This window comes from Castor canadensis, chromosome X, assembly GCF_047511655.1.
Source record: "Castor canadensis chromosome X, mCasCan1.hap1v2, whole genome shotgun sequence".
NCBI classification, from domain to species: Eukaryota; Metazoa; Chordata; class Mammalia; order Rodentia; family Castoridae; genus Castor; species Castor canadensis.
The window spans coordinates 53,476,784-53,544,382 of NC_133405.1; the positions used below are offsets into that span (position 1 = coordinate 53,476,784).

A 67,599-nucleotide genomic window follows, 5' to 3' on the forward strand; every position below is an offset into this window, starting at 1 on the left:
TAGAAATTCATATTTGATCTATCTTCCTTTCACACCTATGCCTTTCCTGATGTATGTGATGACTTAGAAAACCAGGAAAAGAATAAAATGCACAATGCTGACATCTAGAGTATCCACTGAAAATAGCACCCAGTGTTTTACATGATTGCAGGTAATGCTGAATGAGTTGTTGGGGCTTCTGGGTTTGTGTGTGTGTGTGTGTGTGTGTGTGTGTGTGTGTTTGCCAGGTGCTTTGTGTAAGCCATATTGAAGGACAAGCAATATTCTTGGTACAGCTTAGTGTTTGGTGACCAATATTTTGATCACCAAGTGAAATATTTCAAATTTTGACAAAGTCCTAAAACATGATTTCTTTTTTTTTTTTTTTTCATTTCAAGATCAACTTTGGAGAAACTATAAAAGCCAGAGAAAAACAAAGATTTTAAGAACAACAGAAAAGCAGCAGCAGCAGCACTACTACCACCACCACTACTGTAAGAAATCCCTGGGCATACTGAAACTGCTTTGAACTGGTACATGTAGAAGGTGGGTGATAAAGCTTGGCACAGAGGCTCCAGAAGCAAAATGGGGCAGGAGAAAACTCTTAGAGCTTTACTCCTGCCTCTCCTCTATGTAGCCTTGAAATAAATACTGCCTGCTTCATTCACTGCAATAATTACTCACAATAGTCCAGAATTCCTGTGTAGGTGGACACATGTATGGACAAGCCTCTTACTGGGTTGAGGAGTTGGTGAGTTTAGGGATACACTAACCAGATGCCCTTTGGCCTTCATTTCTTGAGCAGGAAATCATACAGTACTATCCTTATCACATATCAGTGGTACGTGAGATTAACATGACATCATTTATGATGATAACCTTGGACACCTGGCTAAAGTAGTATTTGTAAACTTACTCTTTTCACCTCTTTTCTATACTGTGCACTTTGGAAGGAAGTCATGATGTTTGGCTCACTTTTGAGAAATGGAGAGTTATGTCACTTCTTGAGGGGAGAGTATCTCCATAAATTATTTATATGCAGATATATTTGTTTTCTTTCACTTATGTGTTTAGTAAATCATTTATTTATGCCATGGATATTTTTTCATACTTTGAGTTAAAATCCAACACTACTTTATTTTCTTGTTCAAACGGTTTTAGCTTTGGTCATTGGGAGCTCTTTCAGTTGATCAATGTGTTCTGTTAACATACAGCAATCATTTTTTAGTGTTTCCTTACTTCCTTGTACTGCACAATACTCCAAACCCATCTTGTGTAGTCTCACCTCCAGTCTGAGAATCAACCATTTTTCCAAGGAGCTATGGTTCCTTGTATTGCAGAATATTAGAAACTCAAATCTGGACACTGAGCAAAATGCTTCCTTTCATGCAAGTTTGTTGGTGGAAAATGCTCCCAGCTTTGGTTTGCCTTATATAATAGGTATTTAGCCTTTTGGGGGGAAATTTTTTCCCTTTGAATATAGAATTTTAAGGAAGCAGTTTTCTTTCTTTTAGCACTTTAATCTATGTTGTTTTCTGACTGTTATTTCTGATGAGAAGTCACCTTATTTGTTACCTTGTTACCTTATTTGTTACCTTGTTACCTTATTTGTAATTGTTGATCCTTGTTTCCTTCTATGTTAGATGTTCATTATCTTCCCCTAGCTCAATTTAAGAATTTTTTCTTTATAATTAGTGCCTTGGTGTGTGTGTGTGTGTGTGTGTGTGTGTGTGTTTATACTGCTTGGGGTCATTGAGAATTTTTCTAGTGCTACGGTTTGGATTTGGTTTTTGGGTCTCCCAAAGCTATATTGGTGAAAGCTTGAGCTTCATCATGGCAGTCCTAGGAGGTGGTGGAACATTTAAGAAGTGAGGACTACCGGAAGATCCTTGGATCAATGTGGGTGCCGCCCTCAAAGAGATTAAGGTAGTTCTCCTCAGAGGGCTGTTACGAAAGGAACAAGCCTTCCCCTCACTCCTTGGCTTCCTGGTTCAAGACATGACCAGTTACTCTTACACACACTTCTGTCATGATGTGACACTGACACCCTAATCAGAGGCTGATCAAATGGGATTGCCTGATCTGGAACCTACAAAATTGTGTGTTAAATATATCTGTTTTCATCATAACTAGCCTGCCTTAGGTATTTAGTTATTGTAGCAAAACGCTTAGGCATTCAAATTTTCTCCACTCTGGCTAATTGGAACTCAAACATTTCTCTGCCTTGGGTGAGGTCTAAGAATTATCCAGCTTATAGTTTCTTGGCAGTTGTTCTTTGCCTATCCTTTTTGAATGTATGTATGCACAGATCAGTATTCAGCAAAGATTTAGGGGAATTGACATGCCAATTTCTAGACTTTTTTATTTACATAGCTTTCTTCACTCTCATACTTTTCTCAACAAATTACAGCTGTTTCATCTCTACTGATCTTTGATCTCCTAAATCAGTAAGATCACTGTGATCTATTTGGGTTTCCATCCTTCTGTTATGGCCTAGAAATTGCCTCCAGGCAAGAAACTAGGAAATTATAGAGATTACCTTATTGTTTTCCTCTCCTCAAAGTTCACACTTCTGGGGCTGGGGATGTAGCTGGGTGATTTAGTGTTTGCCTACCATGCACGAGGCCCTGGTACCCAAAAAAAGTTCATAGTTCTGCTATGCTTATTGTCTACTGTCTGAAAAAATTATTTCCTATATTTTGCCCAGTTTTTTAGTTATTTATGATAGAAGATCAAGTCCAGACTAATTATATTTATTCTTTCATGGATGGAAGTCGAGATTATAGCCATAAAAATATGATAGCTGAAATAAGGAGCACAGTTGGTGGAACCAATAGTAGGATGAATGTAGCTAAAAAAACAAGTGAATAAGTTTAAAGATAAAATTGAGGGATTTTTTTCCAAAGCCAGCAAAGAAAGATAAAAAGATAGAAAATATAAAAAAAAGCTAAAGGATATGGAAGATATAAGTAAGAATTTGATATAAAATAAAAAGAATCTAAGAATTAGAGATGATAAAAATAGAAAAAACTTATTACTTTAATAAATAATAGAGATAAATTTTTTAGAAATGAAAAATAGTTAAAGACTTCATGTAAATTATAGCCATAGAGTGTGAAACAAGGGTGAGAAGGAAAACCTATACTAGATACTTTATAGTGAACATTAACAGCATAAAAGACAAAATTCTAAAGTCATCCCAAAAGAACAAGTAGCATACCAACAAAGGGACAAGAATCAGGTTGAACTCTGAGTTATCAATAGCAACATTAGATACAAGAAAAAACAGATTATCCTTCCAAAGATGAGTAGGAAAGCTGCACAAAGAAAGAGCCTGGAAGGGAAGAGAAACTAGAGAAAGAATTAAATTCATAATTGACCAAAAACTCACAGTCAGAGTGAAATGGTATGAAAGATCTTGTGCATATCTTCCAGGGCAGAAAATTAGGGGCATTATTTTCCCCAATGAAGCATCATTCTCCTCTGGAATAAGAAAGAATAATTCCATGTTGCATTTGTATTACATTTTTATACATTTTAAAATGCGTTGATTATTTTTCTTTTATTTATATGTGCATACAATGTTTGGGTCATTTATCCCCCGTTCCCCCCCCCTCGCTACCAGGCAGAAACTATTTTGCCCTTATCTCTAATTTTGTTGAAGAGAGAGTATAAGCAATAATAGGAAGGACAAGGGTTTTTGCTAGTTGAGATAAAGATAGCTATACAGGGAGTTTACTCGCATTGCTTTCCTGTACATGTGTGTTACCTTCTAAATTAATTCTTCTCGAAGAATTCTTCTCTAGTTCCTGGTTCCCTTCTCCTATTGGCCACTATCACTTTAAAGTATCTGCATTAGTTTCTCTGCATTGAGGGCAACAAATGCTATCTAGTTTTTTGGGTGTCTTACCTATCCTCACCCCTCCCTTCTGTGCTCTCGCCTATATCATGTGCTGAAAGTCCAATCCCCTTGTTGTGTTTGCCCTTGATCTAATGTCCACATTTGAAGGAGAACATACAATTTTTGGTCTTTTGGGCCAGGATAACCTCACTCAGAATTATATTCTCCAGTTCCATCCATTTACTTGCGAATGATAACATTTCATTCTTCTTCATGGCTGCATAAAATTCAGTTGTGTATATATACCACATTTTCTGAATCCATTCGTCAGTAGTGGGGCATCTTGGCTGTTTGCATAACTTGGCTATTGTGAATAGTGCTGCAATAAACATGGGTGTGCAAGTGCCTCTAGAGTTACCTGTGTCACATTCTTTTGGGTATATCCCCAAGAGTGGTATTGTTGGATCATATGGTAGATCTATGTTTAGATTTTTAAGATGCCTCAACTTTTTTCCCAGAGTGGTTGTACTAGTTTGCATTCCAACCAGCAGTGTAAGAGGGTTCCTTCCCCCCCCCCCCGCCCCCGCATCCTCGCCAACACCTGTTGTTAGTGGTGTTGCTAATGATGGCTATTCTAACAGGAGTGAGGTGGAATCTTAGTGTGGTTTTAATTTGCATTTCCTTTATGGCTAGAGATGGTGAGCATTTTTTCATGTGTATTTTGGCCATTTGAATTTCTTCTTTTGAGAAAGTTCTGTTTAGTTCACTTGCCCATTTCTTTATTGGTTCATTAATTTTGGGAGAATTTAGTTTTTTGAGTTCCCTATGTATTCTGATTATCAGTTCTTTGTCTGATATGTAGCTGGCAAATATTTTCTCCCACTCTGTGGGTGCTCTCTTCAGTTTAGAGACCATTTCTTTTGTTGAGCAGAACCTTTTTAGTTTTATGAAGTCCCATTTACCTATGCTTTTAGTTGCTGAGCTGTTGGGGTTCCATTGAGAAAGTCTTTGCCTATACCTATTAGTTCCAAAGTATTTCCTAATCTTTCCGATATCAACTTTAGAGTTTGTGGTCTGACCTTAAGATCCTTGATCCATTTGGAGTTAATATTGGTATAGGGTGATATACATGGATCTAGTTTCAGCTTTCTGCAGACTGCTAACCAGTTTTCCCAGCAGTTTTTGTTGAAGAGGCTGCGATTTCTCCATCATATATTTTTAGCTCCTTTGTCAAAGACAAGTTGGTTATAGTTGTGTGGCTTCATATCTGGGTCCTCTATTCTGTTCCACTGGTCTTCATGTCTGTTTTTGTGCCAGTACCATGCTGTTTTTATTGCTATTGCTTTATAATTTAGTTTGAAGTCGGGTATTGTGATACCTCCAGTGTTGTTCTTTTTACTGAGTATTGCCTTGGCTATTCCTGCCCGCTTGTGTTTCCATATAAATTTAACAGTAGATTTTTCAATCTCTTTGTTGAATGTCATTGGGATTTTGATGGGAATTGCATTAAACATGTAGATTGCTTTTGGGAGTATAGACATTTTTACTATGTTGATTCTACTAATCCATGAGCATGGGAGATCTCTCCACTTTCTAAGTCTTTCTCAATCTCTTTCTTCAGAAGTTTATAGTTTTCCTTGTAGAGGTCATTCACATCCTTTGTTAAGTTTACACCTAGGTATTTGATTTTTTTTTGAGGTTATTGTAAATGGTATTGTCTTCATATATTCTTTCTCAGTTTGTTCATTATTAGTGTATAGAAATGCTAAAGATTTTTCTAGGTTGATTTTATATCTTGCTACCTTGCTATAGCTGTTGATGGTGTCTAGAAGCTTTTGAGTAGAGTTTTTTTGGGTCTTTAAGGTATAGGATCATATCATCTACAAATAGGGATATTTTGACAGTTTCTTTACCTATTTGTATTCCTTTTATTCCTTCTTCTTGCCTAATTGCTCTGGCTAGGAATTCCAGTACTATGTTGAATAGGAGTGGAGATAGTGGGCATCCTTGTCTGGTTCCTGATTTTAGAGGGAATGGTTTCAGTTTTTCTCTGTTAAGTATAATGCTGGCTGTAGGTTTGTCATATATAGCTTTTATAATGTTGAAGTACTTTCCTTCTATTCCTAGTTTTCTTAGAGCTTTTATCATGAAATGGTGTTGGATCTTATCAAAGGCTTTTTCTGCATCTATTGAGATGATCAAGTGGCTTTTATCTTTGCTTCTGTTAATTTGGTTTATTACATTTATTGATTTTCATATGTTAAACCACCTCTGCATCCCTGGGATGAATCCAACTTGGTCATGGTGAATTATCTTTCTGATGTGTTGTTGAATTCAGTTTGCCATTATTTTATTGAGGATTTTTGCATCAGTGTTCATTAAGAAGATTGGCCTATAGTTCTCCTTTTTAGAGGTGTCTTTGCCTGGTTTTGGGATAAGTGTGATACTGGCTTCATAAAATGTGTTAGGCAGTTTCCTTCCCTTTGTATTTTGTGGAACAGTGTAAGGAGGGTTGGTATCAGTTTTTCTTTAAAGGTCTGATAGCATTCAGCAGAGAATCCATCAGGTCCTGGACTTTTCTTTTTTGGGAGACTCTTGATTACTGCTTCAATTTCATTTTGTGTTATAAATCTATTCAGGTTATTAATGTCTTCTTGTTTCAGTTTTGTATGATCATAAGTATCTAGAAATCTGTCCATTTCTTTTAGATTTTCAAATTTATTTGAATATAGGTTCTCAAAGTAGTCTCTGATGATTTCCTGGACTTCCATGGTGTTTGTTGTTATCTCCCCTTTTGCATTCCTGATTTTACTGATTTGGGTTTTTCTCTCCTCATTTTACTCAGGTTTGCCAGGCATCTATTGATCTTGTTTATTTTTTCAAAGAACCAACTTTTTGTTTCATTAATTCTTTGTATTTTTTTTTGTTTCTATTTCATTGATTTCAGCTCTAATTTTTAATATTTCTCTCCTATTTGCTTTGGGTTTTGCTTGTTCTTGTTTTTCTAGGTGTTTGAAATGTATCATTTGGTCATTGATTTGAGATCTTTCAGTCTTTTTAATATTTGCACTCATGGCTATAAACTTTCCTCTCAGGACTGCCTTTGCCGTGTCCCATAGGTTCTGGTAGGTTGTGTTTTCATTTTCCTTGACTTCCAGGAACCTTTTAATTTCCTCTTTTACTTCATCAATGACCCATTGTTCATTAAGCAATGAGTTATTAAGTTTCCAGCTGTTTGTATGTTTTTTGTCTTTACTTTTGTTGTTGAGTTCTAGCTTTATTGCATTGTGATCAGATAGAATGCATGGTATAATTTCTATTTTCTTATATTTGCTGAGGTTTACTTTGTGCCCTAGGATATGAACTATTTTGGAGAAGGTTCCATGAGCTGCTGAGAAGAATATATGTTGTATGGAAGTTGGATGAAATGTTCTGTGGACATCAACTAGGTCCATTTGATCTACCGTATATTTTAGATCTTGAATTTCTTTATTGATTTATTGTTTGGATGACCTATCTATTGATGATAGTGTGGTATTAAAGTCTCCCACAACCACTGTGTTGGAGTTAATATATGCTTTTAGGTCCTTCAGGATATGTTTGATGAAATTGGATGCATTGACATTGGGTGCATATAGGTTGATAATTGTTATTTCCTTTTGGTCCATTTCCCCTTTTATTAGTGTGGAATGTCCTTCTTTATCTCATTTGATCAATGTAGGTTTGAAGTCTACTTTGTCCGAGATAAGTATTGCTACTCCTGCCTGTTTTCGGGGGCCATTTGCTTGGTAAATTTTCTTCCAGCCTTTCATCCTAAGCTTATGCTTATTTTTATCAATGAGATGGGTCTCCTGTAAGCAACAAATTGTTGGATCTTCCTTTTTAATCCAGTTTGTCAAACAGTGCCTTTTGATGGGGGAATTAAGTTCATTAATGTTAAGTGTTAGTATTGAGAGCTATGTGGTGATTCCTGTCATTTAGTTGTCTTAGTTGTTTGAAGGTTTGATGGTGTGTAGCTAAATCGATGTTACTCTCTACTTTCTTGCTTTTTCTTTTCCTGTAGTTTGGTACTGCCTGCTCTTTCATGGTTATGTTGGGTTTCACTTTCTGTGTGCAGAATCCCTTGAAGAATTTTTTGTAGTGGTGGCTTTGTTGTCATATATTGTTTTAGTTTCTGCTTATCATGGAAGACTTTTATTTTTCCATCTATTTTGAATGATAGGTTTACTGGGTTGAGTCCTAGGGTTGAAGTTATTTTCGTTCAGTGCCCGGAAGACCTCACTCCAAGCTCTTCTTGCCTTTAATGTTTCTGTTGAGAAGTCTTCTGTGATTTTGATAGGTTTACCTGTGTATGTTATTTGTTTTTTCTCTCTTACAGGCTTCAATATTCTTTTCCTAGTCTCTGTACTTGTTTTAATGATAATATATCATGGGGTAGTTCTGTTTTGGTCAGGTCTGTTTTGAGTTCTGAAGGTTTCCTTTACCTGTATGGGCATAGTTTTCTCTAGATTTGGGAAATTTTCTGCAATTATTTTGTCTACACATTCCTTTTTCTTGCACCTCTTCTCCTTCTTCAATACCCGTGATTCTCAGTTTTGGTCTTTTGATGGTGTCAGTAAGTTCTTGCATTTTCTTTTCACAGGTCTTGAGTTGTTTAAGTAAAAGTTCTTTGGTTTTTCCTTTAATTACCATTTTATCTTTGAGTTCTGAGATTCTGTCTTCTGTTTGTTCTATTTTGCAGGACTGATCTTCCATTTTGTTTTGCATTTCTGTTTCATTCTTTTTTCTGAGGTTTTCCATATCCTGAGTCACTTCCTCTTTAATTGTCTATTTTCATCCTGAGTTAATTTATCTCTTTGTTTATCATGCTCTTTGTTTCACTTTGGTGTTTATACAGTGCTTATATGGTTTCTTTTATTTCTTCTTGTGCTTTCTCAAATTCTCTATTTTTGTTGTCTTGGAATTTTTTGAGTGTCTCCATTTTGGTTGACCATATCCAGTATCATCGCTATAAAATTCTCATTGATTACTTGCAGGATTTCTTCTTTCAGAATGTTCTTGTGGGCTTCATTGGGTTCTTTGGCATAGTTTATCTTCATTTTGTTGGAGTCTGGATCTGAATATCTGATTTCCTTCTGGTTCCTGTACTAATTTATTGTTGGGGGGAAAATGATTTTCCTCTTTTTTCCATCTTCCCATCATTGCCCTTGCTATTGTTACTGTCCCTGTACTGTGTGTAATTCAGTATTGTCTAGCTTGCACTAATAACAATGGTGTTATCTAGAATGGAAGGGTGAGAGGTGAGGGAAAGCAAAGAAGGTAAAGAAAAAGGGAAATAAAACAAAACAAATAAATAAACAAACAAAAAATCCCTAACAAAAAAACCCAAATAAACAAACAAAAAAACAGATCCAAAGAAATAAACAGGGAGAAATAGTGTACTAATCAACAGTAAGCTAAACAGGCATTAGTGAGACAGAGAGAGGATAATGAAATAATAATAATAAAAAAAAGACAAAAATACCACAAGTTCAAATGCAATAAAGTTTCATTCTTAATAATTTTCGTGTTAGTCCTTCAGCCTCCAGTTCTGAAGACTTCTCAGTGTCTCTGAAGTAGTTTTGTTGTTTTCTCATCAAAGGGGAAAAAAAACAAAAAAACAAAAAACAAAAAGAACAACAACAACAAAAATATCCCAAGTTCAAATGCAATACAGTTTCTGTTAGTCCTTCAGCATCCGGTAGTGTTGTCTCATCAAAGCAAGAGAAAAAAAAAGGGGGGAAGTCTGGAGACAGTTTTGGAAATATCTATCTGAGGCTGTGGCTCACCTGCCTCCTACTGTCAGCCATCTGCTGCTGCAGACTTTGGTTATTTAGAGTTCTCCTGGATGCATGTCCCTTTCGTTTTCTCCAGTATACAGCCCTACCTGCCTTTTGCAATTGCCGTCTTTTTTGCATGAGTAGTGGCCCTCCCCGCCTCTCCAGTGGCACTTTCCACATGACAGTGGCAGTTTCAAGCTTTCCCCTCTCCAAGGTTGCTTGGTGAGTGCTGCAGCTCCTGCTTTCTCTGGCCAGCTTGTTTATTTACAGTTTGCCTGAGGGATTGCCCCTCCAGGGTTTGGGGCACTCTGCCATCTTTGCTATGTCTGTTTTTATTCAGCTGCTTGTTTATTATTCAGTTTGTTTCTTTCTCGTTTTTTCCCCCCTGGACAGACTGACCCCCAGTCTGTCCAGGGGACTATGCTGATCTGGCCCAGGGTTGTCTGTGAGAATACTGCGTGCTGCTTAGCTCACCTGGTGGTCTGCGTCTTCCCAAGCAGTCTGGGAGCTGGCGTCTGGTGGTGCAGGAGCCCTCCTAGTTTCTCTGTTTAATGTGGAGTGGGGATGCTATTTGTGGGCTGGGAGTGTGGAGGAGTCAGAGTTTTGCCTCTTCTTTGTGGCTTTTCCTGCAAGGTGTATCTCCAGTGTCTCTCCAAGATTTTACTTTAGGAAGCACGCTTTCTGCTTCCTCCCTCTAGTTGCCATCTTCAATGTGTTGATATTCATTGTCACATTTCAAACTTTTGTGGTTCTGGAAGCTTGGATGTTCTTGTGTCCATTCAAGTGGTATTTTTTCCATTGTATAGACAAAAAAACTGAGATCCATCAATCAGCTGCCTAGCCAGACTTAGCCTTCTAAGTTTCTAATTGACACATTTGTGTTCTTTCTTCAGCCTAGTGAAGCAGCATGAAAACTCAGCTGCGCTGGGTAGATTGTGACCTGATTTGTCAAATGGAACCTTTCTTTGAGAGGCATTTTGGTTAGGAGTGGTCATTCTCTAATAAAATGTTAACTGTGCCACCTCTGAGAAGGCTATGTTCTGCTCCACTTTGCTTTTGCACTATAATTGTCTGCAGTACTGAGGACATAATCCAATAATGAAAAATTTTCCTTTCCCTCTTGGAGTTCTTAGTCATTTACATGGATAAGGTTTTATTGGGATAATTATTGTAAATATAGCACACATGAAGGGTAGCTCAATTGCATTTTTACAGCATAAATGTGTGATAATGAATTTCATGGCAACTCACACAAACCTCCCTGAAAGCTACCAGCAGGGGAGAGATTACTGTCTGTCAGTGAAATGACAGATAGGCAGAAACCCCTCCTCTAATTTTGCTTCTCTAAATATGAAGTGTCTCTTTCCCATGGAGCTCATAACAACTCTTCATATTGTCAAGTACACATGAGAATTATTTTTATCAACCACCCTAAGCATCTAAAAGACCCAGTAAGGGAACAAAAAGAGCATAACAATTCCAAAGAAGTAGCTATATGCTACAGTCCAAACATCTCCTAATAGATGGAATGGAATCATGAGACCAGAAATACATCAGCCCCATATCTAGCCTCCTCTTTGGCAAGGTGAAGAGCTTCAGAGAAGCTACTTTTATTAATATAGAATGTAGTCTCCTCCTTTGTGACTATGCTTTCACTTTTGTCTCCACTTGAAAGATGTATTCTGTGTGAATATGGAAACCCCTGTGCCCAACTCTCTCTTCCTCTCCCTCTCTTTCTCCATCTCCATCTCCATCTCTATAATCTCAATCTCTCTTTATCTCTATCTCTGTCCAGCAGAGCCTGATGCTATGAAAGCAAAAACCCTCTCATAGCTTGTTGATAATTAAGATAGAAATAAGGATAGATAGAGCCTAAATTGTATGTTAGGAAATTTCAAGCTTCCATGCAACAAATTGTAAGCAGTTTGTTTACAAATTGTAAACAAATAGTGAAGTGTAAAATGAAGCACCAAATGTAAGAGGTAGTTTAAGTGGGCCAGAGAAAATGAACCATATGTACCAATAAGTTTGAAAATCTTTCAGGGATAGCTAATTTATATGTTAATACCCTTTGCAATTTTAAGATTAGTAATTCTACTTTATACTTAAAGCACCATTTTTATTTTAATCAGAACCCTTTGGATATGTATTTAATTACTGGATTCAAAAGAAAATGTAAAGCTCTTGCAGAGCCTAGCTGGCACCAGCTGCACTTGGCATCTTCCTCTTCAGATCCCATAGCTGCTTATTTGAGTTGCAGTCTGAATTGGTTTTGTAAGGGTATAATTGGCAAAATTGGCCTTTGAGGCCCTGGGCCTCCTTGCTTCCCCCTCCCCTTTATCTTTGTGCTATCACCCCTCCCCTCACTATCACTATTCCGACTATTCCGCCTACTACCCCTCCTTTTAGGCTTCTAGCACTACCTATTCTCTTCTTCTTCTTTCTTTCTATTAAAATCTGCTCTGTGGAATGGTTCTAATATAGTCATTTATGACTTGGTATGGATTTAAATTAACCTTTTTCCTCACACAGGGAACTTGCTTCTAAGCTTTATCACCAATTATGGAATTAAAGTTTTTTCCCTCATCAAAGAGATTTGGAGCATCAATGAACTGGGGGGGGGAAGGGTAGATTTTTGACCAAATGGACCTTAATAGCATCTCAGAAATTGATGGATGATTGTACAATCCACAGTACTTAGCACAGTGGCTAGAATACCTAGTGGCAGTTCAATGAGGATTTACTAATTGGATAAGTGGTTCTCTACTTCTACCAATAAGCCTTTGACTGTTAGACTTTTCAATGTCTCCCAGGTGGGTATTGTGGGACTTGGGCACATTGGATTCTGGTATTACACTGGAGTTTGATAATAAGAAAGGTTGCAACATTTGAGAAGATTGAATCTTGGAGGATAATTCAATGAGTAGCCACAGAACAGAATCAGAAAGTTAAATAGACATATATAAATCTTCCAGAATTGAAAACTGTCAAAATTGCTAGAAGATTAGATCACATTAGTCATTTGCTGTAAACCTGCTTTGGCTGTGCCTTCAAAGACTTATTTCCTGACTGTCATTCAACTGTGGCAGGATCTGAGGAGGTCAGAGTATGGCTCTGGAGTCATTTTTGATGCGTTTTTCTTTAGCCTAAAACACAGCAGGAAAAAAGAGTACAAGGTGGAGAAGAGATTTACATTTTTCCCTTATTGCTCATATGGAGCATATATTTCCATTAAAAAAAATCCTTTCATAGAAAGCTCTTGGAAAACTTGACCCCAAAGGTGAGTATTATTTGGAGAGTTTGGGATGTGGCTTTCTAGCTAGGAGAAGGTTTGAATGTGATTAGCAGGCAAGCCCTGTACTTAGCTTCTTGGCTCCCATTGGCTGACATTCATCCATACACCATGGAGCCTTTCCTGCTTCTGCTTCTACTAGAAACCACCCAGCTACTGTTCAGACATTCTCCGTTACATTATTGAACCCTTTTTGTAGTCATTTAGGAGTGGCCTGCCCTCTATGCACAGAAATTAATAATTATAATTTTCCCAAAGAAATCCTGTGAGGAGAGACTTGTGGTTGCCCTAGCCTGTTTTACTAACATAAGGTCAACTACTACTTGCTTTATGGGAAGAAGTGGGAAGGCAAATGGGGGTGCTTTGCTCTCTCTTTGACTAAGGTATTTGTCTTAATTGCTAGGCAACATTTCATTGCCTGTTTCTCATACTTCCATTCCTCAGAAACCCCACATATGTTGCTTTTTGGGGACCTTAAATTTTTTTTCAATAGATTAAGACTATAACTGTCAATAAGCAAGGACTTTTGCTCCAAGGCTGTCAAACTAGCCCTTTTCAAGTCTGCAAAATTTGTTTAGCAATTTAAATAAAAAGATATGAGATATCACATATACCTGTAAGTGACTCTTCCTTTCATGTTTTTGCCTCACTATAACTTGAAGTGCTTATTAACCACAAGCTTTCCATTAAATAGAAAATGTAATTATTCTCTTAGAGAGGAAGGGCAAAACACTCTCAATGACTTGACCGAAAAGTCCCTTAACTAATGGCAGCTTCTCTCAAATTAGGAAAAAATGTACTGATTCTGAACAATATGGGAGAAGAACAATAAAATCTGGAAAATTGTAAGAATAATATCACTCTCATAAGGAGTTTTGGGCTATAAAAATCTAATAAGCACTTTATTAAAGGCATATTTGTAAAGATAAAAAAACATTGCATTCTAGACTCAATAAAGTAAGATGGGAATGGTGAATAATCTTAAAGATCTTTCAATAAGGTTTACTGAAATGTTTAAGAAGTTTGCAGCATTACTTGAAATGAAATTTTATATAATGAAGTCCAAAATCCCATTATGATGGTTCTCAAGCAAGTATCCAAGTGACTACTACAACTTATTTTTTTAAACAAGGGCTGTTAATTAACCAAACCTTTTAACTAAACTGTATTTGTGCAGAAGAGGTATATAAAAAGATTAACATCTTCTAGGGTTTTATTTTACAGCATTTCCAGTGTATTGTGGGTTCTTATGGGTTAAACACAATCTTGTAAGCCTTTTACAACTACATTACTAGTCTGAGCTGATGCTCTTGATAGTTGGAAAGATGACTCCAAGACCTGGCAATATCTTTAATCGTCAAATATTGAATTTTGTTCACTAATGTAACTTACTATACTGTACTCACTTAGGCAGGAAATTGGACTCATAGGAATTTTGGTCATAAATTTTGAAAAAAAATAGGGTTTCAGGTTAACTCTTAGTTATCCAGACAAAAACAAGCAGACACAATAATCTACTCTTATACCAAATGAAGAGCAGATCGGCCATGTTCGCATGCTATAGTATTGAATGTAGACAAAAATGATTGTCTACATTTTGGAAACAGTTTTATTAAATTTGTGATTCTCATGTAATTATTCACTATATATAACCACCCATAACAGTGCCTAGCTTATGACAGAGGCTTTTAAAATACTTTTTGTCTAAATGTCAGAATGATTGTCTTTGACAAAACATATGATGGAGAAAAAGCAGCCTCGTCAACAAAAACTGCTGGGAAAACTCGTTAGCAGTCTGCAAAAAACTGAAACTAGATCCATGTATATCACCCTATACCAATATTAACTCAAAATGGATCAAGGATCTTAATATCAGACCACAAACTCTAAAGTTGATACAGGAAAGAGTAGGAAATACTCTGGAGTTAGTAGGTATAGGTAAGAATTTTTTCAATGGAACCCCAGCAGCACAGCAACTAAGAGATAGCATAAATAAATGGGACCTCATAAAACTAAAAAGCTTCTGCTCATCAAAAGAAATGGTCTCTAAACTGAAGAGAACACCCACAGAGTGGGAGAAAATATTTGCCAGCTACACATCAAAGGACTGATAACCAGAATATATAGGAAACTTAAAAAACTAAATTCTCCCAAAACTAATGAACCAATAAAGAAATGGGCAAGTGAACTAAACAGAACTTTCTCAAAAGACAAAATTCAAATGGCCAAAAAACACATGAAAAAATGCTCACCATCTCTAGCAATAAAGGAAATGCAAATTAAAACCACACTAAGATTCCACTTCACTCCTGTTAGAATAGCCATCATTAGCAACACCATGAACAACAGGTGTTGGCGAGGATGTGGGGAAAAAGGAACCCTCTTACACTGTTGGTGGGAATGTAGACTAGTACAACCACTCTGGAAAAAATTTGGAGGCTTGTTAAAAATCTAAACATAGATCTACCATATGATCCAGCAATACCATTCTTGGGGATATACCCAAAAGACTGTGACACAGGTTACGCCAGAGGCACCTGCACACCCATGTTTATTGCAGCACTATTCACAATAGCCAAGTTATGGAAGCAGCCAAGAAGCCCCACTACTGACGAATGGATTAAGAAAATGTGGTATCTATACACAATGGAATTTTATGCAACCATGAAGAAGAACAAAATGTTATCATTCGCTGGTAAATGGATGGAATTGGAGAACATCATTCTGAGTGAGGTTAGCCTGGTGCAAAAGACCAAAAATCATATGTTCTCCCTCATATGCAGACATTAGATCAAGAGCAAACACAACGAGGGGTTTGAACTTTGATCACAAGATAAAAGCGAGTGCACACAAGGGAGATAAGAGGATAGGTAAGACACCTAAAAAATTAGCTAGCATTTGTTGCCCTCAATGCAGGAAACTAAAGCAGATACCTTAAAAGCAACTGAGGCCAATAGGAGAAGGGGACCAGGAACTAGAGAAAAGGTTAGTCCGAGAAGAATTAATTTAGAAGGTAGCACACATGTACAGGAAAGCAATGTGAGTCAACTCCCTGTATAGCTATCCTTATCTCAACTAGCAAAAACCCTTGATCCTTCTTATTATTGCTTATACTCTCTCTTCAACAAAATTAGAGATAAGGGCAAAATAGTTTCTGCCAGGTATCGAGGGGGTGGGGAGGAGAGGGAGGGGGCGGAGTGGGTTGTAACGGAGGGGGTGGGGGCAGGGGGGAGAAATGACCCAAGCATTGTATGCACATATGAATAATAAAAAAATAAAAATTAAAAAAATAAAATAAATATCAGGATGAAAGTATGTTCTATGTAATTTTGTCATATGAAACAATGTTTGCCACTTGTTCCTGACACTCTGTGTTTTCTTGTTGTCTTGCATTCTTATTCTATGAATCAATTATTGTTTCAGGGGAATACATATATTACCCTAGAACAAATGTTCCATCTCTTGGCTCTGAGTTTGAAAGTGTAATTTTTGAGTGTGTAGTGAGATAATAGTTTCAAAAACCATGCTGTGATGAAAATGAAGATTTTCCAACTTATAAAAATCATTAGCTTTTCTGTACACCAACAATGAACAAATTGAGAAAGAGAAACAATTCCATTTACAATAACCTCTAAAAAATCAAATACCTAGGAGTAAACTTAACAAAGGATGTGAATGACCTCTACAAGGAGAACTACAAACCCCTGAAAGAGATTGAGGAAGACTACAGAAGATGGAAAGATCTCCCATGTTCATGGATTGGTAGAATCAACATAGTAAAAATGGCTATACCACCAAAAGCAATCTACATGTTTAATGCAATTCTCATCACAATCCCAATGACATTCATTACAGAGATTGAAAAATATACTCTAAAATTCATTTGGAAACACAAGAGATGGTGAATAGCCAAAGCAATACTCAGTAAAAAGAGCAATGCTGGAGTTATCACAATACCTGACTTCAAACTGTATTACAAAGCCATAGCAATAAAAACAGCATGGTACTGGTACAAAAACAGACATGAAGACCAGTGGAACAGAATAGAAGACCAGGATATGAATCCACACAGCTGTGCCCACCTTATTTTTGACAAAGGAGCCAAAAAATATATGATGGGGAAAAGATACCCTCTTCAACAAATGTTGCTGGGAAAAATGGTTATCCATCTGCAAAAAACTGAAACTAGATCCATGTTTATCACCCTGTACTAGTATCAACTCAAAATGGGTCAAGGCCTAAATATCAGACCTGAAACTCTGAAGTTAGTACAGGAAAGAGCAGGGAATACTCTGGAAGTAATAGATATAGGTAAGGACTTCCTCAATAGAACCCCGGCAGCTCAACAACTAAGAGAAAGGATGGACAAATGGGACTTCATGAAGCTAAAAAGCTTCTGCACAACAAAAGAAATGGTCTGTAAACTGAAGAGACCACCCACAGAGTGGGTGCCAGCTTTACATCAGACAAAGGACTGATAAACAGAATATACAGGGAAGTTAAAAGGCTAAACTCTCCCAAAATCAGTGAACCAGTAAAGAAATGGGCAGCTGAACTAAACAGAACTTTCTCAAAAGAAGAAATTCAAATGACCAAAAAACACATGAAAAAATGCTCACCATCTCTAGCCATAAGGGAAATGCAAATGAAAACCACGCTAAGATTCCACCTCACCCCTGTTAGAATAGCCATCATCAAAAACATCACCAACAACAGGTGTTGGCAAGGATGTGAGGAAAAAGGAACCCTCATACACTGTTGGTGGGAATGCAAGCTAGTGCAACCACTCTGGAAAAAAATATGGAGGCATATTAAAAATCTAAACATAGATCTGCCATATGATCCAGCAATCCCACTCCTGGGAATATACCTAAAGGAATGTGACACAGGTTACTCCAGAGGCACCTGCACACCCATGTTTATTGTAGCGCTATTCACAATAGCCAAGTTATGGAAATAACCAAGATGCCCCACTACTGACAAATGGATCAAGAAAATGTGGTATTCATACACAATGGAATTTTATGCAGCCATGAAGAAAAATGAAATCTTATCATTCGCAGGTAAATGGATGGAACTGGAGAACATCATTCTGAGCGAGGTTAGTCAGGCTCAGAAGACCAAAAATCATATGTTCTCTCTCATATATGGACTTTAGATCTAGGGAAAATACAGCAATGTTGCTGGACCTTGGTCACATGCTAAGGGGAGAGCACATACGTGAGGTATGGGGATAGGTAAGAAACCCAAAATATGAAAGTGTCTGATGTCCCCACTGCCGAGGAACTAATACAGAAACCTTAAAGCAACAGAGGTCAATATGGGAAGGTGACTGGGAAGTAGTGAAGAGCTCAGGTAGAGATGAATCAATTCAGGTTGTAATACACTTGTTCATGGAAGCAATGCTAGAAATCTTTCTGTATAGCTATCCTTATCTCAACTAGCAAAAATGCTTTGTCTCTCTTATTATTGCTTATGCCTTCTCTTCAACAAAATTGGAGAAAAGGGCAGAACAGGTTCTGCCTGGAAGCGAGGGGGCGTGGGGGGAAGACGGAGGGGGTGGGGGGTAAGGGGGAGAAATGGCCCAAACAATGTATGCACATATGAATAAATGAATAAAAAAAAAGAAAATGATTTTCTTTACATACCAAGAACAAAATGTTGTGGTCTGAAAAGAGTACTTCATTGTCAGTCATTGTATGGAGAGGATGGGGAATACTAACATAAGGGAAGGTTCAGTCTCTCAGGAAACCAAGAGTCATTTTGATACTCAGAGGACTTGGGAGATATATGGGGAAGAAGGTGTCTAGGTTTTTGATGCTGACTTCACACTCTGGACCATAAAAGGGGCTGATGTTACCTTTCCTATTTGTTGACTCATGTGCTCCATATCAACACAGAGAAGCCACAGTGGAGTAGAAATGGTACGATGGTGATATGACAAAGCAGAGAGTGCTTAAAACAGTCTGTTTGGTCCTAAATGGCTGTAAGGAAAGTCTTTAAGTTCCCTTTTGTCCTGGTGGGGAGTGCAAGAGTGAAGAAAAGACAGGTGGAGAAGAAGAGGTCTGGGATCAGAAAGAGAGGGGAGCTGAGTGCAGAACCATGGTATTAGAGAATGGAAAGTTTCATAGTCAGTAGCAGTGGCTCTTGGCATGATTTCCTAAAGGGTGGGTGCACCTGAAACACTCAGCAGTTGAAACCTATGTAGGACTAACAATGATAGCCATGATTAGGGACATCTCAGCAGAGGTCATAGAGAAACCAAAGACCAACATGTAGCATGAAGAGCCTTCTCCAGTTAATTGAAGCTATACAAGCTTCACTTCTGCACCCTCCTGCCATCTTGGGGAAGGAGAAGAGAATTTGAGAAGACAGAGTCAGCCCTAATAGGAAGTTTTAACTTTGAATTCACAAGAAATTAACCTGAAAGATATTGAGGGAGCTGGGGCTTCAGAGCAAGCTGAAATGATATATAGAAAATCAAACCATTTTTTAATAACTAAGAGTATATAAATTTGTACTTCCTCCAACAAATTCATCCTTAATATTTTAAAAACTAAGATAAGGTTCTACCAACATTTCTAATTTATTATAAAGTTACTACATATATTTCATCTGGGAAAGGTATGAAAGGGAGTGAGGTGACAAGGGAGAAGTTCTCTATTAAAATGCAGATTTCCTTGAAAGTAGTTAATCTTGTAATAGTATCAGTTACTACTAAATTATTAGTTAACAAATTAGTTGTCTGCTAACACTTCAGTAGGAGTTTACAGGAAAGGAAGATAAAGACTAAGTAGTTTGGAAATGGTGACTAAAAAGGCATTGACTGTTGGTGGGAATGTAAATTAGGAAAACCAATATAGAAAGCAGAATGGAGGTTCCTCAAAAACTAAAACTAGAGCTACCATATGATCCAGTGATACCACTTCTCAACATATGTCTAGAGAATGTGCTCCAGGTTATGACAGAGCCACTTGCACACCCATGTTTGTTACAGCACTATTCACAATAGCCAATCTTCAGAAACAGAACAGATGCCCCACAACTGATGAATGGATTAAGAAAATGTGGTATATATACACAATCGAGTATTACTCAGCCATAAAGAAGAATTAAATTTTGTTGTTTGCAGGTAAATGGATGGAACTTGAAATCATCATGTTAAGTGAAGTAAGCCAAGCTTAGAAGGACAAAAGGTACATGTTTTCCCTCATATGTGGAAGCTAGACCTAAATGATAAATGTATACATAAATGATCTTATATACATATATAAACATACACATATATATGTTTATATACATAAAATAAACATATATATATGTTTAGAGAGAGAGCAGAGAGGTGGGAGAGGAAACGAGAATGATAGTGAATAATGTTGATGTACATTGCATCTGTGCGTGAAGATAGCATAACAAAATGCACTGAAAACTGTTGAATAACAAGAGAGCAGGGTGATAGAGAAAGATTGAGTAAGAGAGAGGATTGACCTGATTAAAGTACAACATGTACATGTGGGAAATAGCACAGTGAAACCCCCTTGTACAATCAATATACACATAAGAAAATGAAGGACAAGAAGGTAAAACGGGTCCTGTCTGGGGATGGGTACCAGTGGGAGGGGGGAGGATATAAGGAAAGGGTAAAGGAGGGTGAATATGGTTGATGTACTTTGTATACATGTATGAAAATTGAACAATGAATCCTGTTTAAATTGTTCTAAGAAGTGGAGGTGGGGAAGAGGGATGCGAGAGAATGATGGAGGGGGTGAATCTGTATAACTAATATATACTATAATAAAACTAGAAAATAAAAATATTTGAAGATCAATTTTCAAAAAAGAAGTGAGTATAGCTTTCTTTATATTATCTAGAGCAGCTTGAACAGTATTCCATGATGCTTTCCCTTTTCCTTAACCTGTTGGACACAGGTGGGGACTGCTCTGTATTTCTTACTGTTATTAAGGCAATGCAATGAGGTAGTTAAGAGCAAGGTCATTGGAGTCAGATAGTCCTGGGCACAAATACAAGCTGTGTCATCTGAGCTCAAAATACTAGCTGTGTGATCCTGCGACAATATTAGCTATGAGACCAATTTGGTCTCAGTTTTCTCTTCTATAAATTTTGGGAAATAATATGCACCACAAAGATGTGTTGTGAGGAGTAAATATAATGTGAAAATATCTAAAATGTGATATGTGCTCCACAAATGCTTGTTTTCTTTCCTTTGTAAAATGGTACTTGGCACCTTTCCTTTGCCTCTCCAGACCTGTTGTCTACCCTTTTCTACCCCACTTTTTATGCTGAAAGGCTGGCCTATATAGACTCCATCATTGGGTTTCCTTGTTCTTTGACTTTGTCATAGGTTAGGCTAATGGGGAGTATTAATGGGACATGAAATGGAGAAGTGTGAAGGTGGGATTATTTATTCCCCCAGCTACCTCCCTGCAGGATATCATGGGCTGATTGTGTCCCTCAATCAAAAGTCATTCCTCCAGACCTTCTTTATATAAATCTCTGTCCTAAAAGCAGCTCCTTCCTGTTACCCTACAGACCTGAGGACTCCATGATCTGTTCTTATAGTTTATCACACATTTATTAAGAGTTCCTTCATTAAACTCTATTCAAATTCTCAGAGTGAGCTTGCCTGTTTCTTGCTGAGACCCTGTTTGGTAGGTACATTCTTTTATCTTTTGTAGGTATCTATGAGCAACCAAAGAAAGACATATGCACTCTTTTTTTTTGTTTATTTATTTTTATGGTGATGGGAATTGAAAAGGCAAGCCGCTCTGCCACAGAACTCCATCCCCAGCCCCACATGTACTATTTACTTGACTCTTTCTCTTTTTAAAGGTTTGGGTTAGCTGTCCAAATCCTTGCTTTGGAATGCCGAGTTCCAATAAGAGGTCAGTTTAGTCTACTGAAAAGAACACTAGGGTAAGGGCTTTGGTCTGTTTCTGCTATTAACTCTCTGTGAGCTTGGGCAAGAGACATAGATCCTCTGTGGGTCTGAGTTCTTTTGTAAAATGAAAAGTTTGAATTAGATGACTTCCACAGTACCTTTTGGTGTTTACTCCATAGTGACTAAAGTTTTCCCTAGTAGAGTTTAGAGTTGTTGCAGACATTCCTTTGATGTTAACTCACTTAGCTTTCCATAAATGAAAGGAGACTGATGCACCTCCCAACCTTCTTTAGAAAGAACGTAAGGAAAGGGGGGCGGAGGAGAGAGAGAGAATAAATCATTAAAAATGATAAGTGAAGCTTTTAGAACCTTCCAATCAATCTCTCTGCCCTCAGATTGGTAGATTAAGGCTTTTGACATCTGAATGATTTATTATGACTTAAAGTCCATACTTACAGCACTTCAGCTTAATTTCTTCACAACAACAGGAGGCAATGGAAGGAGACAGATGATAGGCAGGAAGCAACAGACCAGTCACTGAAGAAATGGGAGCTTAAATGATGATTTTTCACCTGGACTTGGCAGGCATCAGAATTTTTTGCTGTAGTTGTTTGGTTTGGATAGTTCTATGAGAGCGGGGGTGGGGGTGGGAGGGGAAAGTAGAGAAGGAAGGGACTATGTACACACATCAGGACAAAAGGAAGAACCATCAAGGCTTATGGAGAAGAATATAACATGAAGGGAGCAGTTTGGGAGAAAGGAATGATACTGTAGATTGAGGTCTATTTTGTTCTAGTCGACTTCCTAATGGGTTTTACATACATTTTAATCATTTAATCATCACAACATCTATGTGAGATAGAGATTATGATAATTTTACACAAGGAGCTCAGAGTGGCTGAGAAAATTTCCCAGGTTTATCCAGCTTTATCAATGAGGTGAAAAACTAGGATTTGAACCTAGACTTATTTGGTTTTAAGGCTCATCCTTCTAGAAATTGCTAAGGAGTGATGCTATGAATTGCATCTGGCAATTTCAGCTTGTACAGATAGTTTAAAACCATTCACCTCTTCATGAACTATTAAATGTGTATAGTTGGACTGCTATATTCACAGGTTCCATTATCTGCAGATTAAACCAACTATGGATCAAAAATACTTTTAAAATGTGTGTCTATACTGAGCATGTACAAAGTTTTCCTGTTCTATTTATACAATACACTTTTAATAGCTATTTACATAGAATTTATATCATATTAGGGATTAAAGGAATCTAGAGGTGATTTCCATCTGATACACAATACAAGAGGATGTGGGTAGGTGACATGCAAATACAGTGCCATTTTATATAAGGGACTTGTGCATCCACAAATTTTGTGCATTGATATCCTCTTGCAGATACCAAAAGACAACTTTGTTAGCTAATGTGTCAAGAAATTTTCTGTGTACTGGTATACAGCAGTGAAAAAGTGAGATGAAACCTCTGCTGTTACCGAGCTTACTTGCTAGTGGGGTAGACAGATAGCCAACAAGTACATAAGTAATTCAATCTAATTTTCTGATAATCATGTGTTTTGAAGACGATTAAAAAAAGAAATTGCCAGAGAGGTGGTCAGACGTAGCTTCTCTGAAGAAGTGATATTTATTTGAACTAAGTCTAGAATGACTTGGAAGCTGGCCTGCAAAGATTAAGAGTTATAAGGAATAGAAAGGAAGCCAGTGTATAGAGGAAAATGGAGGAAGAGGACAATGACAAGGAGGGAGGGAGAGAAGGAGTTAGGGATGAAGAGAGGGAGGTAGCGCGGAAAGACAGACTGAAAGAGTACATGATTCACGTCACTCGACAGTTTATGAGTAGGTTATGTAGATCTCTGTAGGTCATAACGAAATGAAGGGTTTGAATTTTTTTCTAAGTGTGATAGTGAGCCATTAGTGCCCTTAACTTCTGTCTCCACTTAGGTCTTAGTTGAAGGATTTTCTGAGGATGAACTTGGTGACTTAGCATCTCATTTTGAAATCTTAGTCATCTCTGAGTTGAAATGGAATTTAAATAATTAATATCCTCCATGATGAAAACAATAATTAAATGTCCATTTGTACATGGCACAAGGCTCCAGTTCAGCGGTTGCCACCCCATCTGAGAAGGGTCTTGTGAGTGTGTGTCTCAGTTGTGTAGAGTGTTAGGGTGTGGTGGTATGCCTGATTATGAGATCTGGAAGATCAGAAAGGTGGGAAAGCACTACTCACAAACTTCAGCAGTCATCTACCCCATTGCCTCCCAAGTTTAAGAACCCTTACTCACTTTTCTTGGTGCTTGAGGATATTTCATAATCTACCTTCTGGTGTCACACTTGAAGGAACTGCAGCTTCCAATGAAAATGAAGGGAAGATGTTTGCATGGCTTTGAATCTTGCATAGACAATGCCGGCAAATGCACAGGATATATTTACATGATGCTGCAAGCATTTACATGATGCCTGAGTCACATGACTTGTGGAGAAAAGATTGTTCATTCAGAGCAAAATTGAGAAGGCTAATTTGATTCCTTAATTCAACCCAAGACTGTAATGATAGGGCATGTAAATAACTTGCTTACTGATAGAAGGTTTTCTCCTTTTATTGGAGGAAAAAGAAACCAGTCTTTTTGACAAGTGGTGCTAGGAAAACTGAATATTCACATGTAGAAAATTGAAACTAGATTTCTATCTCTCACACCATACAAAAATCAACTCATTGATCAAAGACATTAACACAAAACCAAAAACTGAAAACACTACCGGAAAACATAGGGGAACCACTTCTAGATCTAGGTATTACTGTCTGAATATGACACCAGTAGCTCAGAAAACAAGAGTAAGAATTGACAAATGTGGTTGCATCAAATTAAAAAAGCTTCTGCATAGCAAAAGAGACAATTAATAGAGTGAAGAGATAGACTACTGATTGGGAGAAAATATTTGCCAGCTATTGTTCAAACAGGGGATTAATATCTAGGAAATATAAAGAACTAAAAAATTTAAACAAAAATCCAATTAAAAATCAACTGAACAGACATTTTTCAACTGAGGAGGTGCAAATGGCCAATTAATACATGAAAAAAATGGTCAATATCTTTAGCCACCAGGGCAATTCAAATAGAAACTGAATTCAGATTCCATCTAATCCCAGTCAGAATGACTATCATCAAGAAAACAAAAAATAACAAATATTGGTGAGGAATGTGGGGAAGAACTTTTAGTCACTGCTGATGGGAATGTAAATTAGTGCAGTCACTATGAAAATTAGTAGGGTTGTTCTTCGAAAAACTAAAATAGAATTTCTATGTGATGCAGCCATACCACTTCTGTGAATATACCCCAAAGAATCAAAGTCAGGTTACTGTAGAGATATCAACACATTCATGTTTATTGCAGCCCTATTCACAATAGCTAAATTATGGAATCAGCCTAAGTACCCATCAATGGATGAATGAATAAAGAAAATGTGGTACATCTATATATGTACATATATCTATGTATATATATTGTATGCATATGTATATGTATATATCTACTCCATTGTATGTGTATACATACACACATACAGTGGAATTTTACACAGTCATGAAGAAAAATGAAATTATGTTGCTTGCAGGAAAATGTATGGATCTGGATGGAGATCCTCATGTTAAATGAAAAAAAAAAACCAGTCTCACAAAGACAAGTATCACATATTTTCTCTCATATGACAAATCTAAGGGGGAGAGAAGGACATGAAAGTAAAAGGGGGGGGGGGCTACCAGAAAAGGGTAAAAAGAGGAGAGGGGAGGGGAAATAGAATAATAGAGGGAGTAGATATGATCAGAGTACATTATATATGCATATGGAAATGTCATAATGAAGCCCCTTACTTTGTACAATTAATACACACTAACAAAAAATAAAAGGAAAGAGTGTTGTGAAAAGAGTGGGCTCAAGGAGTCTTTTTATATGCTGGTATTGAGGTGATTGTATGGGGGAGTTCAGTTTGTGAAAATTGATTGAGCTTATAGTTTGTGTATACTTCTATATATGCTATATACCTCAATTAAATTCTACAAAAATGAAGCAAGTAATATGGAGCCCTGAAAGGCATTTTTAATATAATAAGACCAGGATAGTAATGAACACTGGAGTGGGAATTTGGAAATTTTGGTTCAGAATAAGCTCTTCTACTATCTTATAATAATAATAATGCAGAGGTTTAAGGTGGACCCTAAAATAAAAGAAGTGAGCCAAATAGGGATAAAGAGAACTTTATTTCTGATGGAAGTGCTAGAGAAAGTGACATAGGTGTGTTTGTCAAGTGAACCCCAGAATTAGGCAGAGATACACATCTAGACACAGGAAATGCAAGAAAACTGTCATGTCACCCACAAGGGGAATTTTATAGCAGTGACTAGACTAAAGCTCATTTCCTCTAAAGGCAGATAGAGCCCTACTGGCTACTCAAGCCCTGTTCCTGCTCCTTAATCTGCCAGGCAGAATTACCTCCTCCTGAGAAAGAGAAAAGGAAAGGATGAAGAGAAGTCATCAGTGTTACGCTAATTGATGTTTCTCCCCTTGGGAACTTGGGAAGGCAAGAGAAAGTGTCCCCCAGCCTCCCTCAACTAACAAAAACAACTTTGTCTGTGATGATGATAACAACTTTGATTTACTGAGTACTTAATGAGGCACAGGGCTGTGTTTAGTCATATGTGTTTTCACATATTATCTAATTGTACTCTCACAATAACATCAGGAAATAGGTGCTGGTATTACTTCCATTTCACAGATGGAGCAACATACTTCAGATCACATAGCTAGAAAATGGTGCCAAGGACACAAACACAGACACTAAAATCCATACTCTTAGAGGTTGCTATAGAAAGTAAAGATGGGATGGGGATGTCTGAGTTTAAAAGTAAATACCACTTACTAGTTGTGTGGCCTTAGGCAAGTTACTAAAACTGTTCATTAGTTTCTGCACCAGTAAAATGTGAAATGTGTGAAATAGAGAGTAGTGGTCCTCAAAGTATGGTCCTTGCACCAGAAATACCACCATCACCTGGGAACTTGTTAAACAGAATTCCTTCTGAATCAGAAACTCTGGAATGGGGTCCAGTAATTTGCATTTTAATGAGTCTTCCAAGGGATATACTGATCTTTATGATCCACTGACCTAGATGATCTTAACCTTTTCTTCCAGTTCTGCCATTCTGATCTTTAACTTCAATGTTTCCAGTTAGCTTTTGTTCTTGCTAGGTTCCCTAGAGGAAACATTGTTTCACCCTTCAGAAGCTCTTACTGTCAGACTCATGATGTTTGGGGTAGGGGGAGGTAGTACAGAACTGCTTCAAAGAATGCCTTTTCTGATGGGGAAACCATAGTATTTTAGTCTCTTGGGAAAACCTGGAACTGCGGGCATGTTAGCCAGACAAGATTTGTCAGAGCAGGAGCAGGACCTGGGAGGGAACACCAGGTTAAGGCTACAATTTGGAGCAGTTAAAGGGTACCTTAAAACATGCATTTGCATTATATGGCAGAAGATAAAGTCCTCATTAACACCTCAACACAGCTAAGGGCTAATATTTGGTAATTACATGAAAGGGTTTTTACCAGTTGTAAAAATAAAGGGAATTATTAATTAAGAAGAACCCTGAATTAGACCCTTGGGCAAACCATAGGCTTCCAATAGGTCAACATATGGGTTTATAGATGTCTATATAGTGTGATTTGAGAGGTGTCATTTAACATCTTAACATAGATTAATTTTTCAGATGACTAGCTGTTACCTTGATAATTCAAGCAGGGCCCTGACATATGGGACATGGCATAGGAAAGTTTTGCCTCGATGTTGAAGGTGAGAGAGAACTTCAGGGATTAAGTAGTATAACATGTGTAAAGTACCTGGCACCATCCTTGACATGGAGAAAGTGCTTAATAAAAAAATTGAGGTAAGAGTGTCTGGAAAAATTAAGAGCATGGGGTACTGCTTAGGGAGCACAGTTTGGAGGAAGGCCACTGAAGTGCTAAGTCATGATGAGGGACATGTTGGAAAGCAGAAGGTAAGAGAAGAGAATGAAAAGAGGTGGGGGGTAAGCAAGTCAATTTGGCTGACCTGTTGAGGACCATAAGAGCTGTTCAGAGGTCTTTATAGCATCTTCATGTTCAAATGTATAGGAAGGCCATGAAAAATAGTCTGGCTTGATTTATAGTTAAGGAGGTTATTTTTAAATCTTAATTTTCATTTTAAGCTGCCTTGGAATTGTCCATGCCACATAGAAATCATGCAGGTCAGTAACCTGTTGGCATAAGAAATCATGTTCTTTTCTCTGGACCCTCCTGGCAGAATAATAATATACTGCAGCAAAATCCAGAGAATTATCATGACTCATGTAGGTTTCTTTAAAAAAAAAAAAAGACAATGCTTAGCTGTATTAAAGAAACAACATTTTAGGTCAATGCTTTTCTTGGATGGAACAAAACACTGCCTAACACTGGATCAAGGCTCACTCACTAACTATGTGTGTGACTTGGGAATTTTTAATCCCATTCCAAGTGAACCTTTCATCTCCAGAGGGAAGATGTCTTCTAAGACCCTGCTTTGGATTTCTAAATCTTTAGTACTCAATAAGCCTGCGTGCTATCTTCTTCCTCCCTACAATGGCCCTCAGCTCTACTGGCTGCTTTCAATAGGTAAGAGATTGCTATAATTGGGTACAGACTGTAATCATGAATGCATAAAAAGCAAGACAGGCCCCACACACCAGTTATCATCATCATCAAACCCTGCCACATCCTAGGGAAACAGAACAAGGACTTCAGGAAGGAATTATGTCCTGATTCTAGATACCAAAATGTCACATTGTGTTGGCCTATTCCTGCAGATGTTGTCAAGCAAGAAGCATCACGAGACATTAAAAATTCTCTTTGTGAACTTGGAGTGCCAAGCATCAAGCTTGCCTCTCTCTAGAGTTACAAACTGGACTGCTGGCTGGTCCCTTCCATTCTCCTTCAACTCTTTGATGTGAACCAAAGCCAAGGGCGGGGTTCCTTGGCTCACCAGCAGTCTTTCATCTGGCCTGTTCACTGGGCTCCTCCAGAAATGTCTCTACAAAAGTTACAACACAACACCATGACTTGTTCTTCTCAAAAACTGGCTGCATGGCAAATGAAATTTAAAGGAACTCTTTAAGTGATTTCTAGGACTTTGTCTGGGAAACTGCATAAAACTGTTTTAATTAGGAGTACATACTACTTTGTAGAGTTTTAAATTTGCTTTATATTTGTTATGCTTCCAACTCTCTAAGTCTTTTCTTCCCCAGCAACTGCTTTAATTCAACAACAGTTTCCCTCTCTTGGGTCCCTAGTTTTCTTTCTGGCTTGCTCCCTGTCCTCTGCAGCCACAAGTCACTTGGACAGAAACCTGTGCTTATGAGACACCCTCCTTCATGTGCTGCCATTTCTCCATGCCTGCCAGCCTATTCAGAGTTCCTGCCACTTCTGCCTCTGTCTTTAGCCTCATTTTATACGTCTTTGAGATTCTGGGAGCATCATGAGTCACATAACATGTGTGAAAGACATTTTAGCTTTAAGAAAGAATAGGGTCCATAAGAGCAAGTTTCTGAATAAATTGTGATTAGGTTGATGAATCTAAAATAGATAGGCAGAAAAATGGCTTTTGTGTTTTCCTAGAGCTGGAATGCCAATCCCAGCCTTCTACCTTTTAAACCTAGATGACCATTATAGATACTGTTTCTGCACAAGTTAGCCCAGACATCTTCACCCTCTCTGTGAAGCCTTCTAGCAACTGGCTACTGCTTTACTGGTGTTCTTTGCCTTTTTACACACCACTAACAACAACTAACATTCATTGAGTACTTATGTGCCAGGCACTTCACATGCATTAACTCATTTAGTCCTCACAATAATTCTATAAGATAGGCACTAAATTATACTCCCCATTTTACAGACAAAGAAATGGAGGCACTGGTAGTTTAAGCAATTTACATGAAATTATACAGTTAGGAAGTGGCAAGCTGGAATTCAAATCCTGTAAAGTCTATACTCCAATGCCTTTCCCTTCCCTATCATAGCCAATGTAGCACTTATTGCCACTAGTGTAATTATCCAATTACTTGTCTGAATCCAAAACTGTGTTGAAAACTATGTGCAGGGCAGTGGTGATGTTTTATGCCTTTCTGTATCTCTAGGATATGGCATAGTGTTTGGTGGAAAATAAATTCTCAGTAAGAGTGAATGAATGAGTGAATGATTTTACTGAAATAGAAAGTATAAGAATTTTAGAATCAGAAGACTTGGATTTGAATCCTGGGTCTACCTGTATGATCTTGGTAAAGTGATGTAATTTTTAAGTCTCATTTCCTTGTTTGTGAAATAGAAATAAAAGATATTGCACACCCTCATTCTAAGGATTAAGATAATATTTTTAAAGTACCTAGCACAGTAAAGGTGTCATTACATATGGTTTTACTCATTAATTCATCCATCTATCCATCCATTCACTCACTCACTCATTCATGCTTCCAACAAATGCTTATTAGGCAGGCATGGTGACACTCACCTCTAATTCTAGCACTCGGGAGGCTGAAGCAGGAGTATTGTGAGTCTGAGATTAGTGCGGACTATATAACCAGACCCCATCTCAAAACAAAAAGTAAAAGAAGAAATAATTATTGAGCACAGATATATTCCAGGAACTATATCATTTGTTAAGCATACACTGAACAAAACAGAGCTTCTACCTTTTGGAATTATATTTTAGTCTAGGAAGGGGAAAAACAAATGAGTAAAAAAGTCAAGATACATATAAAATTTATAAATAAATTAATAGGGAGTAACTGGAGGGCTGCTCCATGCATATAAGATATTCAGGAGAGGACTTATAGGAGCAATGCTGACATTGAGGCTTGAAGGATGAGGGGGAGCCAGCTACATGAAAAGCCAAGAGATTCTTATTCCAGGAAGAGAGAATAGTCAACATAAAGGCCTTGAGTTTAGGAGATCAGTGTTCAACGAAGAGAGAGGAAGCCAAGATGGTTAGTACCTGGTAAGTGAAGAGGAGAGGGGAAGAAAATGAAGTTGGAGAGACAGGTAGAGGCCAGATGATTGAGATCTTCCAGTCCTATTAAGGATTTTGGATTAATCTAAATGCAGTAGGAATTATAGCTGGATTTTAAGCAAGGGACTGGCAGAAAGTTATTTATATTTTTGAAAGCCTACTTTAGTTATGGTGTACTGTGTAGATTTTAAGGGGCAAGAATAGAAGGGAACCCAGTAAGCAGATTATTGAAGTAGTCCAGGTGATAAACTGCAATAGCTGGGACTAGGGTCCCAGCAATGGGGATGGAGAGAAAATAGTCATATTTGAGATATTTTTTAGGGATAGAACTGTCATAACTGGATGTTGGAGATGGTGGAAATGGAGGAATATAGAATGACTCCTAACTTTGGGCTTGAACAACTGAGTGGATGGTGGTATATTTATTGAAACAGGGTGGTTGGGAAAGTATCAGACTTGGGGAAAAAATAAGAGTTATTTTTAAGATGAATTAAGCTTGTCATATCTACTACATACCAGAGGAAGCATCAGACAGTTGGATACATGAGTTTGGAAGTTGTGATGACTCACTTTATGTCAACTTGTCTGTGTTAAGGGATGCCCAGATAGCTGAAAAGACACTATTTCTGAGTGTGTCAGTAGACTGAGTTAAAGAACATCTATCCTAACCTAATATGAGCAGATGTCATCCAACCCACTGGGGGCCTGAGTTTAAAAAAAGGCAGAGGATGAGTGAATTATCTTTTACTTCTGAAGATGGGTCACCCTTATTCTCCTGCTCTTAGCATCAGAGCTCCTGGTTCCTGGGCCTTTAGACGCTGGATTATAACCCTTATGTTTCAGTCCTTTGATCTCAGAATGAGAGTTATACTACTGGCTCCCCTGGTTCTCAGGTCTCCAAGCTTAGACTAAATTGCTCCATTGGTCTTTCTGGTTCCTCAGCTTGAAGATAGCATATGGTGATACTTCTTAGACTATATAATCATGAGTCAAATTTATAACAACCCCCCTCTCATCTCTCTCATTTCTCTCTCTCTCTCTCCCATCTTCTATTGGTTCTGTTTCTTTGAGGAATCCTGATTAATGCAAAAGTCCATGAGAGAGGTCAGAGGTGGGAGATATCAATTTATGAATCACTTACCTATGAGTAGCATTTAAGATTATGGGAATAGATGAGATTGCCTAGGCAAGAGTATAAGTAGAGAAGATAGTAACAATGGTAATAGTGATGATAATAATTATAAAGATAATATTAATAATGAGCAAGTATATAGTGCTAGGTACTTTTCTAAGTGCTTCATATCAACATTAGCCAATTTAATCTTTAAACAACCCCATGAGGTAGGTACTATTATTATTCTGACTTTACAGATGAAGAAATCCATCATGAGGCCTTGATGGATTTAGGCAAATTGTCCAATTTCACACTAGGTCAGTAGAAGATAGGATTCAAAACTAGGCAGTTTGACTTCTAAGTCTGTTCTCTTAACTACTGTGCTATTATTGACTCTCAGAAGAAGAAAGACCAGAATCAAGCTCTAGAGCTCTACATTTGGAGGGCAGGAAGAGTAAGCTCCAGCAAAGGAGAAGGAGTAATAGTATGGTGTCATGCCAGCCAAGGGAGTAAAGGATATCAATAATAAGAAGAATTAACTGACTCCAGTGACTCACACCTGTAATCCTATCTACTTGGGAGGCTGAGAGCAGGAGGATCATGGTTCAAGGTCAGCCCAGACAAAGAAAGTTCTCAAGACATTTCAATGAAAAAATGTTGAGAGTGGGGTGCACGCCTGCCATCCCAGCTATGACAAGAAGCCTAAAATAGGAGGATTGTGGTCAAAGTTGATCTGGGCAAAAAAAGCAAGACCCTAGCTCCAAAATAACCAGAGGAAAAAGGGCTGGAAGTGTGGCTCAAGTGGTAGAGCATCTGCCTAGCAAGCATGAATTTCTGAGTTCAAACTCTGGTACTACCAAAAAAATAAAAAGAAAAGAAATAAAAAGAAGGATGTGTTTATGCATATTAAGTATTTTTGAGGCAAAAAGTAAGAAGATGGAGAGGCTTCCACTGGATTAATCAATATGAAGGTTGCTGGTGTCCTGACAAGACCAGTTCCCTTCCTTATTGGTGTCCACCATTTTCCGAAAGACTCCCCTCTTCAGTCACTACGTTTCTTTGTTAACCTTGGTAACTCCCATTAGTACTATAATTGACTTCTCTAGCTATGGATTTCATATGTCACTAGATATGCACAATTAAATCACTTTAGTTTCCTATAAGGTATATTCTGAGTGCCATTTTATATTTGAACTTTTATCTCATTGTCTTATTTTGAAATGCCACAGTCTAGTTTCCTTGAGTTTTCATATTTCTTCTGGAGATACTTTCCTATGTCATCAAAGGAGTTGCATAAGAGGCTCTCTCCTTAGTCCCACTGTTCCCACTTCCTTAGCTGGTTGATTTAGAGTGGGAAAGGAGTAAGGTATTCTAGCTGTTTCTGAATAATAAACTCCAAAGTTATGTTACTAGGTGATTCTGATGTACAGCGGTCCTTCCCTACTGTTTCTATGCTTGAGTAATCAAGAGATAGTATCTGAAGGCTAAATCTCCCTCCAGCAAGGTTAATGATTCCTACTAGGCAGTTTAGAGTAAGGACAGGTCACATGACTAGTGCCTCTAATTAGCCCCTCTGCAAGCTCTTGTCTAGATTCCTTATTTAAGGCACAGTGGTACTTAAAAAGGGTGCAATTCATTTCCACCAGTGTGTTTGAACACATCTGAATACATCAAAAGGAAGCCATTTCCAGACAGAGTCCTCTTGAACAGTGCTGCCTGAGGAGGGTGAACAATGGCACACCTCAGCCTCAAAAGGACAAGACACTTGGAAAGGGATCTTCCCCTTGCTCTCTGATGAGGAAAAGCAATGCCCTCAATAAGATGTCATAAGCCTGTGGATTCTCTGTCAGGCTCGAGAACAGATGGCATGAGCAGAGCAGGAGATTGACAAATGCTTATCACTATTTCTCACTAACTTTCTCAAAACATGGCAACATTGGCCTTCCCTGGAGATCTCAGTTAAGGCATTGCTTTAAATGAGAGCAGTCAGAGAGCTGAATTCATGAAGAATTCACAGAGCATTCATAGAACTCACCGTGCAGAGTTTCTCAGGGAGCTGAGTTCCTCACTTGTGTCTGCTATTCCATATGGGATTTGGAGCTCTTAGGGGTCAAGAAGTTAAAACCTGTGGATTCTTCACACAAAAATGTCTTCCTCCTATAGAAATGGTTCAGGCTGAATAGCTACTCCAAAACAGTTTTTGATTTTCTTTGTATTTTGTTGATCCTGTAGAAACATAGAATTCCTGAGCATAGGCAAAGGAAGGGTAATCATCAATATTAAAGACTCCAGTGGAAAGGAATGAATAATAGGAAGGTCTGTGATTCTGGAACAGAAGAATTGATTTGCAGACTGGTGACAGGACAAAGAGGCTGGGAAGGGAGAGATTTTGAAGACAGCTAGAGAAAAGCAATTTAGGATGGTGAGAGGAGTAGTGAGGCCAAATTACCTTCGAGCAGCAGAGATTAGGCAGAAGGATAGTAGCCTGAGAGGTGATGAAGAGCCACATGAGTAAGAACAAGTAAGGCCTTCACTCTTTATTTACCCCTCCTCTGTACCTAGAAGTGAGCAAGAAATGATTCTCTGGACTTTTATTCCATCCAGAGCTAAAAGCAAAGAAGTACATGAAGGGAACAGAAAGAAAGACAAAGGGGCTTTGCCATTAGACCAGAAATAGAAACATCCAAAACTTTCCACTGGAAAAACTTGGCAGGATCTGACCCTCGTGGGACCTTAAAGGAATGTCAGTTTAACTCTTATTGGCCTGCGTAGTGTAAGGGTGTGGTGTGCTTGGAAGAGCTTGCTGTCCCGGGAGAGAAACGTGACCGTGAAAAGTTACTTTGCTATGTGGGGAGTTGAGGATGGACTATTCCCTTTTTATTTTTGTAAACTACTTCAGACTTGCTGGAAACTTGTGATCACAGTGAAATTTGTCTCAAGGACTGCTCTTCACCTCAACCAAGTCCCACCCTGTCCATGATGACTTTACCGTCCTCTGAGTTTCCAGGGAGAATATATTTTTAACAACAAGTAATCAGTTTTTATGGACCTCTGCCTGGAATTTAAGTTTAGAGTTAGATTCTTTATAATAAGGACTGCTTATTGGCCAAGAGTTATACCCAAGCAATAATCGATGGATGAGCCAATGTAGTTCAACCTGAAGACAACTGACCATGATTTTCCAGAGTGCCATCAGAGCTTTTGAGATTCACCCTAAAGGAAGTGAGTGATGAAATAGTGCTGGAACAATTTGTCTGGGTCCCAGGAGTTTTGTGCCTAAAGGATTAATTCTGCCCTCAAAATCCACTCAAGCCAGTAAAGTTGAGGATTAAAGGGTAAGGTTTCAGGGTCATATTCCTAAAAGTACACACTTCTACCATCTTCTGGCAGATGACTAAAACCGTTTTAGAATGGGACAGAGCCTTTTATTCCATAATCCTTCTTTGACTCTTCCAACCTTTCTAATGTGGTCACAGTTGCCCAGAGGTGTTAGATCCTTTTGGAGAACATATTTTCTTAGCAGAAATGGAGGATAGGAGCTGGGGCATGACTCAAGTGGTAGAGTGATTGCTCAGCAAATGCAAGACCTGAGTTCAAACCCCAATACTGCAAAAAAAAAAAAAGTACAAGCATCAAGTGTCAGGGTCAAGCAGTGGTAGGATGATGAAAGAGACTGAACACATGAATGCCAAATTACTGACTTTATAGTTTTGCTAAGGGGAACTAGCCCTATTCAAGTAGAAATTTTAGGCAAATTCACTCCAAAGTGATGATAAGATTACTTTTAAAGCAGCTAATCCTGTCAGATATTTGATGTGTCAGCATTGTGCCTTTGGGAAATTCTTAAATGGCTGCCAATATTTTGCACACGAGTTATAGCATTTCTTGACTTAGCAATTCTTTTGACCTTTCCTGCAAGCTTGATGAGCAGAGAATATTTTTCTTTTTTCAAAACTGCCTGTTTCTGATCAGCCTGTTTTGATCGGATTTTATTTTTTCAAAATTACTGGATTGCATCCAATAATCCATAGATTATTCAAAACCAATCTATTCCAGGTAAGTTCTCTTGTGCAAAGTGGAAACATTTCCAGGATTATACACAGAAGCACTTCCTAAGTAGAGATGCCTTGGTATTCCCTTTGAGATGGAAAAGAATTACAGCTGGAACTGATCTCAACCTTTAGGGTCTAGTGTACACTGACTCTCTTAGGGTGCCATCCATCTGAGTTCCTCTTTAGCTGTGACAGTGATGATCTGCTTCAGCTGTACAGGAATTTTCCTTGCAGCAGAGGAGCAGTCACATAAGCAAGATGCAAGCTACAATGATGTCTGATGTTTCTCCTTCTTTTTCAAGTCAATGCCATAGCCACATATCCCTATTTGCAGATGATATGATCCTATACCATAAAGACCCAAAACACTCTACTCAAAAGCTTCCAGACACCATCAACAGGTATAGCAAGGTAGCAGGATATAAAATAAACCTAGAAAAATCATTAGCATTTCTATACACTAATAATGAACAAATTGAGAAAGAATATATGAAAACAATTCCATTTACAATAGCCTTAAAAAAATCAAATACCTAGGTGTAAACCTAACAAAGGATGTGAACGACCTCTACAAGGAAAACTATAAACTTCTGAAGAAAGAGATTGAGGAAGACTATAGAAAGTGGAGAGATCTCCCGTGCTCATGGATTGGTAGAATCAACATAGTAAAAATGTCTATACTTCCAAAAGCAATCTACATGTTTAGTGCAATTCCTATCAAAATTCCAATGCCATTCATCAAAAGAGATTGAAAAATCTACCGTTAAGTTTATTTGGAAATACAAGAGACCACGAATTGCCAAGGCAATACTCAGTTAAAAGAACAACACTGGAGGTATCACGACACCCGACTTCAAACTATATTACAAGCAATAACAGTGAAAACAACATGGTACTGGCACAAAAACAGACATGAAGACCAGTGGAACAGAATAGAGGATCCAGATATGAAGCCACACAACTATAACCAACTTGTCTTTGACAAAGGAGCTAAAAATATACGATGGAGAAATCACAGCCTCTTCAACAAAAACTGCTGGGAAAACTGGTTAGTAGTCTGCAAAAAACTGAAACTAGATCCATGTATATCACCCTATACCAACATTAACTCAAAATGGATCAAGGATCTTAATATCAGACCCCAAACCCTAAAGTTTGTACAGGAAAGAGTAGGAAATACTTCGGAACTAATAGGTATATGCAAGGACTTTCTCAATGGAACCCCAGCAGCTCAGCAACTAAGAGATAGCATAGATAAATGGGACTTCATAAAACTAAAAAGCTTCTGCTCAACAAAAGAAATCATCTCTAAACAGAAGAGACCACCCACAGAGTGGGAGAAAATATTTGCCAGCTACATATCAGACAAAGGACTGATAACCAGAATATACAAAGAACTTAAAAAACTGAATTCTCCCCAAATTAATGAACCAATAAAGAAATGGGCAAGTGAACTAAACAGAACTTTCTCAAAAGAAGAAATTCAAATGGCCAAAAAACACATGAAAAAATGCTCACCATCTCTAGCCATAAAGGAAATGCAAACTAAAACCACACTAAGATTCCACCTCACCCCTGTTAGAATAGCCATCATTAACAACACCACTAACAACAGGTGTTGGTGAGGATTCGGGGGGAAAAAGGAACCCTTTTACACTGCTGGTGGGAATGCAAACTAGTACAAGCACTCTGGAAAAAAAAGTTGGAGGCATGTTAAAAATCTAAACATAGATCTACCATATGATCCAGCAATTCCACTCTTGGGGATATACCCAAAGGAATGCGACACAGGTTACTCCAGAAGCACCTGCACACCCATGTTTATTGTAGCACTATTCACAATAGCCAAGTTATGGAAGCAACCAAGATGCCCCACTACTGATGAATGGATTAAGAAAATGTGGTGTTTATACACAATGGAATACTACTCAGCCATGAAGAAGAATGAAATCCTATCATTTGCAGTTAAATGGATGGAAATGGAGAACATCATCCTGAGCGAGGTTAGCCAGACCCAGAAGACCAAAAATCATATGTTCTCCCTCTTATGTGGACTTTAGATTAAAGGCAAACACAACAAGGGGATTGGACTTTGATCACATGAGGCGAGAGCACACAAGGGAGGTATGAGGATAGGCAAGAACCCCCCCCCAAAAAAACAAGATAGCATTTGATGTCCTCAATGCAAAGGAATTAATGCAGAAACTTTAAAGTGACAGAAGCCAATAGGAGAAGGGGACCAGGAACTAGAGAAAAGGTTAGTTAGAGAAGAATTAGTTTAGAATGTAACACATATGTACAGGAAAGCAATGCAAGTAAACTCCCTGTATAGCTATCCTTACTCAACTAGCAAAAACCCTTGGTCCTTCCTATTATTGCTTATACTCTCTCTTCAACAAAATTAGAGATAAGGGCAAAATAGTTTCTGCCTGGTAGTGAGTGGGGATAAGGGAGGAGGCGGGTGGAAGGTGGGAGAAATGACCCAAACATTGTATGCACATATGAATAAAAGAAATTTAAAAAACACACAAAAAATAAAAACATATTGGCCTATTTCCTTCTAATTTTTTACTATCAGTATATTTTTCTTTACATAATTAAGACTATACGAGGTATATGTATGTATCCTGCATTATTTTATTTACGTTATGTAACAAGTATTTCACCATGCCCTATGAATTACTATAAACATACTTTATGAGGACAGCAGCATTTTCCATTTTTGGAAGCTCCCTAACTTTAGATTGTTTTGATATTTCCCTAATACCAATGATGCTACAGAGAGTAGTACATTAGTTGGGACAATGCCAACTGATGTAACAAATAGGCTGCCTAAAATGTAATGGCTAAAATCAGAAAACAATTTGTTTCTCTTTCAAGTAATATAATGATTTCCAAGTTAGGTTACTGTTATACTTAATGCATTCATTCAAGAATGCAGATTTTTTTTACCAGCTTTGATGGAAACTGTGTCACTTGAACATCCATGCTCAGACTCACATAAAAAGGAAATAGAGCAGGGCAGAAGTATGCTTACTTCTTAAGAGCTCTGGCCCAGGAGCAGCAACAACCTTTGGCTTGCATTTCTTAGTCATACAGTCACACACAGCAAGTGAAGCTTGAAACTCTAGCATAGATGGGCAATCATGTACTTGGCACCTTTTAATACTATGGAGGAAAAAGAGAGTTTTGGGAAACAGGTAACAATTTCTTCCACATATATTTTGTGCACAAGTATTTGTGTGCATTTCAGTATTTTTCCTCTAGGATATGTTCTTAGAATGAGAAACTAAATATAACTCCCTTAAAAACCATAAGTGCTTCACTCTCTCTCTTAGTTTTAATTCTTCTCTTGGCTAATCTGAAAGTCCTAAACAGCTTCTTTCAAGAAAAATTCCCTGATGATGCATTTCCTGAACCCTTATATATCTGATCATTATTTTTGTGCCTTTATATTATGGTTTAATTTGAAATGTCCCCAACAGGTTCATGTGTTGAAGTCTAGGTCCCCAGCTGGTGGTGTTATTTTGGGAGGTAGTGGAAACTTTAGGAGGTTGGCCAAGCTTGGAGAAGTAGATCATCAGGAGTAGAGGTGTCTTTATGGCATATCTTCCTATAATCCACTTGTTCTTGCATCTCTTTCTCTGTGCCTCTTGTCCACCATGAGGTGAACCACTTTACCCCATTACATGCTCCCGGCTTTAATGCTCAGCTTCACTTCACACAGATCCAGAAGAAATGGAGCCAAGTGACCATGAACTGAGACTTTTAAAACAGTGAGCCAAAAATTAATCTTTTCTTTCTTAAGTTCTTCATGTAAGGTATGTTGTTCAGTGATGAAAAACTAACAACTTCACATATGAAAAGCAATTTCTCTAAGTATAGAAATACTGTCTTGCATACTTTTCCCCTTAATATTTCATGACTGTGATCCCATTGTCTTCCAGCATTAATTCATTCAAAAACAATTTATTGAGCACTTACACAGGCCAACGATTGGTATAGGTGCTGAGAATATAGATGTGGGCAAAACAGCTAAAAGTCTCACACTCACAGAGAGACTAGTGGCTTGTGTTGGGTTTTCTCCCAAGTGCTGAGCCATTCTCTGTCTGCTCTGTGCCTTGAAAGACTGAGTATACAGATTGCCTTTCCTTGTCACTCTTGGTAACTGGCTTCCATATTTTTCCTTTAATGGGTGGACAGGCAGGAAGTTTAAAGTCAAGAAAGAGAAACTAGGATATTTCTTTTTTTTCTCATGAAGCACTTTATTTACTTTTTTATTATTCATATGTGCATACAAGGCTTGGGTCATTTCTCCCCCCTGCCCCCACCCCCTCCCTTACCACCCACTCCACCCCCTCCCTCTCACCCCCACCCCCTCAATACCCAGCAGAAACTATTTTGCCCTTATTTCTAATTTTGTTGTGGAGAGAGTATAAGCAATAATAGGAAGGAAAAAGGGTTTTTCCTGGTTGAGATAAGGATAGCTATACAGGGCATTGACTCACATTAATTTCCTGTGCGAGTGTGTTACCTTCTAGGTTAATTCTTTTTGATCTAACCTTTTCTCTAGTTCCTGGTCCCCTTTTCCTATTGGCCTCAGTTGCTTTTAAGGTATCTGCTTTAGTTTCTCTGCGTTAAGGGCAACAAATGCTAGCTAGTTTTTTAGGTGTCTTACCCATCCTCACCCCTCCCTTGTGTGCTCTCGCTTTTATCATGTGCTCAAAGTCCAATCCCCTTGTTGTGTTTGCCCTTGATCTAATGTCCACATATGAGGGAGAACATATGATTTTTGGTCTTTTGGGCCAGGCTAACCTCACTCAGAATGATGTTCTCCAATTCCATCCATTTACCAGCGAATGATAACATTTCGTTCTTCTTCATGGCTGCATAAAATTCCATTGTGTATAGATACCACATTTTCTTAATCTATTCGTCAGTGGTGGGGCATCTTGGCTGTTTCCATAACTTGGCTATTGTGAATAGTGCCGCAAAACTAGATCCATGTATATCACCCTATACCAAGATTAACTCAAAATGGATCAAGGATCTTAATATCAGACCACAAACTCTAAAGTTGATACAAGAAAGAGTAGGAAATACTCTGGAGTTAGTAGGTATAGGTAAGAACTTTCTCAATGGAGCCCCAGCAGCACAGCAACTAAGAGCATAGATAAATGGGACCTCATAAAACTAAAAAGCTTCTGTTCATCAAAAGAAATGGTCTCTAAACTGAAGAGACCACCCACAGAGTGGGAGAAAATATTTGCCAGCTATACATCAGACAAAGGACTGATAACCAGAATATATAGGGAACTTAAAAAACTAAATTCTCCCAAAACTAATAAACCAATAAAGAAATGGGCAAGTGAACTAAACAGAACTTTCTCAAAAGAAGAAATTCAAATGGCCAAAAAACACATGAAAAAATGCTCACCATTTCTAGCAATAAAGGAAATGCAAATTAAAACCATGCTAAGATTCCACCTCACCCCTGTTAGAATAGCCATCATCAGCAACACCACCAACAACAGGTGTTGGCGAGGATGCGGGGAAAAAGGAACCCTCTTACACTGTTGGTGGGAATGTAAACTAGTACAACCACTCTGAAAAAAAATTTGGAGGCTACTTAAAAAGCTAGACATTGATCTACCATTTGATCCAGCAATACCACTCTTGGGGATATACCCAAAAGACTGTGACATAGGATATTTCTTGTCTTCACCCTTTGTACTTCTGCATCCCTCCAGAAACAGAGTTCCTTCCAGTCAGCCTCCCTTCCACAGTTCCATTTTTCTTAATGTAAGTATCTGGGACTAATTCTTTTCAATCATGGTGACAAGAGTATAATTATCAGGGTCACAGCAAGAAAGAGATAACATACTCAAAGGTTCAGCTAGGAATGGTTTAATGATGAGACTGCTCATGGAGTTATGGGCAGGGATACGGAACCCATGAAGATCATAAGGCACGTACTTGAAGCAGTAGCAGAAAGCTGTTACTACTGGTAGGACTGAAAGCACAAGAGAAGTGGCCACTGGAATGAGATGAGACCAACTGCTATGGGAGAGAGCGTGACAGATGGCTGGTATTCACCCTAGTTCTTGATAACCATCATTCCACTCTCTGCTTCTACACTTGATTTTACTAAGCCAAAAGGCCAAGAAGTGATCTACTCTCTACTTCTAGGAGAGCAACTTTTTTTTTTTATAGTAGTGGGGTTTGAACTCAGGGCTTTATGAACTTGCTAGACAAGTACTATACCACTGGACCCATGTCCCTAATCATTTTTGGTTTTAGTTTATTTTTCAGATAACCTCATGCTCTTCTCTGTGGCCTGGCCTCAGACCAAGATCCTTTTCCTCTGCCTCCCTTGTAACTGGGACTAAAGGTTCACACCTCCACATCCAGTTTTGTTTTTTTTTTTTTTTTTGCTGTACTAGGGTTTGAACTCAGGGCCTACACCTTGATCCACTCCACCAGCCTTTTTTTGGTGATAATTTTTTTCGAGATAAGGTCTTGTGAACTATTTGCCCAGGCTAGCTTTGAACCACAATCCTCTTGATCTTTGCCTCCTGAGTAACTAGGATTACAGGAATGAGCTAGCACCCAGCGTATTTTTTGAGATAGGGTCTTGCTAACTTTTTTTGGTTATCACCTGGCATGGCCTTGAACTGCAATCCCCCCATCTCTGTCCCCCACATAGCTGCGATTAACAGTGCAACTTTTAAAGACTCTACATACACATGAACTCATGCAGTATCTGCCTTTCTGTGCCTGGCTTATTTCACTTAGCTTAATGTCCTCCAGGTTCATCTATATTGTTACAATACAGATAAATAGTATTCTGTTTTACATCTATATTATATTTTCTTTACCTATTAATCTATTGGTAGACATTTAGGTTGATTTCATATCTTGGCTACTGTGAATAATCATGCAGTCAACATGGGATGACACTAATTTCTATTTATTTAGGTATACACCAAGGAATGGGGTTGCTTGATCATATGATAACTTAATTTTTAGTTTTTCAAGAAGCCTCCATAAGGTTTTCCATAATGCCTGTGCTAATGTATATTCTAATCAACATTGTATAGGGGTTCCCTTTTTCCTGCATCCTTGCCAAAATTTGTTATCTTCCATCTTTTTTTGTAATATCAGTTCTAACAAATGGAAGGTAATTTCTTAATTTGGTTTTAATTTGCATTTTCCTGATGATCAGTAGGGTCTGTGGAAGTCGTATGATTCAGGTGGTCTAGAATCAAGGCCCTTAGTCCTGCCTGGCAGCAAACACATGCCAGGATGCAGTTCCCAGAAGTGGGTCTCAGTGCTTTTAAATTCCTTAGATCCAGTTCAACAGTTCACCTCCCTCTGGTAGGAGGAGGCTGTGGGAGTCATGTGATTCAGAGGGTCTGTACCCAGGGCCCTTAGATAAGCCTGGCAACTAATACATGCCAGGATGCAGTTTCTGGTGGTGGGCCTCAGTGCTTTCAGACCATTCCCAGAAGTTTCCCTCCCTGTTGTTTGGGGGAGGAGGCTTGGAAATCATGTGATTTGGAAGGCCTGGATGTGGGGTCCTCAGACATGCCTGGCAGTTAGCACATAGTGTGATGTCATTCCTAAAGGAGGGTCTTAGTGATTTTAGACTCTACCAGAAGTTCATTTCCCTGTGTGTGTGGGAGAGAAGGCTGTGGAAATCACGGGATTCAGAACCCTGGACTCCAGACCTTCAGACCCGCAGTTCCTGGAGGTATGCTTTAGTTCTTCCAGAAGTTCATCTCCCAGCTGGGAGGAAGAGGCTGTGGGTATCACGTGATTGAGAGGGTGTGGACTTTAGGCCTCAGGCCTTCCTAGCAGCCAACCCATGTAGCCAAGAGGCAGGATCTCAAGGCTGAATACTATGCCAACCACAGGCTAGGTGTTCTGTTTCTATCAGGAATCTCAAGGTATTAGACAACTCAATAATTAGGGCGTGACCTCTGACCACCTCTTGCTTCACTGCCTTAGCTCCTCCCCACTTGACTTCTCTACAAGATCATGTCAGATCCTTTCCCTCTCCTCAGACAACTCTTCTGGCCCGTCTCCCAGCCATACACAGCATCCCAAGACTCCTTGAGCCATGGTCTTTGTGTTCAAGCTCCCAGAGAATCAGCCTCAAACAATAGGTCCCCACTCAAGATGGCAACTTGTTGTAACTCTCAGATGAGGGGAGCAACAGAATGTTTTGCTTCACTGAGGATAGCTTTACACACTGGAGTAGTCACTGCCTTACCAAATCCCTACACTGGGTTTAAGGCTTGTGAGAGGTGTGGCCTTATCATGCAGCTAGAATTGCCAGTCTATCATCAGGGCCTTCTGGCTTAGCTTGCAAATGCATCGTTGGTTTTCCTTGCACTCCTAGGGAACCAGGGACGGGCTTGCAACTGTTCACTGCTTTTCTCTGTTACTTCAGTTTCTCTGAGTATTTCTGGTGCCCTGCTACCTTTTTTGTGATTCCCAATGCTCTTCCTGTTTTTCTCTCTTCATTTTTTTGTTCAGTTATTCATGTGTGCATACATTGTCTCTTCATAATATAGTCTCCCTTGTGTTATCTGAATCTTGTCATTCACGGAGTCAAAATATTGGATGTTTCTAATTTGTCTTCATGCCCTAACTCCCTTTCCATTTTTAAATTAGTTTGTTTTCACGTTATTAGGTTTCTTGAGTTCCTTATATAGTTTAGGTATTAGTCCCTTATCTGGTGTGTGGCTTGAAAATATTTTTTTTGTCCCATAGGTTGTATCTTCACTCTGTTGTTTCCTGTGCAGAAGCTTCTTAATTTGTTGTGATCCCATTTATCTATTTTTTCTTTATTTCCTGTGATTTTGAGGTCCTGTCTGAGAAACTATTGCCCGGATCAATGTGTTTTACATTGTCATGACTTATGTTCAAGTCTTTAATTCATATTAAGCTGATTTTTTATATGATGAGAGGGAAAGGTCCATTTTCATTCTTCTGCATGTAGATACCCAGTTTTCACATTAGCATTTATTAAAGAGATTGCCCATAAAGAAAAAAAAAGAGATTGCCCTTTCCTTATTGTGTATTCTTGGCACATTTGAAAAACAATTGACCATAGATTTGCAGGGTTATTTCCGGATATTTTATCATGATCTCTTGGACAATGTATCTATGTTTATGTCTACTCTCACCACGTATATTTAATGTTATATGAGAAGTCCTACTCGGAGCAATTAAGCAAGAAAAAAAATGAACACAACAAATCTATATGTCTTAGGCTAAAATACAAGTGAATAAGGCCTTTATAAGCATGATACTAAAGTAAGTCTAGAAGCCACAATGGAAAAATACTGACAAATTCTACAACATAAAATTAAAAATTAAAATAATAGTAACCAAAAAACCTCAGATGAGCAAGAACAAAAGCTCACTAAAAGCTAAGTCTCAAACTGGTAGCCCATACATACAAGCCATCTTGTCCTACACAGAATTTTAAACATTTTTTTTGAAATGTTCAAACCATTAGGTAGGCATTATTGCTTTTTTTTCTTATTGTCTTACATTTATAAACATCACAGCAATTATATTACTTTTCTAGCCCTTGTAATTGTTTTGAGTTTGTGGCCCATGAAACAAAATGAAAAGACAAGAAACAAACTGGAAGGAATATATGCAATATATGTAAAAGATTAACAATTAACATCCATAATACACTAAGTGTTTCTACAAATCAATAAGAGAGTGACAAATAATTCATTAGATAAATAAGAAAGTTATGAGTAGGCAATTAATTAAAGAAATACTAATGGCCACTGAACATATGAAAAGATGCTCTTTCTCACTAGTAATTGGAACAATGCAAAATGAAACAAAACCAAAATGTATGTATTTTCCCATTAAGTTGTCAAACATATTGATAATGTGTAATGTTTGTTAGGGTGTGGGAAACTGACAATATCCCACATTATTGGTGGGAATGTAAATCCATATAATCATTGTGTTGGGTAATTTGGCTCTATTATATCATCATTTAAATGCAAATATACTTTAACACAGTAATGTCACTTATAAAATGCTTGTACATCTGCACAAAGAGACTTGTGCAAGGATGTTTATAGTTTTAAAATATAAAAAACTCAGTGGTCCATCTATACTAGAAAGATTATATAAATTATCATACCTGTTTGCTTTCAAATACTACTCTGCCATTTTATTATTCTGAGAATAAAATGAGATAGCCCTACCTATGCTCACATAGAGAGACCTCCATGGCATAATTAGATAAAATAGGCAATAGCAATTTTAATTTAAGAATACCCCCGAAACTCTAGTATGAACATGTCTAGGAAAAATTCTGGAAGGATATTCACAAAGCTATTAGCTTTGGGGGTCACCTCTGGAGAGGTGGTATAGAATGGAGAGTAGTGGTGAAGATAGGCATGCATTTTTACTTTATATTCTTCCCTGGGCTTGATATTTTATGATAAGAATGTATTATTTCACTATTTGAATAATTTAAAATTTTAAAAAGAGTAAATTTAAGGTAATTGATGTGAAAGCTTTCCATATGGGAGATGAGAAAATGTAGATAGGAGAGACAAGAAGCACCAGAAGTGATACGGCAATTTGAGACCAATTTAAATACCCTGGCATGATGTTTTTTAAAAGCCAATGATATCTCAGTTCAGAAGTTTGTGCAGGCTCTTGTATCAGAGTTTGATCAGGAGGGTAATCTTATGATTACAAAAACTAGACCTCTTACAATACAAGAAGAACATGTGGGAGGAATTTGAAAATCTGAAAAGAGAAGTCCAAATGTCACCAGGAAAGTCACTAATTAGCTCTGGAGCTGGGGAAAGAGTTTGAGTTTACAGGCAAATCTGGAAAACAGTCAAGCCAGGCTGGTAGAATTGGGCTGTTAAATGATCATGACATAGAAGATGATGGAAGGTTGTTGGCTTTGTATGGTTACATTCCCTCTGTGAATTGGTAGTGAAGCATCTCATGGTGGGTCTGAGATTGCAGTTAGTCAGCAGGTCCAAGAGGAGGGAAGAAGAACTAGAGATGGAGCAAGAAAAAAGTGAAGATAAGCTGGAAATTGCCCATGCCTCATCTCTCAGTGCTTCTAACCAAAGATAACATTTTTAGTGTAATGTCTGCTGTTTTACTTCTGCCTTGCATATATCTTGCACAGCCTCACTTTTGGCGAACTCTATGTAAGTTCCATCCAGGGAACAGGAGTCTGGGAAATGTGATTCCCAGTGTTCTCAACTTGACAAAGACAACAAAGTAGTACAGACCCTACTCAATAATCACTTACAGATAATAATACCCGCACTGTATAAGCTAAAAGATAAGGTTGTATATTCATACTGAGGCTGGATTGGACTGAAGACTCCATTTTGTAGACTTACTTGAACTGAGCCAGGTCATAAGCCTCTTTGGTTTAGCATTGTTACTGTCTGGGCTGCAGACTGTTTCAGGGATTGGCATGAAGTGATCCATAATGATAATTCATTTGTGTCATTCATCAATGAATATTTAATGGACTCCCACGCAACTGTACAAGTGGTGCTAGGCTAACGAAGGGGATATAAGATAAGCAAAACCAGACATGGTCTCCGCCCTTTATAGTTTCTATTTTTGTGGTTGAATCATAAGCAGAGGGTATACAGGCAAATATAAAATTTGTAATCTTGGTAAGTGCAATGAACTGTTATTGTGGGGTGTGGAAGAGATTAGAGAAGTCATAGAAAACTTGTTTAAACTATGATGGGAGAACAAATAGGAATTAACTAGGTGACAAGCCAATGCTGGTGATCAAAATGAGAAGAAATTTCAAGGTATAATTTTGCAAAGGCATTGGTCTTCACTGAACAGAGGTGGAGAATAAGCAGAAACAGAATGTATGATGGTTGGTAACTACGCTCGATAGGTTTGTGCTCAAGGGGTTACTAGGCTGTCCAGCAGAGGGCACTCATTAGCTTGGCAGCTAGTTTTGGTTGGGTTGACAACTGGGTTTTTTGGAGCAGGAATTGGCTGGGGGTGAGATCCTCCTACTTACAATTCCATGGGAACTCATAATTTCTCCTCCTGTGACTGGGAATTGAGATGTAGGTCAAAGCACAACTTCTACTTTCTACTTTTTAAAGTAAGCTAAGAAGTTTTGGAGCAGTGGGTGGGGTATGTAGCTGCCTGCCTTGCAGAACACATACAAAGCACATGTTGACAAAGTTCCTCTTCCAATATTAACTTGAGGAGGTCTTAGGTGGAAGATGGGGCAAAATCCTTAACTATGTCTTTAACTTCAGACACAAATATGCTAGTTCCAGTCTCTGTGGATGCCTGTAATCTCAGCATTCAGGAGGCAGAGGCAAGAGGATCATGAGTTTCAGGCCAGGCTAGGTTACATAAGATAAGGCCAGCCTTATCTACATAGTGATACCCTGTCTCAAAATTTGAAACAAAAATGTTTTTATTCTTATAAATTTATTGAGAATTTATGTACCAGGTACTTTGCATGCATTATTTCATTCAATCCTCACAATATTCCTAAAGTATATTCCTATTTTATTGCATGAGCAAACTAATACTTATGCCTACACAGACAATAAATGGCAGAGCTAAGGAATTTAGCTCAAGTTCTCTGACTCTGAATCTATGCTTTTAATTGCTAAGATCTACCAGGGTTACCTACAAGGAGGGACCCCAGAGCCTTTTATCAACAGTTCATTTTTATTGGGTACTTAGGTGCAGAACAAGCTGGGTGGTCAAAAATGACTTCCTGGATCAAGGAACTCTGAAAAAGAGTTGGAATGGGCTCATGGGAGATGATGTCTGGGGACACACCAAAGGCAGTAATATTTATCTAAAATGGGCTTTTCTTTATGGTACTGGGTTTGAACTCAGGGCTTCATACTTCTTAGACAGGTGCTCTACTACTTAAGCCATGCCTGCAACTCTTCTTGCTCTGGTTATTTTGGAGATAAGGTCTCACCTTTTCCCCAGTCCAGCCTGGATCACAATCTTCCTGTTTTATGTTTCCTGCCATCACTGGAATGACAGGCACATGCCACCATGCCCATTTCTTTTCCATCAAAATGGAGTATCATGACCTTTTTTTGCCTGGGCTGGCTTCGAATCACAATCCTCCCCATCTCGACCTCCCAGATAGCAAGGATTACAGAGGTGAGCCAATGGCACCTACTTAAAGTGAGCTTTTCTTTTAATGGGGAGGGTTGTTGTATGAGTTCTCTTGACTTACTTCTATGGATATCGTGCATGGTACTTGGCAGATTGTCCCAGCTTAAATGGCCAAGTATGGAACAGATGGTTCCTGGAGGTTGGAAATACTTTGATTATACCAAACTGGCTTGGTTGAAATGTTGTGGGATCATCCACTTTGGACAAGGTCCTAAAGAGAAGTTCTGTGACTTGGGAAGATCTGGGAGAGACCTGAGCCTCATTGTAACCTTTGCTCTATATGCTGAGAAATATTTGGCTCCTATCAGACAGAAACAAGGTAGGAAGACCCTTCAGGAACTCGGGCTTATGAAAGAAAAGAAGCAGCAACTTTTTGCTATCCCAGCCCTCAAAAGGGCACGAGCCAAAGAAGAAGCCCTCAGGTCTTCCTGTGAGCCTGGAAGAACAGACAGCAAAATTCCAAAGAGGAGAAACTACCTTAATACAGCAGTGACAGTTATGTAGACAAAATGAATAGCATTCACTTCTGTTTTATTTTATTCAAAACACATTGATTACATAATGCTGTATTTTATTTATTTTTTTTAATTTTTATTTTTTTATTATTCATATGTGCATACAATGCTTGGGTCATTTCTCCCCCCTGCCCCCACCCCCTCCCTTACCACCCACTCCACCCCCTCGATACCTGGCAGAAACTATTTTAACCTTATCTCTAATTTTGTTGAAGAGAGAGTATAAGCAATAATAGGAAGGAACAAGAATAATAGGAAGTTGAGATAAGGATAGCTATACAGGAAGTTGACTCACATTAATTTCCTGTGCATGTGTGTTACCTTATAGGTTAATTCTTTTTGATCTAAACTTTTCTCTAGTTCCTGGTCCCCTTTTCCTATTGGCCTCAGTTGCTTTTAAGGTATCTGCTTTAGTTTCTCCGCGTTGAGGGCAACAAATGTTAGCTAATTTTTTAGGTGTCTTACCTATCCTCACCCCTCCCTTGTGTGCTCTCGCTTTTATCATGTGCTCAAAGTCCAATCCCCTTGTTGTGTTTGCCCTTGATCTAATGTCCGCATATGAGGGAGAACATATGATTTTTGGTCTTTTGGGCCAGGCTAACCTCACTCAGAATGATGTTCTCCAATTCCATCCATTTACCAGCGAATGATAACATTTTGTTCTTCTTCATGGCTGCATAAAATTCCACTGTGTATAGATACCACATTTTCTTAATCCATTCGTCAGTGGTGGGGCATCTCGGCTGTTTCCATAACTTAGCTATTGTGAATAGTGCCGCAATAAACATGGGGGTGCAGGTGCCTCTGGAGTAACCTGTGTCACAGTCTTTTAGGTAGATCCCCAAGAGTGGTATTGCTGGATCAAATGGTAGATCGATGTTTAGCTTTTTAAGTAGCCTCCAAATTTTTTTCCAGAGTGGTTGTACTAGTTTACATTCCCACCAACAGTGTAAGAGGGTTCCTTTTTCCCCGCATCCTTGCCAACACCTGTTGTTAGTGGTGTTGCTAATGATGGCTATTCTAACAGGGGTGAGGTGGAATCTTAGTGTGGTTTTAATTTGCATTTCCTTTATTACTAGAGATGGTGAGCATTTTTTCATGTGTTTTTGGCCATTTGAATTTCTTCTTTTGAGAAAGTTCTGTTTAGTTCACTTGCCTATTTCTTTATTGGTTCATTAGTTTTGGGAGAATTTAGTTTTTTAAGTTCCCTATATATTCTGGTTATCAGTCCTTTGTCTGATGTGTAGCTGGCAAATATTTTCTCCCACTCTGTGGGTGGTCTCTTCAGTTTAGAGACCATTTCTTTTGATGAGCAGAAGCTTTTTAGTTTTATGAGGTCCCATTTATCTATGCTATCTCTTAGTTGCTGTGCTGCTGGGGTTCCATTGAGAAAGTTCTTACCTATACCTACTAACTCCAGAGTATTTCCTACTCTTTCCTATATCAACTTTAGAGTTTGTGGTCTGATATTAAGATCCTTGATCCATTTTGAGTTAATCTTGGTATAGGGTGATATACATGGATCTAGTTTCAGTTTTTGATAATGCTGTATTTTAGATGAATTTGTCTGTTACTACTCCTTACCTGGTCTACCTCACTATACACTGTTCACGGTAGCAGGGACTTTATCTTGTTCACTGCTGTGGTACTATGCCTAGAACAGTGCCTGGCATGTTGGAGGTCTTCAATAAATATCTGCTGAATGGGTGAATAAAACGATAAGTGGGTCTTAGAGGAGGAAAGAGAGAGGCCTATAACCATAGAGAAATTCACAAGAAGCAAAGAATAGTTGTTTAAAACACAGACTCTGGCCTAACATGCTTCTGTAAGGTCCTGGGTTCAATTTCTAGTAATGCAAACAACAACAACAACAAAACACAGATTCTGGTGCTAGACTGTCTGGTTTCAAATCTTATCTGATATTGGGCAAGTTGGTTAACTTATGTCTCAATTTTCTCATCTGAAAATGGGGCTAATAATACTATTTCACTAGGTTATTGAGAGGATCGAATTAGCTAAAAGGTATAAAGCACTGAGAATAGCTCCTGCCACATAGTAAATGCTATATGAATATTTTCTGTGAGAATAACAATTATTTTTATATTGGAAGAGTTAATGCAGCAAAATATAATTAGTTGCTATATTTCAGGTGCTTTGCTCCATGACGTACTAGTTACTACTTCATTGTCTTGTCAAGGAGATAGAATGATTAACCTACTTTAAAGATGACACTAGGGTACTTGTCCCCACTCACGCAGATCTGAAAGTGAATCCCAGTACTGAGGCCGAGCTCTTCCCACTTGAGATCACAGGAAGGCTCATGTCTGTATTTATCATTATTTTATTCTTAACCTGTTGCAAATGGCGGGCAATCGAAAATATTTGTTGAATTTGAATAAATGATGAATGAATAAATGATTTTAAGAGCAGCAGAATGATAAATTCCAACCAAACACTTAGGAAGAACTAGGAAGGCCATGGAGGCTGCCAGTCTGGAGTAGGATACAGTCTGGACTAGAGTAGACAGCTTAACCTGCTTGAGCTCAACTAAGGATGGCTTTAGGCTACTCTGGATTTCTGGTCTGTGGCTGGAATTTGCAATTATGTTTTAAATTATATTATATAATATGTGGACTTTAGATCTAAGGCAAATGCAGCAATGCTGTTGGACTTGGGTCACACACTAAGGGGAGAGTACATACGGGAGGAATGAGGATAGGTAGGAGACCCAAAACTTGAAAGTGTTCGATATCCCCACTGCAGAGGAGCTAATACAGTAACCTTCAAATGACAGAGGTCAATTTGGGAAAGTGACTAGGAAGTAGTGAAGAGGTTTGGTAGAGATGAATCAATTCGGGTTGTAATACACTTGTGCATGGAAGCAATGCTAGGAATCTCTCTGTATAGCTATCCTTATCTCAGCTAGCAAAAACACTATGTCTCTCTTATTATTGCTTATGTCTACTCTTCAACAAAATTAGAGAAAAGGGCAAAACAGGTTCTGCCTGGAAGCCAGGTGGTTGGGGGGAGAGGGAGGGAGCAGGGGGCAGGGGGGAGAAATGACCCAAACAATGTATACACATATGAATAAATGAATAAAAAAAGGGAAAACTATAAGAAATACATTCTTATTCAAAAACACACAGCAGACTGGTAGAATGGCTCAAGTGGTAGAGTGCCTGCCTAACAAGTGTGAAGCCATGAGTTCAAACCCCAGTACCATAAATAAATAAACACACAGCAAATATTCTCTTTGATCTACCTTCTACCATCAGTTTGATGTGCATCCTTCTGTTTGTATTTATACAAACAGAAATGCATTGTTGGGTTTGGTCCATGCATTGGTTTATAGCTTGCTTTTCTTCATTGAACAATATATTTTTCAGCTCTTTCTGTGTTAGTATACATATACTTTTACATAGTTTCACAGTATTCTACATGCTAGTGCTTCGATAAACCAGTTGATGCATATGTTCTATTTGTTATGCTCCCTTCCTCTTCACCTTTTACTTCTTTTGATGTTACAAACGGTACTGTAGTGAGACTCCTTATAAATGCTTCTTTTCTGCTTATGTGTAAGAATTTATCTGGATAAGGACTTGGAAGTGGAATTTCTTGGCTGGCGAACATGTTCATGTAAATTTTAGTAGATAACTGCCAAGTTATATAATTAGAGTTTATGAAAGTAGAGACAAGAAATTAATGTTCCCTGAATTAATTGGTCTCTATGATATTGAATTGGTTTTGCTTATTTCAGTACTGTTTTTCCTAAGCTTTTCTGTGAGGTAACTTGAAATATTTTAGCTCTCACAGAAAAGCTAAGGAGAAAAGTTATTCTGGTTAGACTCATTTTTATGAATTTAGAGGACACCATGAGTTCCCCTAGTGGCTACATGGCAGAAATGCAGCCATGGCTGCCTGGGCTTTCAGCTGGTCTAGGGGATCCAGAGAAAGGGTGAGATTTGTTTGAGGACAGTCAGGCTGGCTGTGGTGCTCATCCTTTTAGACTTAGAATTTACCCACATACACTTTACTTCCCTTGGGAGTCTTGAAGAACACGTCATCGTGGTTGACCCTTTTCCCTCCCTACACCCCAAATGAAGAAAAAGGGAAGCAATATATTTTACACAGAAATGAGACATTCTGAAGAACTAGTGCCATCTACAGTCCTAAAAACTGCCCACAAATTTTCTTGAGAATTTCTGCACAGGTCTCTACTTACTCCTTCACTTACTTTAAATTATATCTGCTTTTTCTAAAATCTTAGGTCAAAATAATAGTAATAAAAATAAAATGAGTAATACACTATTTATTATTCAGTGGTGTTTTCCTTTTAGAGGTTTTAACCACTCCACTCCTGTAGCATTTTGATTATTAGTATTTTTCTTTGCATATGTTTGGATATATTAGTATACTCACTATTTGTATATCCCTTAGACTTTGCACAGCACTTTCACACACAACATTTCATTTACTACTTGTAGTAACCACTATTGTCCTTGATTTCATAGCAAATGATGTTCAGGGAAGTTCAGTTTCTTGCTTCAAAATGTACTGATCTCCGGGTTAATGAACTAATTAGAATTTTTTGCTTATGAATTAAACATGATTTTGTTTATCTTCATCAGATCCTCTGAAGATGAGGAAACTAAGGCTTGCATTTTGAACTCCCCAAGGCTTATTATAAACAAACTTCTAGTGAAAGAGATAAGCAAACTGAAGATGAAAATAACTTTGTTCTTGAATTTTGAAGAGGATACTCCTTAGGCATGACAGGGAAGACTGAGCTACTGTTTAGTAATACCAGTCTTCTGCTCCTGTCAGCACACAGACTAAGATGTTAGCCAATGCTGCAGGTGGTATTTGTTGAGTCTGGCTCTGTGGGTGATTGATGCCTGGCTCCTTTTCTCAGAAGGAGGCTTTCCCTGTTTGATGATGGTATACTTGATGGGGCTGGTGCCTCTGTATTTTTCTTAGTACTCACAATATCAAACAGAGGTTTAACTTGACATTTTCCCCTTTTTGGCAGTACTGAGGTTTGAACTCAGTACTCATGGCTTCACACTTGCTAGGCAGGCACTCTACCACTTGAGCCACTCCACCAGCCTGGTTTAATGCCAGAGTGACCCTAAAAGCTTCTTCTCCAGCTTGTGTAACATATATAATATTTGTTGAGTGCTTGTTAGGTTCTAGGCACTATAATAAACCCTGTACACACATTAACTAATATAATCTTCAACCCTAGGTGGTAGAGATTATTATCATCAAATACATTTTATGGATGAAGCAAGTGAAGCTTAGAGATGTTAAGTGACTTGCTGAATTTCACAGAGTTTATGTATAGTGGAGTTGTGATTTGATTCCAAGTTCATCTGGTTTCAAAATTTGTGCTCCTAATCATTATAAGCCTCTTGAAATGCTTTCCCCCATCTTCCAACCCAATTTCAATAATTCCTAAAAGAACACCTAAGATATAACAGAAGAGTAGAAATCAAAGACCAACAATGACTTTTTGGCTTGAATGCTGTCTTTTAAAAAATGGCCAAATGGCTTCCAAGCATGAATTAGAACATGAACTTTGGTGTCTCCCAAACTTGGATTCAAATCTCCACTTTGCCTTTTTTCTATCTGTTGGTGTCCTTATCTGTGAAATGAAGGTGATGATAATGCTACCTTGATAGGATGATTGTGAAAGATAAACAGGATAGACATATAAAACCTTTTAAACTGCCCTGGTCCACAGAGAGAGATATGGCAAGATTCTGTTATGAATATATAAGAGAAATCTACATAGTTTATCCTTTTCTTGGATCAGTGGGTGAAGAAGGGTCTTACCTGGGTCAAAGGGAGCAGAAGAATGACAGTACCATTGCCTACTAGAAAAGAACTCTTATTCACCCAGGCCTTTTGAAGCAATGTAGGGAGTATATTTGTAGCTATCCCTTGTTAGCACTGGCCTCAAAAGATTTATGAACCGGTCAAGTTTGCTTTGTGGTTGTAGCCCCTTCATCTTCTCACCTTAGGCACTCTGTACAATTGTTCTCTCCTCCACCTCCCATGCCTTATCCACACTTGTGCCTATTGAAAGAGTCAAACACCACTCACTCTCACCAAAGTGTTTGTGGCTGATAAAAACTTCCAGCATGCAGTTGCTAGCATCTAAACTAAGCAGTAGACATTTAATCTAAACTTGTAGTAGATTTTAGGTATTAATCAATGGGCATATGTAAATTAGCTCAGGCTACTACAATAAAATAACAAAGACATGATTTATAGAATGGAAATTTATTTTGCTGTAGCTCTAGAAGCTGGAATGTCCAAGATCAATGTGCTTCCCAATATGACATGGTGGGGTATCTCTTTGTGGCTTATAGATGGCCACTGCCTTACCATGTCCTCACATGGTGAATAGAGATGACCCTGGTGTTTCTTCCTCTTCCTATAAGGGCATCAATCCCATCATGAGGGCTCCATCCTCATGAACTCATCTTATCCTGATTATATCCTAAAGGTCCCATGTCTAAAATCATAACCTTGGATGTATGAATTGTTAGTGTATGGGGGGGGTCAGTGTGTGAATTGGTAGGGGGATACAATTCAAACCGTATCAGGTCATATAAAGATTATATGAACTCTAGGGCCTTCAGGTGTTCTTAAAACCATAGCATGTTGTTAGTAAGCCAAGTCCCTCTTTCCTCCAAGCCTTTTTTGGTTCAGAGTAGACATATTCTATGAAGCTCACAAGACTCCTTCTGTGCTGTGTAGTAAAAAGAGATTCTGTCTTACTCATAAACATGATTCAGTAGTCATGTTTTGGAAACACAACCTAACCCATGTTACCAGGTTGTCAAGAGAATGAAGTTTCATTTGACTTGGAAATTGTTTTCTTCTATTAACTTTTTAGTAAAAACATTCCCATCATTGTAATTTAACTTAGTGGATAAAGTCTCTAGAGTTTTCTCTTTAAATACCAGCAAGTATTGAAGAGCCTGGGACAGTGAAGAAAGGTTCACCTTGAGTTGTTGGTGCAAAAGGAAGATTTAGACAGGCCCTCAGCACGAGGGCTGTTGATTTAGAATAGGCATTAAGTGCCCAGAGAGACTTAGGAGAAAAGGTGTTTATAGGAGCCATTAATCACTGGTGAGGCTAAATTATTTTCCTAATAATATGGTCCATTTATATTTAAGATCATCTGTAGGTTCCTTATATCTTTTAGTTTGTGGTGGAAGGAAAGGAAAAGAAATATTTCTAACTTTTTTCCTGTTTGGGTTATGAAAAAATTTTGCCCTGATGAAGCCACAAAAACTCCAGAGAAGTACAATAATGCTATAAGTATGGAGATGCCCTTTAAATGGTACATATATATGACAAATTATAGTATCATTTTATTAATATATAAAGAGCTCTTACAGATCAAAAAGAGAAATACAAATATCACAACAAAGACAAAGGAGATAAACAAATTTTACACAAAAGATGAAGAAATGAAATAAAAATGGTCAGTAGACATAATTTAAAGTAATAATGCACTCATATGCTCCATTAATGCCTAACACATTGACAAGGCTTAAAAAATTAAAAGCAAATGATTATAGCTAGTGTTGACCAGATTGAAGTAGAAACGGACACTGCAATATGGTTTTAGTGGAGGTATAAATTGGAGAACAATTTGAGAATACATACCAAAAACTTTTAATATGTGCACATCTTTTGTCCTAACATTTTCATTGTTAGGTATTTATCCTAAGGAAATATTGAAGGATGTGAAAAATACTTAGCTACAAAATTATTGTAGCAGCAAAAATTGGAAGCACCTCAATACCCCCAAAATGGAAACTGGATAAATTATGATATAGACATAGAAAAAAATATGCAAACATTAAAAACAATGTTTTGAAATGAGAAAATGCTTGTGATATCATAATATTAAAATAAGAAAGTAAGATGTGAAGCTATTTATAGAGTATGATACCAATTTTATAAACAATAGTATATTTAAAAGACTGGAAGAAAATACACTGAAATGTTAAAATGATTATCTCTGGGTGGCAGGATGACAGATAATCTTTACTTTCTTCTTAGGCTTTTTATGTCTTTTTCAGATTTCATACAGTGAGTATGTGCTACTTTTATAATTAGAAAAGAACAACAGCAACACAGAAACTATTTAAAAAGACATTTAAGCTTGTTTCTGAAAGCTAATCTTTGATTTAATTTTTTTTCTCTTCAAATTTAAACACAACCATTTCCTTTAGAAAATGAGGGAAAACATTTTAACAGTCTGGAGGGAGAAATTAGATGAAGGCAAAGTTTTTCTGGGGGTATATGGATAATATTCCTTCATTAAATTGTTCCAACAGAAACTATATATTTCAGACTGACCCTTGTGAAAAATTTCAAGTTACCTTTTTGGAAAACTTCTTTATTGAGGTATGATTTATATAGCATGAAGTTCTCTCATTTAAAGTATACAAGTCAGTTTTTTGTATATTAACAGAGTCATGTAGTCACTACTATCGAATTCCAGAACATTTTCAAAACCCTAAAAAGAAAATTCATAGCCACTGGCAGTCACTCCCAGGTTTCCACCTTTCCCCAGCAACTTTTGGCTTTGATGACTAATACTGGGCATGAGCATTTGTGTGCAAGGTTTTGCCTAAAAATATGTTTTCATTTCTCTTGAGTATATAACTGGAATTGGAATTGTTAAATCATATGGTAACTCTGCAGTTAACCTTTAGAAGAAATGCCAAGTTGTTTTCCAAAGTTACTGCATTATTTTTCATTGCTACCTGTTACATTTCATTTAATAATTCTGACACACACTAAGAAATGCATACACAGGGGATCATTTGTAATACTAAAAGCTAGAATCAATTAAATACTCAAATAGAGGACCAGTTAAATCAATTATGGTAATTTAGATCATGGAGTACTATGCAGTTGCTAAAAAGAATGAAGTTCTATATATGTTATCCTTTTAAATTTTTTGTTTTACTTTTTAATTAGCATGCATTGATAGCACAAGGGTTCTTTTTTTGCTGTTTTTATTTTTATTTTTGAAGACAGTTCTAGGATGCTTTAAACTAAGATATAAAAATGAAGACATTATGTGTATATGCTATGCTTGTTAGCTGTACAAAACATTATTTGTTTGTTCACATGTATTCTTGCTAAGTTTTTGCCCTGGTTGGCGTAAAACTGCTATCTTTCTATTTCTTCCTCCCAAGTAGCAGGATTATAGCATGAGCCACTATGCGTGGTCCATACAAAGTTCTTAAGCTCTTTGGGGTTAGGTTTTTTGTTGATGATGGGAATGAGGTTTGAACTCAGAGTTTTGCACTTGCAAAGCAGGCATGCTACCACTTGAGCCACACCTTTAGTCCATGGGGTTACTTTTTAAGTAAGAGGACCTGACTAGATCTTTTATTTTTGTACAGTCAATGTTTTTATTGTTGTGCTGGGATGGGGCACATTGTGGCATTTGCAAAAGTTCTTACACTGTATTAAATATCATAGTTGAATTCACCCCCTCCATCATTCTCCATTATCCCTCCTCTCCCCATTCCTGGAATAGTTTTCCATTTGCATACACATATGCACAGTATTTGTACTATATTCACCCTCCCACACCTCACAAGTTGTGATAATTCCATAGGTGCATATAGTGCACTTTGAACAAGTTCACCCTTTCCCATATATGATATAGATTCTTACAGAGAAAGCTATCCAAGAAATATAAGTTGAAAAGGTATGATTGTTATTTGTATAAATGCAATAATCACACATATGTATGTGTATTTACAGCACTGGAATTTCTGGAAAAATACCTAAGCAATTATTAATAGTGGCTATTGCCGGAAGTTAGGCCCCCAGGTACATTGGTGATAATCTAAAATGTGATATGGGGAGGGAAGCTGCTTTCCAACTTAAAGTATTCTGTGCATTAATTTTTAAAAAGTAATGTGCATTGTTTTACAATAATAGAAATTCTTATGAAAACCTGCATTAGTAAAACTTAACCATTTTCATTAGTATAGACGGTTCGATTTTCATTTTTCATGCAAGTGTAGTGGGAGGGAAATGCATGATTAGTGGTCTCAACAGCACCAGATAACAATGCAAACAACCTCCTCTACATCAATAGCCCAGTGTATTAATCAGCTTTCCCTTACTATAATGAAATACTCGAGGCTGAGTAATTCTAAAGGAAAGAGATTTATTTAGATCAGTGGACTATGCTTACCTATGGTGATAGCCCCATGGGGATGGCATTACAGTAGTGGAAACATGTATATGTGGAACTGATCACATTGAAAGACAGGAAGCCAAAGGGCAGGGAGGGATTCTTTTCTAACAGGTCACTCTTTGGAGAGCAAACTCAGGAACTCAAAGTCCCATGAGCACTACTTTTAGCCTCCCACTGCTCTGCCAGTGCAGTATCCCCAAGGAGTCAACCAAGTCTTACTAGGCTCCACCTCTTAAAGGTTCCACCACCTCTCACATCACCACAATGGGGACTAAGTTTCTGACTCATAAGTGCTTCAGGGACTCACTCAAACCATATCCAAATCATAGCACCCAGGATTCTTTAATCCCTCAAAAAATATTGAGTCAACTTTTAGAAACACATCCCTTTTGTTTTTCTATAGTATCCAGATGGGTAAATTAATGTTATCAAGAAACATGTTTCCAGGCAAAAGTTGTGATTTGCAAACATTTCATTGAAAGCACAGCCCTCAAGATTAAAGTATGAAAGACTGAGGAGACAACATTGGATTTATTTGTTGGCAACTAATTTTTAATTAACTGCATTTTCTGAAAGCAGAGTTCAGCAGAATAGTTTGCTATAAGCATGACAGAAAGTCTAACGTTATTTCTAGGTTAGGAAAAAAATTACTTGAGCAATGTTAGATCATGTGACCATATGTGGGATTTTATCATTTAAAATGGGTCAGTTGTTGAAAATAAATGGACATGTTTCTGCTTTCTAAAAGAGTTTTTATTAAAAGCCTCATATGAATTCCTGTGTTAGAGAGAAGGTAGGTTGGTAAAGTTACCCTTTGTGCTAATAAGAGAAAGTGGATGGCTTTAGTTCTCAAGAGAGCCACATGAGATCAACAGCTAGGTGTAGGCAGGATTTAACTTGCTCTGTTAAATATCTTTACGATGGATTGCCTCCATTAATTCCTTTCAACTTGGTTTACACATCCTTTTCAATTTAATTATGAGAAACTCAATCAAGTATTTTCTGGGTGCCAGGCACTATGGTAAGCCCTGTGGTAGATACAATTATGAATGGGGCAAGGTTCCCACCTGGAGGGAACTAATTTGGGAGCTATTTGCAGCAACTTTCTTGAAGTTTTCCCTTTTTATTTCAATTCACATCTTATATGCACATCACCAGTTATGTTTTTGTTGAGCCTTTAAAGGTTTAAGAGGCAACTGGAACACTAATTAAGTGGCCTAATTGATTTTGGGGAAACTGTAGAAGTCACCTGGGGAATGGTCCAATGTAGAACTGAAGCATGTTCTATTACACTGGAGGCTAATCTGCCTCTGGCTTTCCCTCATCAGGCCTGGAAGCCTTAGAGTAGCTATGATTCCCCAAAGTTTTCTAAAAGTCCATTGACCTCTTATAGCAAATGGCCAAATAAATGAAATACATGTATTCTACTGAAAAGAAATTGACCCTCACCTGTAACATAATAAGTAAATTTATGCCAAGTGTTATTCCTTCCTCCCCTATCATGTTAATATTTCTACTACCGGACTCAAGCAGTAAGAGTGCCTGGCTAGCAAGTGTGAGACCCTGAGTTCAAACCCCAGTACTGCCAGAAGGGTCACTTTTAATATTTCTACTAATTGGACCTAAAATTGATCTTATTTTATAAAAAACAACAACAACCCACTGGCAGAGATAATTTACAACCAAAAGGGACTTTAGTACTTCTCTATCACTCCTTTACTTCACATAAGAATGAGTATCAATTCCTAATACTTTAACACATGTGTGCTATTTTTCACCAGAGTCTATCCTCCTTAGCATTTCTAATTATATATCCATGATGATTCTATTATTATTTCTGGTACTTTTCACATTTCTTGGATTTGCAGGCCTCTTTTCAGACATTTTCTGGTGACACCTGTACAGTTCATTACAGTCTTTGTTACTGAGAGTTACTAACAGCATCCACGGAGAGGAATTGCTTTGGCCCTTCCTTGTTTGGCAGTAGTTGACAACCTGCAGTTTCTGCTGGAAAAGGGTCCCCTGTTCTGCTGTAACATATTTTAATTAGCTGCCTCATGAGGAGGTGCAAATGCATCACTTCTTGTTCATACTCTGTTAAATGGCATATTTCAAGAGTCTTAAGGATGGGTTTAGCCATTCAACTGGGAACTTGTTTTGTCAGGGAACATAGCCAACTTAAAGCAAAATGGAAGAACTACTTCAGGCGAACGAACACATTTGACTTGGAACTCTGAAAAAAGTAACAGTAGCAATAAATCTCTGGGTCTTGTCTGCCTTTTAGGGGAAGTTTGAGGTTTGGGACTTTGGTCAATGGCAATATAGCTTTTAGTCATTAGATCTGTATGAAGTTAAGCAGAGAAGAGAATGATACATGGAAGAACAAGTTTCCTGACAAAGAATTGTTTTCTCCAGGTTTGACCCTTCCTATGTGTCTGAATTTGGGTAAGTTACCTACCCTTTGTAAAGTCTCAGTTACCTCATTTGTGCAGTGATGATAACAATCCCTATCTTGGAGACTTGTATTGAGGACAGTATGTAAAAGAGCTTGTAATATACTAAGGCAATCAGAGACAGAGTCTGAGTTGCAGTATGCTTATTAGGGATCAACACCCGTGAAAGGAAGGAAGGAAAACACATTGTACTAAGACTCCATATTGTAACCAAATAAAGGAGGTTCATGTCCATTAATACTTGCTATTCTCTTTGCCTGAAATACTCTTCCTTCGAGTCTCCTGTGCCTATGAAAATGACCATCAAGAAAATGATAGTGTGTTTCCCTTCCAACTCCTATTTTCACATATTTAAAAATCACTTTTCATCACTTTCCCTAGGAAGTTTCCTTAAATGTCTTAATCTGTTGTTCAAGAGTCTCTATGATCTGCCTACAGCTTTACGAATTTCCAACTTTTGTACTGCACCAGTTTCCAGCAGATTGGGCTTTCCACTGTTCCTGGTTCAGGGTGTATTCTTTTCTACATTACCCTCTCCTGACTCCATTCAGCCTGCCCTCCTGCCTGCCCTGCACTCTTTCAAATGCTTTTTCTTCCTTGAGGAAAAACCTCAAGTACATGCCCATCTGTTATTTTACTGCTTTCTCCTAGTTCAGGGTAATTGCTTCCTCTTTCGAGTTTCTAGGTCTTATGCTCAGTCCTATTCATATTATAAAGCCTTGTAATGCCTCTTGTTTCATTGCCATGAATTGTTATTACAGTCATTACACAGATATTTATTAAGCATCTTTTGTGTTCCTGGCCCTGTTCAAGCAGCTGAGGATACTGTAGTGGACAGGTAAATGGCTGCTTTCCAGGAGAATATATTCCAATAGGTAGAGATAGATAGACAATAAACAAAAAGAAAAGAACAAATAAGATAATTTCAGATAGTGATAAGGACCATGAAAAACTAAAACAGTAAAATAAGGAATGGGAAGGGAGACACACTGCAATCTTATTTTCTTGCAAGCATAGAAGGTTCTAGAGAAAGATCATTTCAGGCAGAAAGCATAAGAAATACAAAGGCTTCAATGCCTCCATTTTTTGGTTAGACTATGGTGTCTTATTACTAAAGGGGTTACAAGGAAAATTACATAAAGAAGGCCAGTTAGGTATCTGACTATTGAAATAGCTGAATCTTATAATGATTACAGCATGCATTACTTTTTAAATTTATTTTTTAATCATGCAACAGTGTTTATTGTGATGTTTTCATACATGCATACAATGTACTTCAGTCATATTCACTCCATCTATTATTCTTTCTTATTTCAATCCTCCCCTCTTTTTTTACAGTTCTTAAATGTATTTAATTATTCATACATTCTTCATTTTATTTGCTTTATAAATTGCCATACTATACTAATAGGGCTCCAAAATATTTCACTTGACTATCACAATTGCCCTTCAAATTTGGTAAATTAATTATTATCCCCATTTTACCTAAGGGAACTGAATTGCTAAATGACTTTCCTGTGATCATATATTTAATATAGCTGTTGGGTGTGTCTCATTTTTCCCACCAAAATGGAAATACCTCAAGTTAGGGAACTTGAAATGAAGGTAATGGAAAGAACTCTGAAGGCAGCCAGACTAGTTTCAGTCCTGACTCTGTGGAGTCAGGTGAGTTATTTTATCCCTGTGCCCCAGATTTCTTCCTTGTAAAATAAGAATAATGATACTTCAGGGTTGTTTATAGAATGAAGATGATGCATGAAGTCATTAGCATACCATTTGGCATATTAATAGATGGTGGCACTTGTCATTACAATGAGTGCAATAACAATTAGGATAAACAATATAAAATAGTGTTTCCTAAGGTCATGCTTCACAGGGAGCTCTTCACTCCATTTATGTTACATATAAGGCACCATTAGCTACTGAATCATGGCCTAAAATGACCTCCAGACATTATCACACACCCTATCATTTGAGACACTGATTTTGTGAGGGTTTGATTGAAAAAAGTGTTAAAACACTTAGCATAGAGCCTAGTGTATAATAGATCCTTAATTAATGGTTGTTCTTATTAAATAAGCCATTATTTATATCTTTTGGGCTGGAGGTATGGCTCAAGCTGTACAGCACTTGCTAGCAAGCACAAAGCTCTGAGTTCAAATCCTTGTATTGCAAAAAACAAAACAAAACAAAACAAACTTGTGAGCTAAATAAACATTTTGTTGGCGGAGTGGTCAAGTGGTAGATTGCCCGCTTAGGGAGCATGAATCCCAGAAAGAAAAAAAAAAAAGGAAGGAAGGAAAGAAGGAAAGAAAGAAAAAGAAAAAAAATCTATCTTCCCAGGTTGCCTGGCATGGTGCTGAGTATACAGATGTTCAAATAATATTAAATGAGCAAACAAATCATAAATCTAAAATATAAATTTGCTTTAGGTAGTTGCAGTTAAAACAGAACCGAATGAATTAATACTGGGTTTCATCTCTGATTTCTTCCTGGTATAACCACGGTCACCTTAACTAATCTGATGGGAGAAAGCATGGCTTCCCCTGCCTTTGTATCCAGTCCTATCTACATTCCCATTGGTTGCTGTACTTGGCTCAATTCTTTGTTCAAAGTGAGGAATTGATATACATACTAAATCAATTTCCAGTTCACTTGTCTGGAGGCTCATTTCTAATAGATCAAATTCCATGACACCTCAATGACTTATATCTGCATTATTATCATTTTTGAAAAGGGGAAACTGAGTCTGAAGGCTGTGGAAACTTGATGATGGGTCTTCACAATTCTGGGTTAAATTCAATACCTGGCATAAAGCCCATATTCAATACATAGTTATTGCGAAAAAAGAATAGATATTGAATTCATGCATCATTCACCTTTGCTACTAGATTCTTCTCCTTGTCACCAAAGTCACAGCAGGAAGTCCACATCCTTTCTTTGTTTTTCAAGTGCTCAGAGCCAAAGGCATTGCTGACAGGCTCCCTTGGGCAATGGCATCCTAGTTGAATGCTATTAGGCAAGTCTCTCAACAGAAGCAATTTGGCCTTTGGGTCATCTGAAGCCTCATTTTCTGATGACTGTTCTGCCCAAGGCAGCAAGTAACAGTCTGTCTTGGCTGAGTGGGCTTTTGTGCCTGTGGCTACCGCCTACATGAGACCCAGCAGGGTGGGGCCCCTCTTTCACCTCTACAGATAGTAGGCTCTGAAAGTCAGCTATGACTGAAATTGGGAACTTTCTTGAACTAGCAGTGGAACCTGGTTAACCCCATTAGGTCTGCAGTTTGAGAACTATAAAAAGAATTTGAATCTCTTCATGTGAAAAAAAAGGCCATCTGTTTTCAGGATAGCTATGTGTTAGTGGCCTGGGTGAGGAGGAGGCAATTCTGTTTTAAGGATGTTAGGCATGATTTAAAGGGTTTTCTATTGCTTATAATAGGTTTTCATTTTTGCTGATTGAATTTATTTGCTTTTGTGACTGGTGTGCAAGCTTCTAGTTGGGGGTGGGTGTGTGTGACCTTTTTAACTTTGTAGCACTTTAATGCAAACGAAATTTAAGGGGGAGGGAACAAGGAAAACCAACCTAACGACAATGAAATCATTTTCTAAATATGTTTACAATCAAATATCTCCCTTGATAATTTGATTTGTAGGAAATGGCAGAGTGCAGCATTTTATACAGAAGCTTTTTAATAATTCATCCTCATCTCATTGATGTGCAAGTCTTTGGCTAGGTTGGTGAGTGCAATAGGTGCTCTGGCACGGGGGAGAAATTCATTTGCGCCTTGAAATCAATGTATCTCCTGTCTAACCTACCTGTCTAATGCTGCTCTGGCCTGTGACAAGAAGCTTTTCAACTTTGTTAGACTCTTTTAGTACCCTTTTCTAGGGTACTGAGGGCATTTGGAAATTTTGTGTTCTCTTCACTTAATTGGAGGGGGGTGGATTTATATTTCCACAATCCTTTTGAAGTTGTCCAAATGATTAAACTCCCTCTTGTAGAAACTTCTGGAAAATTGCCACTCTCATGTGTTAACTTTTGGGAGTATAGGAAAATGGAAGTGAGAAGTGGCTACTGGGAGAAGGTCCTCCACTAGTTGAAAATATAAGCCTCTCTCCCGGTCCAAACTATCAGGCAAACTTGAATGCCAGTTTAGAAACCAAGAAACATTTGAAATCCCCCAAGCTTGAGCTAGTGTTTGAAAGTAATCTTTCCCTTAGGAACTTGTACTCTGGTTGTGACTTCTCACAAAACTTCTGTAAGATGGGCTTTCTCTGGCTCTTGCGTGAGGGTGGGAGAAATGTTTTCCAAGGTAGTTCCTGGAGTATGAGGGCGCAAGATTCAGGGAGGAGGAAGGTGGGGAGAAAAATGACAAGACATACACCCTCATCTCAATGAGAGTCCCAGAGTCCTAGGGTAGTAGTATGCTGAGGCCTTGCCTCTCAGGGACGCTAGACAGTGATTACCTCCTTTGTAACAATAGACAGGAGACATGAAGGTTGAACTGTGCTGCTGCTGCTCTGAAACTTTGTGAAGTCATTGATCTGACTTCAATGAACCATAATACTATTGATTTGGTGTCAGATCACTGGTAGGTGCTTGAGTGACAGCCTGAGTGGATGTGATGTTACATTTAAATTGTCCTTTTGTTTGTTTTCTAGTTGTCAAAACCTCTTGACAGGATGTGTGTAGCCAAGGGCTTGTACAGTCTTTATTAGAGTTCAAGTGCCAAGAGCATGTGCTGCATCATTAAACAAAATGAGTGGCTCTTGGCCAAGTTCTATTGGTTAAAATGTGTAATATTTGGTCAGCTTGATTTTCTTGGAATAGCTCAGAAAGGCATAGAATTTGTGCCTTCTTAAGTTGGAGATGTTAAAAGTAAGCCATCCTTTACTCCCCCATCTTACTGGTAATTGGGACCATGCTATCTCAGCCACATTCCTGGCTGTGCCAGCACTGAGAAAAAGTTTTATTTTATTTATTTATTTATTCTTTTTTTATTATATTCATATGTGCATACAATGTTTGGGTCATTGCTCCCCCCTTCACCCCCTTACCTACCCCACCCCCTCCCTCTCCCCCCATACCCCCTTGCTACCA

The 67,599-nt window shown here is 38.0% G+C and overlaps 1 long non-coding RNA gene across 1 annotated transcript; it reads right to left on the reverse strand.

The window, feature by feature from the left end:
* Positions 1-3,369: 3,369 nt before the first annotated feature.
* LOC141419791 (uncharacterized) lies at positions 3,370-34,670 on the reverse strand. The gene is made up of 3 exons (XR_012444516.1): positions 34,474-34,670; positions 34,060-34,250; positions 3,370-3,462 (listed from the first exon to the last, which is right to left on the reverse strand). It is a non-coding gene; the product is annotated as an uncharacterized lncRNA (long non-coding RNA).
* Positions 34,671-67,599: the final 32,929 nt, after the last annotated feature.